Source organism: Vicia villosa, linkage group LG5, assembly GCF_029867415.1.
Source record: "Vicia villosa cultivar HV-30 ecotype Madison, WI linkage group LG5, Vvil1.0, whole genome shotgun sequence".
In the NCBI taxonomy this organism is placed as follows: domain Eukaryota; kingdom Viridiplantae; phylum Streptophyta; class Magnoliopsida; order Fabales; family Fabaceae; genus Vicia; species Vicia villosa.
The window spans coordinates 69,458,994-69,531,082 of record NC_081184.1 but is presented as its reverse complement, the minus strand read 5'-3'; the positions used below and the strand labels follow the sequence as shown (position 1 = coordinate 69,531,082).

Genomic DNA, 72,089 nt, shown 5'->3' with positions numbered 1-72,089 from the left:
CTACATGCCCTTGGATCAAGTCTGAAGAGAGGAAACTACAATCTTGTGGTTCCAAAGTGAAGTTCCATGGAAGTATGATGTGGGAGATGTACATGGGATCAGGCTTCAAGACCCTTAGAAACACGTGAGGGAACGCCATTTCATTAATGCGTTGGCACATCCAGAGCCCTTGGATCAAGGTTGACTAGGCTTTTATGGTGATTATGTGGGACAGCATGAGTATGTATATGGCTAATGGTGAGGGTGCACGCACAAAGGTTAGTATTTTCAAATTAAAATCAAAACGCAGATGAAGCAACAGCCGTTGGATGGAAGGATCGGACGGACACAAACTAAACTGGGCAGATTCTTAGGGTTTGAACGCCAAACAGACTCAGGCGGCCGGAGAAGATTTCAGTCATCTTCTCCGGTGGATCTAACGGTGGTGGCACTTTAAGTTTCCCAGAAATGCAAAAAGATTATACCTTTCTACTCAGAATCGTACGCTGATCGCTAATATGGCATTGGTTTCCACTAATTCCTCCCCCATCTCTGAAACCGGAGCAAAAACTAAAGCCCTAGAATTAACAAACTTCACAGAAATCCATTCCACACGTATCAATATCCTTCTAAGCATTCAGAGGACTTAAACACAAGAATCAATCACGTAAATCAACAGCATTTCGAACTAACAGAATCAAAACTTCAAAAAACTCACGAATTCACATGGCGTCACGCATCACTACGAGCAAGAAAGTCATAGATACACTACATGAGCCTAAGCATATTGCTAGAATGTTGTAAGAGAACAAGGCTTACCTCTTTGACAAATCTCGCAACGATTTTTCGGAAAAATTCTACAACCTTTGGGATCTACTACCAATGGCAACCGGATCCTGATGTGGATGATGAGCGAAGGATTATAGCACTTGAGAACACGAAACCAGAGATTCCAGAGTTGATGAAGATGAAGACAAGGGAGGTGCAATGATGTTGATGATGATGAGAGTTGATGGAGGAGGTTGAGAGGATGAAGAAGATCAACTATGGTGGTTGAAGGTGAAGGTTAGAGTTTGTTATGGATGTAACAAACTTTCTGTTTTTTGAAGTGAAGAGAGAGAGAGAATCGTGAGAGAAAGAAAAAGAGTGAGGAGAGATTTTGAGTAAATGGAAAGTGAGAGTGTGTAATGTGAATTTGTGAAGGGAATTCTCTTTTATAGTGTAAAGGTGCATGGGCTTTGTGGTGAGGTGTGTTGCAGCTGATAATCTCCTCTCCAATACTCACTGAACAAGCATCTCCATTTGTGATGAGATTCCCACGTGCCCTTTTTATGATTTAGCAGCTTGTAAGAATTTGTAAGTCACTTATTAGAAGAACACTCATGGCACTCACTTTGTGAACTAATAACTCTAACCATAGGTCCACAAATGATTCCATCTTAGGGCCAATTAAAAGAGTGCATGGCATAGCGTAATTTTGGTGTTGAAAGATTCATTAATCAATGCTTAGAAGTAGGAGAAAAATGGCTTGAAACATGGTGAATTATGACTGCATAGGGCCTGCGCGCGCGTGGCTTGTCTCTGGCTCGGGACTTCCTCAATCGTAACTTTCCCAGGGCATGACTTTAAGGCCTTGTAACTTGCTCCACACACGACCAAATGACATCATTTTTGGGTTATTGGATAAAGGACATGGAATAAAAGGGCTTGGTATGACAATGGGATCTTAGAAATTCTCGTGTCTTCTTAAAAACTTATTTGAAAATGGCACACCAAGTGCTCGACGAAAGGTCTTACGCGTGACTTAGATTCTGGCCCATGTATGTGGTCATGCTTGACTTGGTCAGGGTGTTACTATGAGGCTTCACTATTGATTCAATATTTACCCAAATGGCTTGATTCTTGTTTTATTGTGTAGAGGACATGACAAGAGTAGATACATACCAAGATTGCATTTGGAGGGTTCTTGAATTGCCCTGAAATTGGCTTCAAATATGGCACATCACATGTTTGATGAAATGCTTCACGTATGGCCTAAAATCTGCCCAGCTTTGTGACTTGATCCAAGTGAAAAATCTCAACTTCAAATCTTAATAACTCTTCAACCAAGCTTCAAATGGAAAAGTGTCCAACTACGAAGTTGTTATCCTCCATTAGAGGAACAACTTTTGTGTTGGAAAGTTCTCCAAAAAATGTCATTTGCCATGTGTAAACTGATGGTGAAGTGGACTGATCATCAAACTTTTAAGAGCAAAATTTTTTTCTAAGTATGAAAACCTTCCATTTTTTGATTTTTTTTTCTATTTTTGGCAATTTTTGTCAAACTCCCGATTTTATCCGTTCTTTGACTTTTCTTGACCGATTTTCCACCAAAAGTCAATTTTTGAGTGATTGACCTGATTTTGACCCAAAAGTCAACTGTTCTGATTTTTCTCTGGTCTTAATGAAATTCCTGATTAATTAGCTTCTAACCAATGGAAATCAACTGAACGCCTCCACACGGCCATCATACCATCTCCTTTCATAAAATCAGCTCTTGATCAATGTGTTGACCAAAAAGTCAACTGCGTTGACTTTGGTCAAGAAACCCTAATTCAGGATAATCAGATGAATAGTAAGCTTGTACTCTCCTAATCAATGCTCTGACTTGAAGGTAAGAAACCCTGATTCAAGAATGCCTTTAGAAGGATAATGCCACAAGACCAGACCTCAGATCTTTGTATTTAATCAGAAGTTCTTTGTGCCAGGAGCTCCTTTCTTGTCACCTTTTGGGACAGTAACCATGATATGAATGCATGAATCGGGCCATGACATAAATGGAATATGCACATGAATTTAAGCCAGATAAATAAGGTAGGACAAATTTGGGGTATGATAGGGGGTGTATATCGTAGAGGGCCTGCAATTTGGGGTGTTTGAATAGTGAAAGATTTAAGCCCAATTGGTTTCTAGTCCGTGTGATTAGGTGTGGCGAAGATGTAGGGCTTATGGTGCGCAACAGTATTGAGAACGCATTGATTTGAACCAAAGACGATCACACGGCCTGCATGTGCTGATGGTGAGGCGCATGGTATAGATAGCACACTGGATCATGTCCAGTGATGCTGCCAAGTGTCCATGGGAGGACAAATGGCGAAGATCTGACGGCCCAAAGAAGATTAAGCAGGAAAACTCCATTTTTCCTCATTTCCCCATTCTCGTTCTCTCTCTTCGTCTCTCTCTCTCTGAATTCCCTCACACTCTCCTATGAACACACACCCAGAAACCAAAAAAAACCACCGTCGGCCACCACAAATCCCTAGAAAACCACCGTCAAACCCAGGTTTCCGGTTGATATTCAACCGGAACCTTCAAACATCCATCGTCTTAAACCCAGAAACCCTTAGAACCAAGAACCCTAACCCAGAAATCTATGAATCCTACCCTAATCGCAACCCAGATTCGTCAAATCTCACATACAGTCAACGATTCGGACAAAAAAAATAACATACAAACATGCCAACGCAAAGATCCTAAGCTAAGTATTTGCGATCGTTACCTTAAATCTTCAATTTCTGGAACGTGTAAGCTCCAGATTCCGATCTCCCTCTTCTAATCTCCTTCTTTCGTGTTTGTAGGTAATCAAAGATTGAAGATCAAGCAGCGGCGTTTAGGGTTTTCTTTTCAGCAAAATTCATCCCCTTCTTCTGATTTAGGTCCTAGCTTAAATAGTTTTAGGTTTTTTATTTATTAGGATAGATTAGATTCATTTAGGTTATTTGATTTCGATTTTTTGTGTTGTAATCTTTGGATCTGATTCAATAAAATCTTTTATTAAGTTATGTTTTGATTCACTTTCTGAAGATTTGATTTACGTTTGTTAAGATTGATTCTGTTTACGCGTTTTTTGCTTTGGATCCTTGGGCTTGGGTTGACGAATTGCCGCTATGGTTTCATGGTGTAGCGGCGGCGCATGCTGAAGCTCGTTGGAGATGGAGATGAACAGGACTCGGGTCCGCTTGACCCGGTCCAGCACTTTGGTTCACCCATTGATCCATTCACCGATCCATGGCCCATTTACTCTTGTTTGTTTTTTCTTGGCCCAAACGAACAACATCAACAATCCAGAAACAAAAAAAACCTAATAATTTTATTTTACTTATTTAATTATTTAATTAATTAATCAGTAGAATAAACTTAATTAGCTAATAATATACCCCTAATAAAACCCAATGATAATACTAATTAATAATATCCTAATAATTAACAATGATATATTAATAATTCTAACAATAACTTTATAGTTAGTAAGTAATAAATAAATAATAAAAAAAATAAAATGATTAAATGAAACAAATGGGCCCAAAATGAATTGGACCTTAAGTATTTTCTACTCAAACCTCTACTTATTTTGAACCAATTTATACGGGAATTTTATAAGAGAGCGAGTTTAAAAATAGATATATTAAACCCTATGGCTCTTAATTTTTAACACCCTTAATAAATTAGAAGATGTGAATTATGACGGGTAAATTTTGGGGTATGACACATATATCATGCATCCCCCAAAGCTACATCAACATCCATTACCCACTCCTCATTATCTTCCCTTAACCCACCCATCTCAAAGCAAGATGCCATACTTCAAGCCAAAGCATCCCTTTCAATTGCCTTAGAGAAACCACTCAACAACCCCAAACTATTACAGGGTGGCAGACATGACTATGTAGCCTTTATTGGGACTGATTTTTTTCATTGATTTTGTAATGCAAATAAAGTACACATCTTGCTGGAAATTTCAAGGAACATGGTTTTTTTATAATTAAGAAGTACACACCCTGCTCTAATTTTTCATTTTTAACTGTCCACTCCTGCACTGTCCCTCAATAACATAAATCATTTTAACAGCAAGCAATAGCATAACCCAAAAGCTACAAATACACTCAAACCAATCAGACCGTACATGCTTTGCAACTACCAAAGCATCTAGTAAACTAATCTAGTTGTATACAAAAGTTCCAACCAAGTCAATATTGTATGGAAAACTAATTAGTATGTGTTCTCAATATTGTTTGGATAAGTGCTGTAAAAAAGTCTCACAATTCAAAGAGTCTCACAAATGCTTTTTTACTTAAATAAGATCAAACTATTAAATTTATACATTTCTCTAAGCCAAATATTTAAGAAATTTAACATTATACAAACTAACTTTCTAAGAACTTGAAGTTTCATAGGTTTTCAAAGACTAATTACTAATATGTGAAAACATCATTCTTGTTCATGACATGTTCTGACAAGTTATTGCAGGATGATTTATTTTCAAAATATTGTCATACAGCAAAATCAAAGTCAACTTTTATCCATTTAACCAATATAGATTACAGGTAAATCACTCTATGTATTGCATGTAGAAATTAAAATCCAACTTTGTGATCATATAAAAGCTTATACTTACCACATAATTATCTTTATCATCCATCAACTTAGTTACAATCTCTTTTGTCTTGTTTTGAAAAGATATCTCGACTATGAAAAATCGCACTGCATACTGGGAACCATTTTTTAGTGTTCCACCTGTATATTAGCCATGGAGTGAAGTGAGCAACCCGAATAGCATTTGATACGTAATTTACATTGGCAATAGGCTTCAGCAGTTAAGTTTGCAAGAAGATCATGCCACCAGAAATTGATGATTGGCGCTAAGAGTGTTGCACCTGCTAGCATGTTATTATTGAAAGCATTTTACGTCAACGTAACAAAACTATGAATAAGCTAAATAAGGTCATTGTGTAAGAAATAAGTACCTTTTTTTTAATACAACAGTCAATATTATTTCAATGGAACTCATACTTACAAGATAGCCAAACTACTCATAGTGTAAGAAATAGTTACCATTTATCTTTAGCTCAGTCTCTAAACTTGTGTGGATCATAAACTGTCTAGAGCCTTGGTATCAGTAAGTTAATGTTGGAGATTTTCCTGTGGGTGAAATGAAGAGCATAGTCAATCATATTGATAAAAGGCTACTAAAGCTCATGGAAAAGATGATAAGTTATAAATCATGACCAATTATAAGCACATGTTGTTGCATATGCATATGAAACTTACACTATAATAACCACATTGTTTTCATTTCATATCCGCCTTTTGTCCCAAATTCCTCTGCACTGCTACCAACTTTTAGCGCAAAGCAAACTTGCTAAAACCGCACCATTTTGATCCACACAGTGCCAAAACCAACTTAGAAACCCCGACAAAAATTCCAGAAATATGAATCTGAAATTAACTAAACTCCAACCAATCAAACTAACTTAATTATGACCAGGAAAATGCGGGAAAAAGGACCAGAATAGCGCCTACGCCGCATACGCTAACCTAACTGAGACAGAGGAAATTATACTGAAACTAGTCCAACGTGTTTCATTTCCCAAGTTTCATAAAATTCCATGAAGGGATTTAGCACGTGTTTATACCACCATACGCCGCATACGTTAACCTAAGAGAAGAAAAGAAAAGCTAAGATTTGTAGATACTCAAAGCTTAAAGAATAAAAGCTTCTCCTTTGAGATCAAATTTGAAGATAGAAACTTACAGTCAAAGTTATGGTTTGAGAAGAAAGGCAAAGAGATCCACAAACTATATAGAATGTCTCGCTGTTAGAATGCACGGGGACACTCAACAATCATTTGCAACCATAATAGATGAACTACATCGTACTCAACAGGATATAACAAAAATAAACTTGATGGTTCTGTTAAACATATTCAATTGAGCAGGCTCGACTTCCATTTGCAACTTCAGAATACCCATCTTCAGTACCACTTTATTTAGTAAAATCATTACTTCATAAAAATCATATCTTTAAAATCAATCTAAAAATCAAAACTTCATAAATGTATAAAAATTTCAACTTTAAGATACTTTATCAAAATAACTAAAAAGGTCACTATAAAAATCACAATTTTAACAACGTTCATCAGAATCAGTAACATCAACCAAAATCAAAAACTAAAACTTTATAGATTTGGGAAAATAAACTCACAATAACCAGAATAGAAACATAAAAATTATATCTTTATAAACATCACTATATCAGTAAATATTAAAATCAGTCTAAAAACCAAAACATCAGAAATATATAAAAATCTCAACTTTAAGATACTTTATCAAAATAACTAAAAAGATCACTACAAAAATCACAACTTTAACAACCATCAACCAAAATCAAAACACCAAAGCTTTATAGATTTGGTAAAATAAACTCAATAACCAGAATCGAAATGACAACCAGCATGAACAACACAAATGTCACAGAGAGAATCAAAACATCAACCAGCAAAACTTGACAAAAATCGAATGCGCAGAACAAAACATGATGTAGAAGAGAGAAGGGAGAAACGTTGTTGACTTACCTGTGGTGAGTGGAGGAGCTTCAAAGAAAACTATATAGAAAAGAACATCAGTCGTTTAAAAAAAAAATCTTTGACATTATGCATTAATATCCTTAAAAATATAACAACAAAATCTGAAAAGCATAGCACAGAGGACATAAAAATGAACTCCATAAAAGCGAAATCCCACAACACCGATACTCCATAAACGAACTCCATAAGAACACCGGTACTTACAAAATCTTAACTTTTTCATCAAAAGATTACCAAAATGAACTGAAAATCCCAGATTTATGAGTTTGGAGTAAAAGTACAGTTGATATGGGAAAATCATCTCACAACACGAAAATCGGAACGCGTATTTCGTGAAGAACCCGAAAAAAATATGATGAAGAACATGAACACACGTTCAGCAGTGGAAAATGAAGAAAAAGAAGAAGAAGAAGAGAAAAGGGAGAAATGGGGTTGTATTACCGGTGGAATCCAAGGGAGATGTGATGGAGAAGAACCGGTACGTCTTCGACACTTGGAATGGAGAGAGAATGCTTGTTGAAGAAAGAATGTAAAAAGGAAAAAAGAGAGGGAAATATTGAATGTAATATGATCCATATTTGTCTACCGTGTAAAAGAGGATGTTTGATTATTAGTATTACACAATGGATTAAAATGGTTAATGGATTGAGAAAATGAAATAAACATATACAAAATTGAGAATGGGGTGCCACTTGGAATAATGGATAGATATGATTGGTCCATAAGAAGATTGATTTAGTAAATTATCAAAATGGGCATTTTGTAGTGTAATTAAAAAAAAGCAAAAAAGGATGTTAATAGGTATATTATAATCTTAGTTAGGTAGTTGATATATATATATATATATATATATATATATATATATATATATATATATATATATATATAAAAGATATTCTTACTCCAACAATAAGTTATTAACCTTTAATCCACGTCTTGACCATTATTTTTTTTCAATTTAGTGGTTAAAAACATATATAATGAAAAAAAAAAGGAAAAAGGAAAAGAAAAAAAGAATGCGGGAGTATGAATTTCTATTTCTTAACATCATATATATTAATAATATTTAGATTCTAGAATATGAGTTTCAAGAGGAGGACTAAGAAGCTATCACATAAATATTAAATAAACAATTTTTTACAGTGTACTAACCAAACTAAAAGTAGTAGGCAAGTGAAAAATTTATATTCATGATCATTACTAGTTTCCATTTCCTATTTCAATTATTAATAATAATGTAATACTCTTTTTCATCTTCATAGTGTAAGATTTAGCATCCCTTTGTCTTGGCGTGATGTCTTGACCGAGTGTTGTAGATTTGTGATGGATAGAGTTTGGGGGCAAGAGTTTCGTTCTGCAGAATGATAAGCTGTTTTGCAGGCGGAAGATTTAGCATTGCTTTGTTTTTGGCGTGATGTCGTGTTTGAGTGTTGTAGCTCTGTGTTAGGTAGAGTTTGGTTGCAAGAGTATGTTTCTGCAGAACTTTATCTTTGCAGAGTAATGAGAGTATGCAGGTTTTTTCCAAGAGCGTGGGAACCGTTTTGTGGCCGATTATCTTCTTGCCTAGTGTTGGAAGTGGCTGTGATTGTTTATCAATTATTCTAGTTCTTTTGGTGGGTTTAGCTTTGGTGTTCTTGGTAGTTGATGTAGCTAAGGTCTTGTTATTGATATACCTCAGTGTTTATTGTGCTGTTTGTTATGAGTTCTTTGTAACTTGTGTTTTGGTAGCACTTCTTGTACTATTGTTCTTAATAAAGTTGGTTTTTTTCAAAAAAATAAAACAATGTAACTAGGTCATAATCATTGTTTTCATCAACTAAAATAAAAAGTGTTAACATGTGTAGGAGCTAGTAAGGGTACGCAGGTCATTAACCGGTCTAAACAATTTGATCAATTAAAACTCACATATGGTTGTCATTTCTTCATCCTGTTACTGAGCTAATTTGGCAATTATTTATTGTTACTAATAAAACTCGTGTCACCTTTACAAGTCATGTAAATTGGTAGAAACTAAATTAATCAACCAGAGAATTCACTCTTTTAAAAGTGTATTTAAAAACAAAGCATAAAATAACTATTTCCAGCACTACTTGTATGGAAAACTAATTGTCTTTTAGGCCTCTAATCATGTGAAGATAACAGCTTATATTTCCTTGTTATGCTTAATGATATTAAAGGATGTATCAACAAATTAGTTTATGAATAACTTCAAGTGCACTTTTTTTTTTCCATTTTGAAAATAGAAACCTTGCTTAAACAGGTCTAGGATCAAATCTTTCATGAGGATCACTATGGTATACAATGTTATTTACAACTCATGAGTCATATCTCTCAACTGAAAATATGCACATACAACTCATGAGTCATGAACAAGAAGTTGTAAAAATTAAAACATGATTATCCAAACAACACCTGCACATAAGCTGAAAACTGGAGCAAAAGTAACCGGAAGTTGCTTAGTTATAGCATCAGAAATCACAACAAAATGAAGCTATAAGAAAACACTGCTCCTCTTTGATTTTTATGAGTATGGATCATCAAAGTAGTTGCTCTACAGCAAAGCAGTTGTGGAAATCAACTCTGACAGATAATTACTGCTCGTCCTAGTTACTCCAGCAATCGTCTCCTTTACTGAATCCTGAATAAAACCAGAAGAAATATGGGAGTAAATAATGGGAGTAAATAATACACATAGAAATGTGAAGCTAAATGAGTAATGTTAAAAGTTATCAAAGAGGAAATTTATACCTGAGACGCCACTTGTTTCATCTTGATTCTAGTCATCCCATGCCCCTTTGAGCCCCCGGTTGATCTGCAAACAGGATAAATAATAAAAATAACCCAAAAATATTCCACAAAACAAAAAGACCAAGACAACAAATTTGATAGATGTAGTAAACTTTTAGGTGCCAAAACACAAGACTAAAAGTGTTTACCAGTTATGCTAGTGTTGAAGTTTCTTACGCTTCCACACCGCAAAATAGTTCACCAGTCACAATAATGATCCGAAGCTACTAACTTTCTAATCATTACTAACTGCTAAATCTTGTTTAAAAAAATAGATGTTCACCACAAGAATATGCTTGATATAGGTCCAATTACAATCTATTGATGAAACCAGTGTTGTATCTACTTTAGAACTGCACGATAACCAGTTAGAAACTATAACCAAAGATAAGAAACTAATTGAAGATACTCAAGTTGGCCATAAATTTATTTGGAATTCAAGGGACAGAGGAAAAACTCATAAATTAATTTTGATAGTCCACAAAATTAAATTAACAATTTGAGCAACAACTTTAACAAACTCCTTTCCAACACAATTGATGTCAAAAACATTCATTTTCACACAGCAAAAGATACTTGAAGAGAGACTAGAGTTAATAACATATAAATCTACAATAGAGACAAATCATGAACCAAAACTTGTAAAATATAAACTGAGGGAGGGGAGGGAGAAAAATAAAACACTGATGTGAAAGTTAATAAACAATTTTTATTGATGGAAAAATAACAAACATGACAGAAGCTCGTAAAAGAAGCACTACTCTATTGATGAAAAGAAAAATAACTACTAGAACATGCATCTAGTAAATTGAGTAATGTTAAAACCTATCAAAGAGGAAACTTATACCTTAGATTCAACTGCTGCCATCTTGTTGCAAGTCATCAATCCCACATGAATCCCTTGATCGATCTGCAAACAGAAGAGAGATGAATTAAACCGAAAATAAAGAATAAGCAATAAAACCTAGGTGATGAACTCATAAACAGCAAAACATAAGTCTCCAAAATATAAACATCATTTAGAATCAAATAACCTTCTTAAGCATCTTTATCTGCCATACATAAAGAGCAAGCATAGAAGGTTAATCATTTTAAGAAACCTTTCTCATGGAAAAAGTTGTAATCGATTAAGATGTGGGAGAAATATTAAGTCAAGCCAGTTCGATAAACAAAGAAAATGTAGAAATTCATAAATGATATTCATTAGACCAATATATTAGAGATGAATTTAACTACTGTTACAAAAGCATTATAAAATCAATACATTAAAACCAACTCATTCAAATATTTATATATTCACATAGATAAGAAGAGTACCAAACATATTTGTGGTCTGTGGTTGTTTCTCCTTTTCATCTACTGCTGATCAGTAAAACATTGACTAGATTTGGTTGCAGTTCATGCATGTGAATTTTGGCTTCTCACAACAACGAGATTGGGCAGAAGGAGGGATAACACAGATACTATGATTAAAAAAATGAGATAACATTATAATATTGTAATTTGATGTTACTAATGAAATTGATAATATTAATTGATAAATACATAATAAGAAATATTTTTAAGAGACTCACCTAGACATGAAACTTATGTGATCAATTCGTCGTCAATAATTATGGCTGGAATGTGAGCAATCTTACGCCATTCTTGGCCTCTCTTCCTCCGCAATTTCGCTACCAGTAATGGACAGCGAGTCATACTTAGTAATGAAAGAGAGGAAGGCAATCCTTTCTTTGGCAAGAACTTGAGTTTGGGAGCATTAACAATCTCAAGGTTTTGGAGAGAAGTGAGATGTTGAAGCCACTTGTCATCAATGCTTGTATCACCAAGACCACATATGCATAATGTCACAAGCTTTGCAGAAAGCAATGGCCCCATCAACATCTTAACCGTACCATCGCCGTTAATTCGCAACACTGAAAGATAAGGGAGATATTCCCAAGAATGTTTAGAATGCCGCATAATTCCTCCAACAAAGCCAACTGTCAGTTCCCGCAAAGCATAAGGTAAAACATATATGGCAAAAGATTGAAGGTTTGGTAGATTATCAATTTCCATTTCTTGAAGAACAGCTAGAGTGTGCATTGCTTCAGGTAGTGAAGGAAGCTTCTCACACTTCCACACTGCAAAATAATTGAGGTTTGGAGTAGCCAATCCGCCAGGAGGAAATGACTCCAGTTCATTACAATCCCATATTTTTAGGCTTCTAAGAACTGAGAGACTCTCTTGGGACGAGTCTTCTGCAATTAATATTGACTTCAAATTTTTACAACCCTCAATAAATAGACTCTTAAGGACGGGAAGAACGCCTAAGGTAAATGATATCATTGAATTACAACTATAAGATATTTTTAATTCTTCAAGCAACGTATAGTTGTGCAAGTATTCATGAGGAAGGAACTCTAGATTCTCGCAATTATTGATTGTGAGGAATTTCAAGGTCTTGAGTAGACTATCTGTTGGGAAAGATACCAGAGACGGAAATCCGTCTATTGTCAGTCGTTGAAGAGAATTTAGAGGGAACATTAGTTGCCTTAATACATGATTTGATGATGGCATTGATTGCACTGGTAGAGCACATGATGCCTTCAAGATCAGAAGCATGTGATGCCTTCAAGACATTCAAGGCATATGTGGAAAAACAAAGTGGTTGTAGAATCAAAGCATTGAGAACAGATAGAGGCCAAGAATACCTCGCTGGTACAAGTTTCTTTGAGCAGCATGGAATTGAGCATCAATTAACAACAAGGCACACACCTCAACATAATGGAGTTGCTGAAAGAAAGAATAGAACGATCATGGATATAGTGAGATGCATGTTGAAGGCTAAACAAATGCCCAAGGAATTTTGGGTAGAAGCTGTTGCTACTGCAGTTTATATTTTAAACAGGTGTCCAACAAAAAGTGTTCAACAAAAGACTCCCGAAGAAGCTTGGAGTGGAAGAAGACCTTCAATCCGACACCTTAGAGTTTTTGGATGTATTGCATATGCTCATGTACCAGATCAACTAAGAAATAAGTTAGATGACAAAGGAGAAAGATGTATCTTTGTTGGTTATAGTTCAAACTCAAAGGCCTATAAGCTTTACAATCCAGAGACAAAGAAGGTGATTATTAGTCGAGATGTGACTTTTGATCAAGGAGGAATGTGGGATTGGTCCTCAAAGTCACAAAAAGATCCAATAGTAACTTCAAATGATAACGAAGATGAGACTGAATATAATCTAACACCTGATGAGACAGAGACATCCAGCAGACAACAAACATCACTTGATGAGCCAGAAACATCCAACAGACAACAAAGGCCACGTAGATTACCATCCAGATTGCAAGATTGTGTTTTAGGTAATGATAATGACCCATCTGATGAGGAGATTATAACTTTGCTTTATTTGCAGATTGTGAGCCATTTACTTTTGAAGAAGCAGCTGATGATGAAAATTGGAGAAAAACCATGAATGAAGAAATCAATGCAATAGAGAAGAATAAAACATAGGAGCTGACAGAGTTACCAGCAAACAAGAAAGCTATAGGAGTGAAGTGGGTGTACAAGACAAAGTACAAACCCAGTGGTAAGATTGATCGCTATAAAGCAAGGTTGGTGGCAAAAGGATACAAGCAAAAATCAGGTATTGATTACTTTGAGGTATTTGCTCCTGTTGCAAGGTTAGATACAATTAGAATGCTTATTTCAATATCAGCTCAAAATAGTTGGAAAATACATCAAATGGATGTTAAGTCTGCATTTCTTAATGGCAATTTGGAAGAAGAAGTGTATGTTGAGCAGCCTGCAGGATATGTAGTAAAAGGAAAGGAAGATAAAGTCTATAGATTGAAGAAAGCACTATATGGCTTGAAGCAGGCACCAAGATCTTGGTATAACAAGATTGATTCTTATTTTGTGAAGAATGGTTTTCAGAGATGTCCTCACGAGCACACGCTATATATCAAATACATTGATCCTGGTGATGTCCTTATGGTGTGCCTATATGTTGATAACCTGATTTTCACTGGAAATAATTCAGAGATGATTACAAAATTCAGGGAGGCTATGATTCGACATTTTGAAATGACAGATTTGGGCCTAATGTCCTATTTCCTTGGCATTGAGGTCGTCCAACAAGATGATGGAATTTTCATTTCTCAAAAGAAGTGTGCAAGTGATATTTTGAAAAAGTTCAAGATGGAGCATTCAAAGCCAGTTTACACACCCGTTGAAGAAAAGTTGAAGTTGACAAGAGAAAATGATGGAAAGAGGGTAGACTCAACCCAATATAAAAGTTTGATTGGAAGCTTAAGATATCTGACTGCGACAAGACCAAATATAGTACATGGAGTTGGATTGCTCAGCAGATTCATGGAAGAACCATGTGTTAGCCATTTACAAGGAGCAAAGAGGATTCTTCGTTATATCAAAGGTACTCTGACCGAAGGTATTTTTTATGCTAGTAATAATGATGTGGAACTTGTTGGATACACAGATAGTGATTGGGCTGGAGATATAGAAACAAGAAAAAGCACGTCAAGGTATGCATCTCATTTGGGCACAGGTGCAATTTCATGGTCTTCAAAGAAACAACCAGTTGTTGCACTTTCTACTGCTAAAGCTGAATATATTGCAGCAACCAGTTGTGCTACTCAAACAATATGGATGAGAAGAATTTTAGAAGTGATACATCAGAAACAGAATAGTCCTACAAAGATATATTGCGACAATAAGTCTGCAATTGCACTGAGTAAGAATCCAGTTTTTCATGGACGTTCCAAGCATATTGATATTCGGTTTCATAAGATAAGAGAGTTGATAACTGAGAAAGAAGTGGTGATCGAGTACTGTCCCACTGAAGAACAAATTGCAAACATATTTACGAAACCTCTGAAGATTGAGCTATTTTACAAATTGAAGAAGATGCTTGGAATGATAAAATTGAAAGCTTGATTTAAGGGAGGCAATGTTAGAAATTAAATCAAATGGCTAAAGAATTATTGAGAAAAGTAAAATTACTAGAATGTTTTGGAAGATAGCTGATATGTTAAGAAACATCATTACACCACCGCCTGACATTTTATTTTGGAATTAAGTTTCTTAGCTTGTAAGAACTATATTATAATCCAACTAGCCTAAAGTATTTTGTGCCACCGCCAATAATTTCTTTGGTTGTAAGTTTAGTGGTTTCATAGGCCTATATAAAGGCATGTGTGTTAAGCCTTGAAAAATCATCATTTTGTAAAAAATATAGAGTAACACCTTCAATTCCTCTTTCTCTCTTTACTTAGTTTTTTTTAAATTATTGTCCCATTTGATATTAGTTTACATGCACCAATTGACTCTAGATTCCAAGTGTGACCAATAACTTGGTAACAGGTATTGGCAGCAGCTAGATTCTCTACTTCACTCAGTCTCTGCCAAAGAATGGAAACTTCCTTTCCCAGCTTACATCCTTATGGGGGATCAATCTTGTAAGACCCGTAATTTTATAAATAAATATTTTAAAATTATAATATATTCGCACCTCTATAATATATTTTGATCAAATATATAGTTAAATAGTATTTATACTAATAAAATCTTAGAATTTTTATTTCATTAGTGGTTCAAGATATAAGTTTTTTAAAAATCTTAATTTCAGTCTCGTTAATGTTCGCTAAAATTAGTCGCCTTAATTTTTAAAACAACCCCTGTTTGATAAGAAAATTTTAGTGATAGAATAACAAAATTATTTATGAAAGAATGAAAAATAAAAATAGTTTCTCTTTGAAATTAATTTCTGGTCTCTCCAATAAATGGTAGTTTTACCCGCTTAAAATTTTAAAATAATCTCTGTTCATAACAAAATTTGATCAATGAAAACATAAATTATTTTTAGTAGATTAATAAAAAGTTAATAATAAAAATAATAAATTTTTATTTTCCCGACCGATATTTTTTTATATAACATCGCATAGAATAACGGGAAAAAGGATTTTACTATCAGCAAAAATATTTCGGGCATTTTTATCAGTGTCACATAACACCGAAAATTACTCGGATATAACAAAATTTATATATTTAGAAGAGATATCGAGGGATGTGTATAGGATAGGAAGGAATATTCACGATGGTAAGTATTTATGAGAAGTGATCGACTATCATGAACAGCTGGCAAGTGGGATGCTGGGATGAAAAATATTTGAAGGAAGATAACGTGAACTCTTACTATAAATAGGGTAGTATTATGTTAGTACTACACACCAGAAAAAATATATATATAGTTAATCACTCTCTATTTCCTCTTCATACTTTCTTACACAGTAGAGAAAAAACAACACTTCTAGTTTATCTTCAAACTTAGGTGAGTTCTCCTCACACTTTCTTAAAATTTTGCCTATTATATATTAATATATAAATTGTTATAATTGCTAAAACTATTTTTTCTTTAATAAATTTCCAGTAAATTTTATTACTATTTAATTAATTAATTGAAATTAATTACTTGTTTTATATAAATAAATAAAAAAGGGACTCATACCTTAGGCTCTTTACAACCTTATTGTTCAATTAGTTGTGATTAAATAAAATTGAAGTTGTGTAAGTTATAAATAAAATTTCTACAGTAAATACAAAATATTATTTAAATACAATAATTAGACTATTTCATTCAAACACTAATACATGATTTAAACTTTAGTAAAATTGTATCATGTAGGATGTATCATTTATATTTTATTTCATGAATATCAAAAGAGATTATTTTACGTACACATTTGATCGGTACATACATAAGCGTTTTTAGAATTGTCCACGTAAAAGTGTTTCTAGATTTGTGCTGGAAATCTCTTGATACTCACATAGCCTAGTTTTTAAAGAAAAGTAACCCACAGCATGTTTATAACTATGTTTAGTTTTATCCTATAAAAAAATTTAACTTAATCTAGTTTTTATAATTTTTTAATATATTTTTATAAGTATTAGAGTTCTAAATGAATAATAATTAATTTTATCTTAAAGAAGAATAATAGGCAAAATTAATTGGATGGATATTTAGGAGTTTATTTTTTTAAATGAAAACTATAATTTAAGTTTTAATAATAAAATGCTGATTGGTTATTGGTATAAATAGAAAAATACTATGCACTCTTGCTTAAAAAGTATTTATTTAACTAAAAAGTATTAATTTAAATTAGGCATAATTAAATCTAAAGCTCTAAAGTCTTTAACTTAATTTAATGTTAACTAAAAAATATTACATACTAAAAAATATTACATACTAGTTTTTAAGAATTGTTTTGTTACACAAAAAACATTATTGCCGTTAAAAAGAGAAAAAAAAACTTTAACCTGACTATGTGGCGTGACACGTATGCAAGTTGAGTCAGCATATATATATTTTTAAAAAAATATGATATTTGGTTTAAACTTTGAAGGCAAAATGTTAATAATGTGCAAAAGAAAAAAATCAAACATTATCGTGAATGACAAACACATATCAAACAGATATATGCAATAACCCTTCTTAAGTGCAGTGTCTTTTTTAATAACTTCCATAGTCTTGCAAATACTTTTTAACAAACTTGACAATACTTAACTAAAATAATAAGGAAAATCCATAATTTATTTTGTTCCACAGAAATTTCATAACCATTAGTGTTAAATAGCTTCCCTCAATATTTTGAATGCCAAAAGAAGATATATGTTGAACTCCTGAACAAGATATAAATAAAGCAGACATCTTGTACAAAATTGATCAGATCTTTTTCAAAATAAACATAAAATATGGAAAAAATATTGACTACAAGTAAATTTTAACTAAAAAAAGGTTGCAGTTTACATGCACCAATTGACTCTAGAACCTAAGTGTGACCAACGACTTGGTAACAGGTATTGGCAGCAGCTAGATCCTCTGTCTTACTCAGTCTCTGCCAAAGAATGGAAACTTCCTCTCCCAGCTTACATCCTTATGGGGGATCAATATTATAAACAACCAACATTTTTGCATATGTTCTAACTTTCAATTCACTTTTGCTTTTCAAAAGAGCACTTTCTCCCACTTCAATTAAATCTTCAAGATATTTCTTAAAACTCAAATGGTAGTTACTAAATATCTTTGACTCTTACAATCAGTCGGAATATAGAATTTAAGACAAAAATACCACGTAATTTAATAGCTGAATATCAACAGACATATGGAGGCTAAAATAAACTAAATTTTGAAGTCACTAGTGAAGCTAAAGAAAAAAGGCTCTCCTCTTTGAAAGCCAAATTGACAATCTCATCCATTTTTTTAATAAACAGTATTGGATGAGAAATCAACCACCTAATTCTAAGCAACCACCCAAAGCTTGTTATCTTCATCCTTGTCACACTTCTGGATTGAGAGTTGAAAATCAAGTGCCAAATCTTTATACAGGCAACATAACCAACTGCTAAAATATCTAGAAACAAAGTTAGAATGCATAAATTCAATAAAAATTAGTCTCATGTTCCTCAATTTCTACCACGGTATGAAGGTATTTCATTTGAGTTTGTCTGGCTTGATGAAACATAAAAAGCATGATTATTTCACAGCTAATAGAAAACTGTCATTTAACATCGGTTTTATCTTGAGAAAGTGTCACATGCAGTGCATGGTGATAATGTATAGACCAAGTAGGAATGGTAAATTTGATTGTAAAATAAATTTTTAGGTTAAGCATGACTAGAAACAAAACTATGACCACAAAATAAGCAAAAGAATACTTTTAATCTGAAAAGGCATCTTACCCAATAAGCAAGCCATTTAGCAGCCTCATCGTAGTAGGTCCTGCTAAATATATTAAATAATTTCCTAGCTCCTCCAGTAAATAACTAAAATTGCAACAACACAATTTTTGTAATATTTGTAACCACATTAAAACATAAATGCAGTACCATTAGTTCAATTATTAAATGTCCAATCAAAACAAACTTAGACGAAGTGGCAGTGTTCACTAAAAGGGACAGTGTACCAAACCTACAATCAAAATAAACCATAAATTGAGCACCAAACCTGCAATCAAAACAAACCCTAAATTCAAGACTATACCTTTCGGCTCGTAAATTACTTTTCTCTTTCTCAGACAACTAGACGGAAATACCGAATCATTTTGAATGACACATCTTGTAATATTCTTCTAAACCCAATGATTATTTTAATAGTTATAGTAGTTGCACAACAATTATAAAAAATTTCACCCTTCAATCAATACTTCACATACTTACCCACAATATCAATTCATTATTTTATTCACCTCAATAACACATTAATAATCAACAATCGTCACACAAAACATCATTTATTCACACAACACCAAACATCACTTAATCCATTGTCATGCAATGCCACAAAGGATGGAATGCAACATCATTTACTTATGCACATGGTACCAAAACTCCACTGATGACTTAGTCATCTTTACCTCCAAAGATCTCCACCTATTGGACCGATTTCAGCTTGGAACCAGAGCACTTCATAATATCGCACCCAATCCATACGATGGGATTGAGGCCGTAACTAGACTAGCGTCCTAACACTGGACTAATGTCCTAACATATGCTATGAATGTATGATGCACAACAACATAATAATCACTACCACGACTCGTTAAAATGTGTCATACCCCAAAATTTTCCCATCATATTTCATCATATTTTGGCTCACATGACTTTCAACTGCTCAAGACTATACAAGAATTGGGCACTCTTACCTATCTCCTAAGCAACAAACCTCCAATTAACGTTTTGCTTCTCTCAAAGTAAAATCAGGTTCTGACATCTCAAGTAGACTTCATGGCTTCTCATATGCCTCAAATAATCCTCACACCAAATTTCAAGCTCTGATTCACAAGATTGCACAGTCAATGGCTCAAAAAGTCAACAGTCGACTAGTTTGACCTAAAAGTCAACTATGGTCAACATACTGTCAAAACTCCTGATTTTTGGTCAACATCAACATTTTGAAGTAACACTCATAATTTGATCAAGATTTGATCATGATTCATCAAGAAAAGTTCAGAAATCAACAAAACTTAAAGTTTCTAAATTAGGGTTTTTGACTTAAAAAGTCAACTAAAATTTGACCAGCCATAACTTTCACATGGTGCATCATAAATTTCCCAACCAAAGCTCATTTTGAAGGAAACTTAATTCTCTACAACTTTGTCTCTCTAAAGCCAAGGCCAAAAATGCTTCATTAGAGAGATATGAGCCAAAACATTACATGTCCTTCTAGAGGTTCGCAAAAAGCTGTTTTTTGTCAGGAGCCATATCTTCAAGATAAAATACTCAAATGCAAAAAGTGTTCCAAAGTGGATTTTAGAGGACTCTTTGAGATTTCCAAAAATTATTGAATCATCTTCATATGATCAAAATTGAGAAAGTTATGAATTATGCAAGTTGTTGAAATTTCAAGAAAAGCATGAAACCTCAAGTGGGGAATTTTGAATTTTTAAGTGGTGGGCCTATATTTTGGAGTCATGAACGTGATAAGGATCTCATAAAAGGCTCATAAACCCATTTATCTTTATTTTATGATTTCTATTTATTTTATTTTGAATTTAATCTTTTAATTTCAAATAAAATCAAATAGTTTTATAATTAAAGTATAAAAAAAATCATATAATCATTCTCCAAGGATTCAATCAAATCACAATCAATCCCAAGGGCCAAATAAAACGTGAGAATGGGCATGGAAATAGAATGAAGTTCAAAGTAGAAAGATTTGATAAAAAGAAAATCATATCAAATTTCTCATGATCAATGATTGATTATTTCCAATTCTAAAACCCTAATTCAATCCTTATAAGAACAACAACATACTCAACACAAAAGGGGACATGAATCCTGGCCTCAAAACAGCTTCCAAAGTTACAAGTAAATATCCAAAAAAAAGGTGGAACTCGAGTCCCTTCATTGCAGCCTCTTCCAAGAACAAACAATCATCACAATCTCTTCATAAGGTAGTACAGGTTGCTAATAAACCAGTCATGGAGTCCCATGATGCTTGGAACAGTCGTACCTTGTTCATATAACTTCATATGTTCTTAAATTCCGTTCTCCATGTTTTATCATGCTTTCATTAATACTAATGTTTCATATGAGTTTGTGGTGATCTTTAGAACATGTTAGAACCTTGAAACCGAAGCTTGGGCATAGAATCACGAAATCACCATGGCTAGGGCATAAATGAGCATCACGTTCGTTTTCACGTTTTCGGGCGTTTTTAGGACGTAAAAGTTGTACCATTGAATTCGTAGCCCTCTAATTAGGGGATATGTGCGTATAGTTTGCTTGTTTAATGTTGATGGTCCATGTTTCAAAATTAAAGATACGGTGAGGAAGACCTGCGGAAAAATCCGCAGGTAAAGCCGCAGCAGAATCCGTAAAAGAATCCGCAGGGTTGGAGGTAGAAGATGATGACGAGGACGCCTGACCCTTTGACTGCATGTGTGTGCGTTCTCCATTCGTTGGTCAAACGCTCTCTTTCTCCCTCCACACGTGGCGCCTCTTTGTTGGCTGGTAAACGTTTCAAAGGATTCTCTCTCCCTCTCATTGGTGCACGCGTGGGATGCTGGGTCCCAGGGTTTGACTTTCCCATTAATCATTTGTTTTTATATATTATGTTTCTTTGATGATTAATTATTAACAAGCTAAATGCAACACAGATGGTGGAGAAGCCTATGCGCTGACTTCAAGGTCCTGGGTTCGAACCCAGGCTTTGTATTATTTTTGTGAAATATGTTGAAAATAGGTCCAATGCAGTTACCTCCTGAATGCCCACGGTGAAACCTCCAACGTCAGCCATTTGATCATTCTGGACGCACATCTGATGGACCAAGATACAAATTCCACCGTGCACCCTCAAGAGCCTGGTCCATGTGATTCCAGCGCCTCATGTTTGTCTTCCCATCTTATTTTTATTTCTTTTTTTGTTTAATTTTGTTTATTTAACCATAAATCTTTTTTTACCACCAACTTAAAATTAATTTTTTAATTAACTAGAATTAGGTTTTATAAACTATTTTAATTTAGTCATAGAATAAATAATCTAGATTTAGTGTTAATTTAATTTAATGTGGTAACTAAGATTAGGTTATGATTAGAATAGTTTTAATTAGTAATTAAATTTGATTAATTAGGATAACTAATTTAGATTAACATTCTTCACTTTATTTTCTTAATTAATTAGCTAATTTAATTTAGTAATTAATTTAATTCCAATTTAGTAAATAATTTAGTAAACCTAGGTTTATCCTCACTTGATTTTCTTTCTCGACTTTAATTTTCTCTCGATTCTCTTCTCATCTCCAAATTCCGTTGATTGTCGCATGAGTGTTTATTTTAGTTTTTTATTTAATTTTCATTATTTAAATTCTAGAAATTATGTATAGGTTGCTTATTCAATTTTTATGTAATAGTAACTAGGATTTATTTTCCCGCACTTTAATTTCCGCATCCCCCAATTTTTGGTTATGTATCCTAGGGGTGATCGTATCCGAACCAATCCAAAAGCAAAACCTCAAATCGAACCAATCCAAACCGAAACCGCAAAAAACCGAGTTTGGTTTGGATGATTTTGGATGATTTTTGGACTGAACCGCTCGGTTTGGTTTGGTTTGCGGTTTGTATTTCACAAAACCGAACCAAACCGCATTTTTAACTTAAGTTTTGAATTTTAATAATTAATTTATTATCTTTCCAAATCCAATTGCACACACCCACACCTCACATTTTAAATTTTAATAATTAATTTATTAACTTAAGTTTTGGCATCATCCCCTTAGTTTTTGTATTTTATTGAGCTACATATATATGTAATTCTCTACTGTCTAATATATGTATTTCATTTATAATGTATCTTTAGTTCTCTACTGTTCTTGTAATATAATTTCTTTTGTTTGGTATAATATCATATATTATATCGACATTGAATTACTTTCCTTTTTCCTTTTATTTCAGTACATTTTTATTTGATAGTGTAAACCGCAGTCCACCGAACCGATCCTAACCGCATTGGTTTGGTTTGATTTGGATGACTTATTAAAAATCAACCGAACCAAACCGAACCGCATGCATTTTTATCTCGCAGTTAGGATGACTTTTATGCTCAAAACCGAACCAAACCGCACCGCGAACATCCCTAATGTATCCCCCTAATCCCGAAGTCCTGTAATAACGTAAGATTTAATTTGCGCACTTTATTTTTCCATCAATATATTAACTGTGTGGTTAGTAAAGTAGGGAGTGACAAAACAATTAACTGGACATAGATCATTAAACTGCAAGATAAAATATCTGAACTGAATCACATGATTGGTGCACACACTCACCTGTAGGGTAACCCTCTCTTCGTTGTCTTTCGAATAATACTAAATTCCCTTCGAGCATAGCGATACCTTAGCCTGTTGCCTTCGATTCAAATCATCATAGTCCCTTCGATAAAAGTCATAGTCCCTTCGAGTTGTCTACGATTAAAAATGATCTTGTCCCTCGATGTTGCTTCGATTAAATGATGACCATCCCTCCGAATGCTAAGGTATCCTTACTGGTTACCTATAAATGACTATTCCATCCTTTCCTAAAGAATTCCTGCCCTTCTTATGGTATGGATAAACTTATGGAAAACGATGACCCTCGATGACCCGTACATCCAATGAAAGGACTACCTACCCTCCTTATGGTATGGATAGCCCTTTCAAATAAAAGACTTAAAGAACAAGAAAGATCCAATCTTAGGGTAGGTGCTCTTAATTGCTTGCTCAATTCAAAAATCAAAATGCTTTTCACACCTCCTATTTCAAAATGATTTCCAAAAGGCTACACTTATTTACAAGTTAAAGTCCTTATTCAAAAAATATTTTTCTAATCACACACTAAACTTTTTCAAACAATTCAAACAAACAAGTGAACTAAGCAATTAAGAGCCCATGGATAACCATGGATACAAAGGGTGCTTACACCTTCCCTTTGTATAACCTAACCCCCGAACTCAAAATATTTCAAAGGTCTTTCCTGTTCTTTATGCCTTTCCAAATTGGATAAAATAAAAGTCGGTGGCGACTCTTGCTATCCACAACATTTTTAAAAGCCAGTTCTCCCACCGTGTTACAAAATGCATCACCATTCATTTGCTTATCATATCATATAATCATCATCCCATTACATCAACACCACAATCATCTCAATTAATACCACACATACATCATATTTATCATGTTATAAACCATCACAACAACACCTTATTACAACAACCATATACTCAATTATAATCCTCTTCACAAGCATATATCTGTTTACCAGTGATTTCTGATAAACAACCGCTAGTCTTTCAAACTGTTCAATTTGGTAACTAATAGGATCGACTAGATTGATCCTAGGTCATGTGTCTCAAAGTTTTAGTATTCCTAAGTTCATTTCATAAGTGGTCATGTTTGTGATTTATAATCCTTTTCTATAAAAGAAATTAAGTATTGTCTAAGAATTAAGAAAAGTCTTCGACTCTAAAGTGCTGTGAAAGATGTACAGTTGAATCTAAAAAGGAGTGTAAGTATTGTAGATTATAGGAAAATGAAGGTTTTGACAAAAATGTAAAAAGTCTGACTGAAAGTAAAGGAAAGAAAATGGAGAAAGACTGGAAATTTATGAAACTAAATAACTTTAAAGTAAAGAAAACAATGGTGTTTGCATACATACATGATCAACTGACTCTTTTCTCTCTCTCTCTCTCTCTCTCTCTCTCTCTCTCTCTCTCTCTCTCTCTCTCTCTCTCTCCGGTACTTCGAGTATTTGAGTGATTTTTGTATACAATGTGAAAAACACACCAATCTTAAAACCTAAGATTCCTATTTATAATTATTCGACCCTAACGGTCTCTACATATATGAGTGCCACGTTCAATATTTCAAACGAAAGGATCTTCTGATGATACCACGTGTTCTTCTGGCGAACAAACTTAAGTTCAAATTTCAAACTCTTCCCACTCGAAGCCCCTTTGAAATCATCCAACATAGCTGTCGAAGCATACTTCTTCACATTCAAGAATTTTCAATTTTACACACTTGAAGCTGTATTTACCTCGACGTATCAAGTCTTAATAAGAATAAAAATAAATATAAAACAGAAATAGCCTCTATGAAGCCATATTTCAAACTATTTTTGAATATGATGTTCTTAAACCTTGGTCGAAATTCTCAGCTAACAAATTGCCCCTAATAAATGTCTATTTCGAATGAAAGTAGAAATGGACATTTTTTGTAATCCAGATTTCGACCAAAAGACCTTTCAGTAGCCTTTAGCACATGACGTCATAAGAAATTATGACTTGCTTCTTGAAAAACGTCTATTCAAGACGTGCGTGCATCAATTATCATCATGAGCAACAATTTCCAATGTAATTGATTTGACAAACTTCTTACCTTCTCTTCCAGGATCGGAACACGTGTCCCACTACTTCAGTGAGGTGTAACCACTTCTTTCTTCACTTTTCAATATAAAAGCTTTCTTCTTCATTTTTTCCTATTTTCCTTTTCAGCAATCATTCAGAAAAATTCATTCTTCTTCTCTGATGTTCCTTCCTTTTCACCAAAACTCCATTTCAAGCTTTCTGCAACAATGTCTCCCAACAAGCAAAAGAAGTCTAAGAGCAAGAATTTAGGAACCTCCAAAGGCTCAACTTCTCAAAACGTCCCGACCAGCAAGCTTATTACATTTGGGAATCAAGAATTCATCACGCCTCCCAAACTCACTCAAGAACAAAAAGCAATCTATGCTTCTTAGGTACTCATCCCTTCTTCGCTTTCTGAAAAAACCCTAGGGTTTTAAGGCCTTTGATTGTTGATGGACATTTAGAGAAATACATAGAGTTTCTCCCTATTTATCATGTTACTAAACCCATAGAAAACAAAATTGATCCTCCTATATAGAATCTTGAGGATCCTGTTAAGAAACCCAGCAAATCCTCTAAGGATAAACTGGCTGAAAGCATCTTGAAACCCAAAGTAGCTAGAGCATCCTTTCAGGTAGATTATATCACTGATAATTTTAGGCCTTTTCGATCCTACCCTGTCGCACCCTAATTTTTGCCCTATACAAATCATTCATTTTAAGCATGTTGCATTTAAATTTATAAATATATGTTTATGTCCTTTTGTCATTTGTTTTTTTTTCAATTCTATTTTGTAGTGTTATTTCTTTTATGTTAAAATATTAATTTTTATTTGAATTTTAATTCTAATTTAATTTGAAATATTGTTTTAATTTAAATTATTATTAAAATTTGAATTACTTTTTTAAGTTTCTTTTATTTTGTTTCTATCATATTACTAACCAATTTCCTTTCTCTCTTGTTATTATTATTAGTATATATTTATGCATGTCAAAAAGTGAGAATAAAGAATATGCAAGTGGTCCCTAGGTGTTGTTTGTTGTATCAGGTTTCTATTGTTCACAATATTCCAATAACAACGTCCAAAATTGCTGTCACACTGCTATCCCATGCCAAACATTAGAGTCCAAAAAAACTGTCTTTTCTCTTGGCCACTACCCTGCACTTTACAGTCCCAATACGTCCAAAAATTACACAAAAATGGACATCCACAACCTGCATAACAAAAGCACAAAATCAGAGCAACAAATTTGTTCAAATTTCATCCAATTTCCCCCCATTTTTACATAGGTTTTCACTATAAAACAAGGGGAGAACGTTGATACCAGGGAGGAAAAAACAAGTAAGAAAACTCTGCAAAAATTCCATTAGCTTCCTCCCAAACTTCCCAAACCTTCAGCTCACCACCACCGTACCAAAAACCCTTCACGCACAAATCCTTTCATACACTGACCTTCACTCTTCTGCAAACACACAAACACAAATTTCCATCACCAATAACTCAACGTGCCTCATCATGATTTGAAAGTAACAATTAACAAGCGGTAGGAAAGAATTGAAGCCAAATCAGAACGAGACTCACCTTGCCGTTCTTCAACGCAGCAGATCCGTTACTGACTCACACCGCATAACCTTCAGCAACAATACTGACGAAGTAGCAACGCAACACAGCAATACATTAGCAACCACGAAGCATCGTCACCGATTGAAATAGAAGAGGAGCATTATCGAAATCAGAAGAGAATCAAATACAAGTTCACCGTGGATTCGTCCCTCCGAGAACATTCAGAGTCGGTAACTTTTATTTTGAACCTTTGCTTGTGTTAACATATACTATTACCTGAGTCGAATCACCATTGATTTGTTGTTACTAAACTTGAATCATTTGTTCTTGCTACGCATTCAATTTGAACCTTGTTGTCTGATTTATGCTTGCCGTGAACGAATCAAACGTGAGAGAACCGAGAGAGTTTTTGTCGAAGATCTATTTGCAGTGACAGAGGGGGATTTTCGTTGAGAGATTTTGAGAGACGTAGATCGAAAGAGAGATCGCAAGAGTTTTGTATCATTTTTCTTTCAATTTTGTTTGCTAATGATTAAGCAGAGATAGAGACCGAGTGAGGAGAGGAAACGAAGTCGTGAGAGTGAAGAGAGAACCGAGAGCGATACAGCGAGAGAGTGAGCAGAGATGAGAGAACCACGCGAAGAAGCCATGAAAATCGAGTGAGAGAGTTGAATCGCTGAAGAAAGCGCCGTTCTGGGCACTTTGTTTTCTTTTCCAAACCTATCTGTTTAGTTTAGAGAGAGCTGGGTCCTGGGTTGACCCGACCCAGGCCCATTGTTTTTTTTTGTTTTTTGTTAGCTCTCTTTTGGGCCTGTTTTCATTTGCCTTTGGGTAACCATAACTTACTTTCTCTTTTTCCATCATCAGACACCTCTCTAATTCTTCCATTTCTGGCGCTAGTTGATTCAAGTCTACCATGTTAACTCCTAAAGCAGGAATTTTAGAAATCCTCACTTTCTGAAACTTCTTTCTAAGGCCTTAAGTAGCCTCATTCACCTTTCCCACAAGGCCTTAAGTAGCCTTAGGTCTAGAATTTTCTGCAGGGAAACCTTCGACATCAGTGTTGAAGGAAGCATTATCAGTTAGGCTTTCAGTATTCTGCTTTCCAATTGAGACATCTTCCACTTTATTTGCCTCATTGTCTCCAATTTTGACCATATCCACCATGTTGATCTCTAGAGGTTTAGCATAGTTGGTATCTGCAACATGAAGGGGGTCAACATCAACTTTCATATGGCTTATGGCTTTGTCAGCAAACTTCAAATGTCCATCCTTGATAGCATTTTGAATAAGATCCTTGAAAAGAAAACATTGTGAGGTTTTATGGCCAAGGAATCCATGATATTTACAAAAGCCTCTTTTCTTCCATTGTTTTAACGGAGGAATTTTAGTATTCGGAGACACTATCATTTGGCCATCTTTTACCAATAAATCAAAAATCTCATCACACTTTGTAACATTAAATGTGTATGTTTTCTTAGGAAATTTATCATTCTTTTCTACTTCGACAGGGTTCTTGCCATTCGAAGGTGTGAGCATTTTACAAGAGTATGGAGGTGCCTCTTTTAATTCAGTCAAATCCACTCCAACTTCCTCAAAATCATAGGAATCGTTGAAGGTTTTGAATTCTTCGTCTTCGGCTTTGACATAAGCCACTCTTTCTTTTTTATAACTCTTGTTTGCTCTGGACTTTTCATCCTTCAATCGTTCGACTTGTCGAACTCTGTCTGCTAATTGGGTCATATCCCTTAGATATTGGGTATCTAACTTCTTTCTGATGGAGTAATTTAGCCCTCCTGCAGCCATTTTGACTAGTTCATGTTCAGGAACTACAGTGAAGCATCTAGATTTTAATAAACGGAACCTATTCAAATAATCATCTATAGGTTCAGTAAATTTCCTTTTAATGCTAACAAGTTCCTTAAGACTTATCTTAGTCTGCGCCATGTAAAATTGCTCATGGAACCACCTTTCTAGATGAGGCCATGCATCTATAGAATTTGGTGGCAACATAGTGAACCATGTAAATGCATTCTTTGTTAAAGAACCAGGGAAATACTTTATTCTTAGGTTTTCACTATTCTCCAAATCTCCTGCCTCAGTCAAATATCTGGCTATATGTTCGACAGTTGATTCACTAGCGTCCTCTGAAAATTTTGTAAATTTGGGGATTTTACAACCCCTTGGTAACTCAGTTTGTAAAATAAAATCTGCCAAAGGAGATGTATAATTTGGGCGTCGAAGCCCTGTGTTCATGCCATTCTGGGCCATAATTCTTTCGATCATGGTAGTTAAGTTATTTTCAGCCACCATGTTATCTTGTCTAACCCTATGGATTACTTCATCTGCATTTTGATCTCTATTAACCATCACTATTCTCCTAGGTTATTCCTCAGGGGCTTGTTGTCGAATCTCTTGTTGTTCTACCCTTGCTCCGATGTCTCTTTCAACGACATTTTGTCTGGGTGGTTGAACTTGGTCTGCTATGTGCGCCATCCGCAATGATAATTGTTGATAGGACTGGTTATTTTCTTGGTTAGTCCTATTGACATTTTGGATTAAAAGGGAGAAAATTGCATTCACTCCACGATCAAGAACTCCAACCATATCATGGTTGCTAGCGTCCATTTGTTGCCTAAACTCTGCTTGATTATTAGTTGTTAATGCAGGCATTTGGTTCGACAGACCTTGGTCTTGGGCACTTCGACCCACAAAGCCATCATTTTGTATTGGCAAAAAATTGGCCATATTAGGTTGTGTATATGTGGATGTGCTATTATGTAATCCTGACATATAAGAGGATGGCATTCCATATGGTTGTTCTCTCCAAGGCCTGAAACTCTCAAACCCTGGTGGCCTAGGGGTTGAAGGTTGTGTCTGGTTTCCAAGATATGTTGAAAAAGAGCCAACTTGAGTACTTGATGGAATATATGTTGTATTTAAAAAAGGGGGCACTGTGGTCGAACTAATTGTGGGCATAGTCCCTGTGGACATTGGCATAGAATTATTTGTGTCCATAGATCCTGTGGATGTGGGCATGGCCTGAGAACAATTTATGGCCATAGATCTTGTAGATATAGGCATGGCATGAGAACTAGGCATAGTGGTCAATGCATTGGTCGAACTTGCAACGACCATGCCTGACCCTTGTGGAGGATTTTGTCCTCCTTGATGTCGCACGCTCGCGAAAATGGACAACAGAGTCGCCACTAACATATCTATCCTAAAAGGAAAGGAACGTCAGCAAACCTAAGATGAATAAGCACGAGGTCTTTCGACCAGAGGTAGGGTACGGAAGTCGGTTACGCGAGGGGAAGGTGATAGCACCCCTCACGCCCATCGTACTCGATGGTATCCACCTATGTTCGTTGCTATCTAAAAGGTGTGTACTATAAATCTAAGGTTTAATGTTAAGGGAATGCCTGCAAAGGAAAGAAAAAGAAACACGGGGAAAATAAGGTTTATAAATAGTTGTGCTCGCTTAGGCCCCGCGACCCAATGCCTACGTATCCTTTTCAGGAATCAGAGCGCCGTAGTTCGGCTCCTTAGTTTTTGTTTGTTTTTGTGTTTTTTAGTGGACGAAGTCACATTCGCACTCCGCTGCTCGACCTCTGGAGTCTTAAGCTGGGAATGGAGCGGAAGTAACGTGTCCGATTAGGAGAAAGAATGCCCTGAAGGCAAGAGAAAGAATGCCTCGGAGGCAAGAGAGTGAAGAAAGATTTTGAGCGTTTCGAGGAAATCCCTTAAGCAAGGGAAACTCGAGTTACTCTTTGGTTGGTGTTTTTTAGAAGTTGGGAACTTACGCCTGAATGGTACCCTTAAGCAAGGGAGATCCAAGCACTCGAACATTCCCTTAAGCAAGGGATGTTCAAGCTTCCATTCCCTTTTTTAAGAATTTTCACTTTGATTATTAGTGTTTTAAGTGTTTTCTTTGTATTTTTTATGGGGATTTAATTTGGATAGTTGTTAGATGCTTTAAAGTTGAAAAGGAAAAGAAACTAGCCTAAGTATGAAGGGAATTTCTACCTAATGTTATCATGGTTTCTACCTAAGGTTAGGAATAAAAGAATACGAAAATAAAGATCACAATTAGAAGTTAACAAGTAGGATACATGAAAATAGTACAAGAGCATGAAATAGAACAAGTCAAAATATAGCACAAAAGTGAATTAAAAGTACTATTATTTTTATGTTGATTTTTATGAGAGAAGTTGAATCACAAGTCGAGTAGAAAGACTAAAACAAATAGCCTAAAACTAATATTTTTTATGATTATTTTTTTATGACAAAAAATTAGATTAAAGTCTAAAAATATTAAGAAAAAATTAGCATTTTTACTACTAAAAGAAGTGAAAAAAAAACTAATTAAAGTCTAAAAGAATCAATTAAAAAAATAAGGAAATAGGGGGTGCAATCCTGAATTGCAGGGTGTGAAAAGCAGTTAGGGCGCAGGCCCAGCCCAAGGGCGTTTTTGTAGAGTTTTTGTCTTATGCCAAAAGAAGGCAATGGGCCAGGGGTGTTGTGAATAGCAATGATCAGGCCCATGGATATTTTTGTTCAGACTTAGATTTTTGTGATTCAGAGACTAATGCCAAAAAGTGAAGCGTTGGGCCACTGGGGGTGTAAAAATTAACTCGGTGAACATGGCCCAACATTGATTGTTTTGATCCATTTCTTTATTATTCAGATTTTGCATTTAAACCTAACTAATAACAATTAATCAGACTTTATGGTACCATTAATCAGGTTTATTTCACATTCAATCTTAAATTAAAAGATAAAAAAAGATGAATAAAAATAAAATAAAAATAATTATGAAAAGGGGATTTTAGGGTTACCGCAAGTGACGATTGGAATTCCTGAACTCAGTTCCTCTTCTCACGAACGACGGCGCGGTTCACCATCTCCGATCGGCTCTCGACCATGCCTCCCGCCGTGAACAGCTACGACGGAGCCAGCAACATCGCTCATCTCTCTTCTCCGCCTCCGTTTGATCATCTCGCGTCTCACTCTCAGTGTTCTCAAATCTCCGAAAACAAATCCGGTTCTAGCTCGATGAAGATGAAGGACGAACGAATTGACTTCGGTTTCCAGGTATTTCATTCTCTTCCTCTCACGCTGTGATTCTCTGTTGTTGTGCGAATTGAATCGTTGATGATGATGATGATTGTTGTTCTTGTGGTGATTGAAGGTTGCTGAGTTCTTGATGAATTTGCAGGGGATTCAATGGTGATTTGTTGATGAAGTTTCAATGGTGAATCTTTGGTGATGGTGATCGATTCTGTTGCGGAAGCGTGGATGGAGGAGAATTGAGTTGAAGATGATTTCCGGATTTTGGGATGATTAGAGATGAAGAAGGTTGAAGCAGGGATGAAGATAATGAAAGAAAGATGAAGATTGAAGAAGGATGATTGATGAGTGAATTGTGGAGTTCAGAGATGATGATGACGAATGAAGTGGCAGAGTGGTGAAGAAGATGAAATGGTGAAGAAGTGAAGAGAATTATGGAAAATGAAGGGAGAGAATTGAAGATGAAGTTGATTGTGGAGTTTGAAGAGATTGGAGAAGAGTGAAGGATTGGTGAAGTTGATGAAAATGGTGGAGGCTTCTGAATTGGAGGGAAATTCTGTTATATAGAGGAGAGGGAATTTGATTCAGTTAGAGCTTAAATGATTAGAGCCCTTGGATTGGGAGAGTTTGTTATGTGATGAATGGAGGAGATTGAGTCTGATTAAGAGGTTAGTTACAATCTGTTACAAACTGTTTTTATGGTTATCATTCTGTTAGAGCTTGGTCACTTTTTATAGGTTGGTTAGAGAATCGGTTATGTGGTGGTTAGAAAGTTGGTTACTCAATGTTTTTTCTGTTGGTTCTCTTTTCTTTTGTGAATAAGTTCTAATGTTTGGTAAATGTATATTGCTGCTAGTTAGAAAGGTTAGGGTGATGGTTAAGTGGTTAGGACAGTTAGTGTAGCCTTATATAATGCTGATTGGCTTGGTAAATTGAAACCGGAACTGCTTATGTTAGTAAACTGATATGGCTTTTTATTTTTGCTGCAGAATTGATTTTATTACGGTTTTTTTGCAGGATCACATGGGAGCTTGGTGGAAGCATGGAGATGAATGAAAGACTTTGAAGAGATTTACTTATTGGATGCAAGGTGGGATGACTCAAAGGCTTGGAGAAAGATAGGTCTAGGACATAGATACGATCTTGAAATGTAATAACAGGATATTTGTATTTGTGTATATTTTTGTGTCATATGGTTTAGCAATATTTGAACTTGGATGATGTAGACTCTCTTGGGATGTATTTGTGATGCAACTTCGCTTTTGGAATCTTTTTGTAATGGAATATTTTGTAATGACTTGTATATCATATAGCTTGAACTTTATTTGGAATCCCTCTTATAGATTATGATCATGGTCAAGCACCAATACAACCCCGTATGAACTTTAAAAGTTCAAATTGACTTTCTTTGTATCACTGGCATGAACATCGTTTGAAAGTGAATACTAAATATCTTGAATGTGTTTATGGTCAACACTCCACCTTTATAATTAGCTTTTATTAAAAGTCAACCACATACTAATAACTTTTTCCTTGGGTCATGGTCCAAGATAACTTGTTCTTTTTTTTTTTCTAAATGAAACTCACCATGTATTGCACCATAACTCATAATTTGACCAGATAATTGTGTCCAAACTCCATAAGAGGATCCTTTTGATTGCAACATGAATAGGGAAATAAACCCTAATCCAGTCGATGCCTTTGATCCATCACCACTAATTTAATGAAACAACATTGTTCTTAATGAATGTATGATGTGTTAATGACCTAATGGATGAGATTATGAGATGCCTAAGCCGATTGGAAATAAAATTAGGTGGGCAAATTTTGGGGTGCAACAGCTGCCCCTATTTAATCGTCTTAAACCTGAAGGAGAGATTGGCGTCAGCCTTTCTAACATTCAAGGTAGAAGAAGATTAAATATCAAGTGAACCTGAAAATTTGCCTGAAGAAAGATTGAATTCACTGGGGTAGAAATGGTGTCAACTCCGCTGAGGAAGATTGTATCAACTCTGGATTGAACAAATTAACTCTGGGTTACATATCAACTCTGGGTTGAAAAAGAAAAGTGGGTTGACTCTGGGTCGAAGAATAAAGGGGAAGTCAGCTCTGGGTTGGATAAGAGGTAAACATCAATTTGATAACACGATTTTATATCGTATATTTAGCTTAAAATCCATAGATATTTATAGCATTTTCCGTTTATTATGTTAATTTATTATGATATTACGCGAGTATTTGCTTTGTTTCAGGTTTTACACTTCAATTACGACTATTTGCGAAAAGGAAAGAAAATAGAGCTTAAATGACCGATATTTATGCCTAAAAGACGAAAAAGGAGTGCTGAAGCGAAAGAGGGGTGCAATTAGGACCCAAAAGGCCCAAAAGAGATATTCAGCCCACCATGGAACCAAAGGCGCGTGGCCCAAACCTGCCCAGCAAGTGGAGACGCACGTCTCCACGTCCTCTATGCCACGTCAGCAAAGGGAGACGCACGTCTCCATGTTCCTACATCTTCTCCACTTGAGACGCACGTCTCAAGTCAGTCAAGCTGCCTCCTGAAGAAACGGAGATGCACGTCTCCACACCCAGTCTACAAAAAGTTCCTCTTTTCACGCAACGTCACAACAAAACCTCTCCTATAAATAGGACCTGCTATCTCACTTCCAAAGGGTCCGATTTCCTGCCAACGAAGTGTTGCCGAAATTGTACCGCGAACCGCTTTTCTTTATTCTGCTTTCATTCAACCGTTTATTTTCTCACAACGATTTCTACACTGGAGATTGTTGTGAAATTTTCGTAGATCTAGCCTTACGTTAGATTTATCGCTTTTATTTCCTTGTTTTTATTTTCTGCCATTTAAATTCCGAAGAACGATCCAGCCAACCTGTGGTGGAAGTTCAGTACTTGAAGATCCAGTTACCATTTATTTAATTCAGGTTTTTATTTACCGCCTTATTCATATTTGTTTGCATGATATATTATATGCCATTTAATATGCTTATTATTATGAACCGAACCGATTTATGCATGTTTAATCGTATTAATATGTCTGGCTAAATTACTAAAGGTGTCGGTATGTAAAGTAAGTTAACCGTAGGGATCCGAAATAAATTGGCTTAATTATGTTTTATTAATTATCACTTATTTTTGGTTTATATGTCTAATTTAATTAGTAAGTCTTAAAACCAATAGAGCGAAAGTTTGAGGGGTTAGGACGGTCAAAGGTTAAAATCAATAGAGCGAAAGTTTGAGATCTTTAACCAGATAGTAGACATAGGAAATTAGTTTTAAGGATGGCGAAAGCGTATTAAAACTAATTGGAACTTATTTATTTTCAAAAATTGTTTTTACACTCGAGCGGGATGGCGAAAGCGTACGTTAGGGTTATTAGCTTGCTCCGAGTCAACAGAGCGAAAGTTTGAGATTAGGAGATTTAAATAGATAACAACCTCGTAAAATAGGCATTTTATTAATTACATTGTTTCCAAAAAGCTCTTCTAAAATCTAATGGGATGGCGAAAGCGTACATTAGGATTAGGATAGTAGTCTGAATCAACAGAGCGAAAGTTTGAGACGAGGATTTTTAATCAATGGAATTAGTAAAGATTTTTAATTTAATTATGCAAAAGCCAATGGACCTTCGGATTACCTTTAGTTAAACGAAATACATATTGATACCTGTCTTTTATTATTATTCTTTATTTTCTCACAATCACTTTCCCTTAGGAACAATCGAAATTTTAGTACTCCTAGCTTTACATAGTAACCTTAGATAACGGTAGATCGATTCATAGTCCCTGTGGATTCGATATCTTTTAAAACTACACGACACGACTGTGCACTTGCAGTTATCAGATTTATAGACACGTAAAGTCGCGATCAAGTTTTTGGCGCCGTTGCCGGGGACTATTTAAGTCGATATCGTAACTCACTGTTACACCGTAGAGACTAGGACAATTCTTCCCTTTCTTTCTGAACGATTGTATGCCAAATACTCGTTCACAAGGAGGAGATTTAATACAACAAATTAACGAGATCGAACGTTTCATTAACGTCAAACGTCGAGCTCGCAATCTTCCCGAAGTAGCAGAAATTCCGATTAATCAGGAATTGACTCTTACTGATCAAATCAATCAAATTATCCCGAAGTTAGAGATGGCTGCTATTCGTCCTCTTAGAGACTATGCCGCTCCTTCGCGCGCTGAACCGCATTCGAGTATCGCACCACCTACGATTGAGGCGAACAATTTCGAACTGAAACCTTCGTTGGTCCAAGCTGTTCAACAGAATCAATTCTCTGGAAGCCCTGTAGACGACCCCAATCTCCATTTATCCGTGTTCGTGCAATACGCCGACACTATCAAAGCCAACAACGTTAGTTCCGAAGCTATTCGATTACGCCTTTTCCCTTTCTCCTTGAGAGATAGAGCGAGAGCGTGGCTTCAATCCCTGCCTTCCAATTCCATAACTACGTGGGACGAATTGAAGAGAGTATTCTTAGCGAGATACTTTCCGCCTAGCAAAACTGCTATGCTCAGAGGTCAAATCAACGGATTTACCCAGAAAGATAACGAATCGCTCTTCGAAGCTTGGGAACGTTACAAGGACATGCTTAGAATATGCCCTCATCATGGACTCGAACCATGGCTGATCATCCATACTTTCTATGGTGGTCTCTTATATAACACTAAAATGACTATAGATGCCGCTGCTGGCGGAGCATTAATGGACAAACCCCATGATGAAGCATACAAACTCATAGAGAACATGGCACAAAACCATTACCAATGGGGTGGAGAACGAGCCGCTCTAGAGAAAGCCCAAACCAAAGGAGGAATGTACGAAATAAGTGGTATAGACCGCGTTAACGCTAAAGTAGACGCTTTAACTCAAAAGATCGAGAACTTAACCATCACTCCTTCAGCCACCGCTGCCGCTGTAACACCTAACTGCGAGATTTGTGGATTGACTGGACATGTAGTTGCTGAATGCCAACTCTTGACTGGAGTCCCATCTGATCAAGTAAACTATGCTCAAGGAAACCCCTATTCTAACACGTACAACCCTGGATGGAAAAACCATCCGAACTTTTCTTATAAGAACAACAATGCGTTGTACGCGCCTGGACAAGCACCTGCTGTACCACCTGGCTACCAAAAAGCTCCTGTAGCTGCTCAAAACACCCCTAGGAAGTCAAATCTATAAATCATGATGGAGAACTTCATAGCTTCCCAACAACAAACCAATAAGGACTTCCTGAATCAAAACATCCACAATAGCGAGCAACTAAAACAACTATCGAACAAAGTAGATGCTTTAGCTACGCATAACAAAATGTTAGAAACTCAAATCTCACAAGTAGCTCAACAACAAGCACCTACTGCTGCCCCTGCTGGCACGTTTCCTGCTCAACCTCAACCCAATCCTAAAGGACATGCGAACGCAATAACACTACGAAGTGGAACGAATTACGATGGACCCATAGATCCTAGAACCCAAAACGTACCCATGTCACAACAAGAGCCAAAGGAAACCCAAAAGAAAACAACTGACGAACAAACTGCTAAGACTGATGAGAACAATAACGAAGTGGAACCCGAAAAAGAGAAACCTTATGTTCCACCACCACCTTATAAGCCACCAATTCCTTACCCTCAGAGATTAGCTAAATCAAAAACCGAAGCGCAATTTAAAAGATTTGTAGAACTTCTGAAGCAATTAAACATAACCATACCGTTCACAGAAGCCATAACTGAGATGCCTTCGTACGCTAAGTTCTTAAAAGAAATCTTATCAAACAAAAAGAAACTCGAGGATAACGAAACTATAACGCTTACCGCTGAATGTAGCGCTATCATCCAAAATAACATGCCTCCAAAACTGAAAGACCCTGGTAGTTTCTCTATACCCTGCGTAATAGGAAAAACCATCATAGAGAAAGCCTTGTGCGATTTAGGAGCTAGTGTTAGTTTGATGCCTCTTTCGACCTGTAAGAAACTCAATCTAGGTGAGCTTAAAGCAACGAGAATGTCTCTTCAACTAGCTGACCGTTCAGTTAAATACCCTGTAGGAATGTTAGAGAATATCCCTGTTCGTGTAGGTCAATTCTACATCCCAACTGACTTCATCATTATGGATATCCAAGAAGATTCTAACATCCCGATCATATTAGGAAGACCATTTTTAGCAACCGCTGGTGCAATTATAGATGTAAAGCGAGGAAAGCTTACTTTCGAAGTAGGAGAAGAGAAAATAGAATTTATCCTTTCCCAATTCCTAAAAGCACCTTCTATAATTGACACATGCTGTTCTGCTGACATAATCGACGAGTGTGTCAAGGAAATAAAATCCGAACCAAATAAGGAAACCGAAATCCTAAGAATTCCTATGCCGCCAATTCTTGAAGATGACAACTGGCGTGAGGAATATCAAGATAACCGCCTGAGTGAATGCTTAGCTTTAACTCCCGATCCTATACTTGGACCTAAGAAGCCTGCTATAGAGCTGAAAACACTTCCTACCGATCTTAGATACGAATTTCTAGACGAAGAACTAAACCGACCAGTTATAGTGAACGCCAACTTAGGACGAACCGAGACTGAAAAATTACTTAATGTCCTAAGAAAATACCCTACCGCTTTAGGATATAACATATCAGATCTGAAAGGTATAAGCCCTTCTCTGTGTATGCACCGCATTATGCTCGAAGATGATAGTAAAACCTCTAGGGAACATCAAAGGCGAATAAATCCTATTATGAGCGATGTGGTTAAAAAGGAAATCCAAAAACTGCTAGAAGCTGGAATAATATATCCTATATCCGATAGTAAATGGGTTAGCCCTGTTCACGTCGTACCAAAGAAAGGAGGAGTCACTGTAATCACTAATGCAAAAGGAGAATCTGTAGCACAACGTACCCAAACTGGATGGAGAATCTGCATTGACTATAGGAAGCTAAACAAAGCTACCCGAAAAGACCATTTCCCTTTACCTTTCATAGATCAAATGCTCGAACGCCTAGCTAAACACTCGCATTTCTGTTATCTGGATGGATACTCCGGATTTTTCCAAATTCCTATCCACCCTGACGACCAAGAGAAGACCACATTTACCTGTCCTTATGGTACATTTGCTTATAGACGAATGCCTTTTTGGGCTCTGCAATGCACCCGCGACCTTCCAAAGATGCATGATGGCAATATTTGCCGACTTCCTAGATGGAATAATGGAGGTCTTTATGGACGACTTCTCTGTCTGTGGAGGAAGCTTTGAAACATGTTTAGAAAACCTTGAAATGGTGCTTAAACGATGCGTAAGCGTAAACCTGGTCCTTAATTGGGAAAAATGCCATTTCATGGTTCGACAAGGAATTGTACTTGGACACATCATATCCGATAGAGGAATCGAAGTTGATAAAGCAAAAATCGAAATTAACGAAAACCTTCAACCTCCCAAAACCGTTAGAGAAATAAGAAGTTTTCTGGGACACGCTGGTTTTTACCGACGCTTCATTAAGGATTTCTCTAAAATAACCAAACCCTTAACTGAACTACTAATGAAAGACGCCGAATTTATTTTCACCGATAAATGCACTGAAGCATTTCAAACGCTTAAACGAGCATTAATCTCTGCGCCAATTATGCAACCTCCCGACTGGAATGAGCCTTTCGAAATAATGTGTGACGCAAGTGATTATGCTGTAGGAGCCGTTCTAGGACAAAGAAAGGATAAGAAACTACATGTCATATATTATGCGAGTAGAACCCTAGACGAAGCTCAGATGAATTATACCACGACAGAAAAAGAATTATTAGCTGTCGTATTTGCATTAGACAAATTCCGTTCTTACCTGGTAGGAGCCAAAATAATCATATACACTGACCACGCCGCCATTAGGTACCTCCTAACCAAAAAGGACGCTAAACCAAGACTTTTGAGATGGATCTTGTTACTACAAGAGTTCGACCTGGAAATTAAAGATAAGAAGGGCACTGAAAATGTCGTAGCAGATCACCTCTCTCGATTGGAAAATCTGAAACCCGAACAAGTACCAATTGACGATGATTTCCCTTATGAAAGACTCATCGCCCAATTAGAAGCAAATGAATTCGAACCGTACCGTCCAAACTCTGAAACCAACAAATTAGCAGAAATAGCTTTAGCCCGATCTGACGCACCTTGGTATGCAGATTTCGTAAACTACCTAGCTGCTGGTGTGCTTCCTCCTGATCTAAGTTACCAACAGAAGAAGAAATTCTTCCATGACCTAAAACATTACTATTGGGACGACCCACTCCTGTTCAAAAGAGGCCCCGATGGAATCTTTAGACGTTGTGTACCCGAGGAAGAGATAAGAAGCATAATAACACACTGCCATTCTGCACCGTGTGGAGGACACCATAGCACATCTAGAACCTGCGCCAAAATTCTTCAATCTGAACTCTTCTGGCCCAACCTGTGGAAAGACGTTTATTTTGCTGTACTAAGCTGTGATAGGTGCCAACGAACTGGAAACATTTCAAGACGCGATGAAATGCCTCAAAAAGGCATTCTAGAAGTAGAAATATTTGACGTCTGGGGAATAGACTTCATGGGACCGTTTCCGTCATCGTTTGGAAATCAATATATACTCGTAGCTGTCGATTACGTTTCAAAATGGATAGAAGCTATTGCTTCTCCTACAAACGATACACGAGTAGTTATCAAACTTTTCAAAAACGTCATCTTTCCTAGGTTCGGTGTGCCAAGATTGGTAATTAGCGATGGTGGTTCCCATTTCATTTCAAGAATACTTGAGAAACTCCTTCGAAAATATGGAGTGAATCATCGAATAGCCACACCATACCATCCACAAACAAGCGGTCAAGTAGAAGTATCTAACCGCGAAATAAAACAAATATTGGAGAAAACTGTTGCTATATCTAGGAAAGATTGGTCAACCAAGCTAAATGAAGCTTTATGGGCTTATAGAACAGCTTTCAAAACTCCAATAGGAACTACCCCATTCAAACTCGTTTATGGAAAATCATGCCACCTACCGGTAGAGTTAGAACATAAAGCCTACTGGGCTATTAAGAACTTAAACCTAAACTACACTGCCGCTGGTGAGAAGCGACTTCTGGACATAAACGAATTAGAAGAACTTAGACAAGACGCTTACGAAAACGCCAAAATCTATAAAGAGCGAACGAAAAACTGGCACGACAAGCGTATATCTAGGAAAAATTTTAGCATAGGCGATAAAGTACTCTTATTTAATTCTAGACTAAAATTATTTCCTGGTAAGTTACGATCTAGATGGTCTGGCCCTTTCGAAATAACTAACATATTTCCAAGTGGAGCGATAGAAATCAAAGGAGAAACCGTCAAACCTTTTGTCGTAAATGGGCAACGTCTTAAGTACTACCATCATCTCGAATACGATGAAAACATCAAAGTTTTTAAACTTGACGAACTGCCCGCTCTTTCGAAAAAATAGTTTTCTATTTTAAAATCGTCGAGCTTACGACATTAAACAAAGCGCTTGGTGGGAGACAACCCACATTTATTCTTTTTATTTTTATTTTATTTTATTTTTAATTTTTAACCTTTAATTTTCATTCAATTATTCTATTTTTAATTATTCTAAATTTTAATTTTCTTATTTTTTTCATACATCTTATAATAATTATTATAATTATAGCTGCTATCTTAATTCGAGAAAATACTTCCTTTTTATAATTATAATTATTATTATAACTTGTTATTTTATTTCATTTATTTTATTTAATTTTATTTTTAAAAATGAACACTAGCCTAGTTCTAACTTAATCTTAATATTTTCAACTTCTAGGTTTTTCATTTAACTACTAACTACGATGCAAGAAGTTGATAATATGGAAGTTGTGTTCCGTGGTAGAGGACAAGAAGCAAGATTTAATAAGCTGGCTGAAAGACACATGGATTTGACTTTCTATCCTCACCAACCAAATATGGTGAAACTTGGTATCGAAGAAAGCATCCTACACCTGCTTAACCAAATTGGTTGGACTGGTTCTCACTTGTTCCGCAAGTTTAGCACTTACCGGAAGCTCACTCTGGAATTCTTGAGCTCCCTGACCTATCTTCCAAACTGTGGACAAGGGCTGAGAAAAGGAGTTATTCTCTTTAGAATCTTTGGTATGGAGTTTAATTTCTGCATCCGAGATTTTGCTGAAATGTTAGAACTACCTCATGGATCAGATGCATACACCAAAGTAGCTGAAGACAATCTTGCTTACTGGGAGTTGGAAAAATACTGGGGCAAGATCACTGGGAACGACAACCCTGAAGAGAATGAATTTCGATCTGAGAACATCCATAACCCAGCCTTCAGATACTTCCATAAGATCCTTGCTCACTACATTTTTGGTAAACCCGATAATGTCACTGAAGTCTCTAGAGAAGAGTTGTTCATCATGTTTTGTACCTCTCAGAATCGCCCGGTCAATGCCATCGCATTCATGCTAACAAACTTCGAGCGCATCACGCATGACGAAGTTTCACCTATTAGGATCGGCGGATTTGTCACTATGATTGCTAATGCTATAGGAATGAGAGTACCTTTGCTTAGATTGACACCTCTTGGCTCCCACAATTCTATGGACATTCACTTCTGCTTTAACCGAGGTATCATCGGTAACCTTGGACCTGATCAGTTTGATTTACTCATTGATAACAAAGTTCTGGATCAGTTCACTTTACCGAGTCCTAGGACAAGTGTGCACAACCCTGCTAACTGGCTTTTCTATGATCAGATTCCTGAAAGAGAACCCTCACCTGAAACCCCTCAAGCCTATGAACATTTTGATGAGGAAATGCATGTATCAGAATCTGAACCTGACACTCCTCCTGGTTACTATGAACCTAATCCTGAAGATGAACCCATTCCTGATTACGAACCTCTTCCTGTTGATGAACCTATATCTGAGTATGAGCCTGAAACTCGTTCTGAAGATTCTGTTGATGACTACACTGTTGATATGACTGATGTCGAGCTCGAGCAACAACAACCCGCTACATCTACCGCATCGGTGAATCAAAGAATTCCTAATCTGAATACGCACGATCAAGCCATCACTGCACTACAACAAGATGTCCAACACGTGCGCAACGAGCTACACACTTTGCAAATGCAGTTCTTCGATTTTATCAACACCGTAAATGCTCAGTTCGACGAAGTTTTCAAACACATTCAGTCTAATGAGCACAACAATAGACGTGGCTAGATATTACCGTATTAGACTATTAGATTTTATTTCTAGTTTTAGTAATTTCTATTCCTAGTTTAGATTTTCATTTTTCTGCATTTTACTTTCTGCTTCTGTTAACACTCAGTACTCGTTTAATATTAAATGCAAAATTCTTTTGATTACTGCTACTGTGTTATATTACACTGCTATTGACTGCTATATATACTTGCCTGGTTATCACTTTTTGCTGTTAATAGTATTAAAATTCGACACTGTTCTGAACTGATGGACAATTTATGGTATCTGTCAGCACTGTCTGGTCACTTGCATGCGTGACCCACATGCCTGCAACAGGAGACGCCCGTCTCCATCTGTGTGGGACCAGCTGACAAGAATCAGGGGACAGGAGACGCACGTCTCCATGCTCTGCCCCAGCAGACTGACTGCCTGAGACGCACGTCTCCCAAGGCCAGCAGTCTGCATTTGACCACGCAGACCATTTTTCTTTCCCTCTTGAATTTTGAATTTGAATTTCAAAATTCACTCTTCCTCATTCTCCCCCTATTTATTCCATTTAAACTCCATAAACCTCATTCATCCTCCATCATTCACCTCTTAAACTCCATTCATTTCCCACTTCTCTATTCTATTCAAACTTCAAACACCACCATTAATCCATTTTAATTTTCCATTAACCACACCATTTTCAAACCTCACTATAAAACCACACCACCACCACTCTTACTCTTCACAACCTTCATACCATTTCTTTTCTACCATTCTACTATCATCTCTATTTTTCATTTTCAAATCTCATCATGCCTCCACGTTCAATCATCCGTAGTGAGCGTCCTGAGAGAACACCTCCCGACCTTTCAAATATTATCTTCCGAGATGATGACAATGATGCTCAACGAACAAAATATGTCGCCTTCTACGAACGTTCGGTTGTTCCCACAAAATTTGTGAACACCGAGTGTCTAGAAACTTTGGGTCTCATTGGTGGTGTTACCCGTCTGCTCACTAAATCTAGCCTCCACCATCTTTGTACCGAACCCGTACCTACTTATGAGCCGCTCGTCTTAGAATTTTTGAGTTCTTTCAACTACGACACTCCCTCTAATCAACCACTCTCAACCGGTAGCATCCAATTTCGGATGTTCAACCGTGAATATGCTCTAGATCAAGATGTCGTAGCTTCATATTTGCATTTTAATCATGCACCAATTGCTCACCGCTCAATCTTTCAAGAACTCAATGGTCGATCTTGGGAGGATCTCGCTTTTGAATTTTGGTTCAATCTCACTGGAGAAAATCCTACCGGTTGGAGAGCTCTCCACGCTTCTCACATTCAAAACCCCGCTATACGTTATTTTCAACGTGTTTTGGGGCATACTATTTTTGCGAGATCTAACAACCATAAGGTAAACCAAAATGAATTATTTTTCCTCTACTGTGCGCTTAATAATATCCGTTTCAATGCCGCACCGTTTATGTTCCAACACATCCAAGGTTTAGTCAACGCCCCCGCTACAAATCCATTCTTGCTTGGCGAAATTATTACTTCCTTGGCCTGTGCTTTAGGTCTTGGTGACGAGCTCCTCTCACTCTCACATCTCATGAAGCCTGCTCAGTCACTCGATCTCACCTACTGCCGTGACTCCCACTTGGTTTCACCCCGCCATGATGGCCGATACACTTTGGTCGTCAACAAAGTTCTTATTCCTTATGTCATCCTTCCATGCCCTGAAAGAATCAACATCCGTTATGTTCAACGTTGGAGGCTTATTGAAGACAACCCTCAAGATAACCAACAAGAACATCCTAATGAACCTATGGATGCAAATGAAGAAGAACTCAACCAAGGGCAAGCTGATGTCAACCAACCTCCTCCAAACAACCCTCCGCCTATCACTCTTGAAGCCATGTATGCTGCTATTCAACGCCAAGATCAACTCGTTCAAGCTATGCAGACAAACCAAACTGAAACAATTAGGCTCATCCGAGAGATGCAACAGGAGCACCGTGACTATGCTATTAGGAACGAAAGTCAATACACTGAAATTGCTACATATTTGCATGATCTTGACATTCGTGTGAATGACTCTCCTCCTGATAGACGTCGCCGTGTTCGTACAAGAGGCGCGAGCAGTTCTCGCAACCGCAACAATGAGGAGTAGTTCTTATGCACTGAGGACATTGCATCAACTAAGTCTGGGGGAGTCATATCATTTCTATTTCCTTTAGTTTTATTTTTCCCTTCAGTTATTTTCCCTTCCTTGTAATGTTTTTCAAATTCAATAAAGAATATTTATGGAATTTAAGTCTTATATGTATAATTCCGTAGTTATTTCAATTTCTTCCATTTTCTTGAGCCATAACAAAAATTTTGCTCCTAAACGATAAACGCAAACCCCACACGTTCGAGAAATACAAAGCTTCTCAAACACTCAACGCATTGAAACTGAATATAGTCAATATCCTTATTGTCCCAACACTCTAAAACCCCCAAGTATGCGTAACCGATTTGAATACCCGTTATACCAAAACCATCAACTTTAAGTTTTGAAATAACCCTTAGTAGTTTATTCTAGCAGTCGGCACCGTCTTAGATACAAACTACGCAGAGAGTCGATGAATATAAGTGTATGATCCTCATAATAATAATTATGTGCTTAACCATAAGAAGAAATGTGCCTACTAAGTAAGGTGATCCTCACAAGATCATTTAACCTAACGGTCGCAAATCTCAAATACAAAGAATTTAAAAACTCATTGTCGATTGGTTCAGAAGTCATCTGGTACTGAACTTGGTAGGAAGGACTATTGTCCGATTCCCCACAATCTACAAGTGAATGCTAAGGAGTATACCACATATTGTGCCAGAACTCCATGAGAAGGATCATAGTCACTAACCGACTACTCTGCTATGTGCGTGTCAAGATAATGGGCTTAATGTGACTGCGCGCGAATGAAAAGGGTGAAACATGATGACGAGTCAAAAAGGTCGAGCTATAATGGCATGATTCGGATTGGTATGCATACTGGGAGTTGTTTAGTGTTGTTACTATAAGTTTATTGCCAGGATCATTATCATTATTTTCAAATAAGAACACTATGTAGCTGAGTATGACCGAACGACGTGGTGGAAGTGTGTTTCATTTATCTTTATCTTATTATTTTTCTTGAGGACAAGCAAAGGTTCAAGTCTGGGGGAATTTGATAACACGATTTTATATCGTATATTTAGCTTAAAATCCATAGATATTTATAGCATTTTCCGTTTATTATGTTAATTTATTATGATATTACGCGAGTATTTGCTTTGTTTCAGGTTTTACACTTCAATTACGACTATTTGCGAAAAGGAAAGAAAATAGAGCTTAAATGACCGATATTTATGCCTAAAAGACGAAAAAGGAGTGCTGAAGCGAAAGAGGGGTGCAATTAGGACCCAAAAGGCCCAAAAGAGATATTCAGCCCACCATGGAACCAAAGGCGCGTGGCCCAAACCTGCCCAGCAAGTGGAGACGCACGTCTCCACGTCCTCTATGCCACGTCAGCAAAGGGAGACGCACGTCTCCATGTTCCTACATCTTCTCCACTTGAGACGCACGTCTCAAGTCAGTCAAGCTGCCTCCTGAAGAAACGGAGACGCACGTCTCCACACCCAGTCTGCAAAAAGTTCCTCTTTTCACGCAACGTCACAGCAAAACCTCTCCTATAAATAGGACCTGCTATCTCACTTCCAAAGGGTCCGATTTCCTGCCAACGAAGTGCTGCCGAAATTGTACCGCGAACCGCTTTTCTTTATTCTGCTTTCATTCAACCGTTTATTTTCTCACAACGATTTCTACACTGGAAATTGTTGTGAACTTTTCGTAGATCTAGCCTTACGTTAGATTTATCGCTTTTATTTCCTTGTTTTTATTTTCTGCCATTTAAATTCCGAAGAACGATCCAGCCAACCTGTGGTGGAAGTTCAGTACTTGAAGATCCAGTTACCATTTATTTAATTCAGGTTTTTATTTACCGCCTTATTCATATTTGTTTGCATGATATATTATATGCCATTTAATATGCTTATTATTATGAACCGAACCGATTTATGCATGTTTAATCGTATTAATATGTCTGGCTAAATTACTAAAGGTGTCGGTATGTAAAGTAAGTTAACCGTAGGGATCCGAAATAAATTGGCTTAATTATGTTTTATTAATTATCACTTATTTTTGGTTTATATGTCTAATTTAATTAGTAAGTCTTAAAACCAATAGAGCGAAAGTTTGAGGGGTTAGGACGGTCAAAGGTTAAAATCAATAGAGCGAAAGTTTGAGATCTTTAACCAGATAGTAGACATAGGACATTAATTTTAAGGATGGCGAAAGCGTATTAAAACTAATTGGAACTTATTTATTTTCAAAAATTGTTTTTACACTCGAGCGGGATGGCGAAAGCGTACGTTAGGGTTATTAGCTTGCTCCGAGTCAACAGAGCGAAAGTTTGAGATTAGGAGATTTAAATAGATAACAACCTCGTAAAATAGGCATTTTATTAATTACATTGTTTCCAAAAAGCTCTTCTAAAATCTAATGGGATGGCAAAAGCGTACATTAGGATTAAGATAGTAGTCTGAATCAACAGAGCGAAAGTTTGAGACGAGGATTTTTAATCAATGGAATTAGTAAAGATTTTTAATTTAATTATGCAAAAGCCAATGGACCTTCGGATTACCTTTAGTTAAACGAAATACATACTGATACCTGTCTTTTATTATTATTTTTTATTTTCTCACAATCACTTTCCCTTAGGAACAATCGAAATTTTAGTACTCCTAGCTTTACATAGTAACCTTAGATAACGGTAGATCGATTCATAGTCCCTGTGGATTCGATATCTTTTAAAACTACACGACACGACTGTGCACTTGCAGTTATCAGATTTATAGACACGTAAAGTCGCGATCACAATTCTGGATTGAGAACGGAAAGTGACATCAGTATTAATGGGACAAGATAGGCATCAACTCTGGGTTGAGAAATAAAGCAAGGAAATCAACTCTGAGTTGAACAAAGATTTGGATAATGACCATGGGTTGAAGACGAACAGATGAACAATTAGAAATAACCGTCAACTCTGGGTTGAGTGGGAAAAGACAAAAGACGACCGTCAACTCTGGGTTGAGTGGGAAAGGGAAATCAATAAGAAATGACCGTCAACTCTGGGTTGAGCGGGAAGAAGAAATGAACTGAACATCAACTCTGGGTTGAGTAAAAAGATAACCATCAACTCTGGGTTGAGTGGGAGAAGGATCAAATCTGGGTTGAATAAAAGATAACCGTCAACTCTAGGTTGAGAGGGGGAAGAGAAATCAACAAGGAATAGCCGTCAACTCTGGGTTGAGTGGGAAAAAACAAAAGATAACCGTCAACTCTGGGTTGAGTGAGGAGGTGTCTAGATTTTTGAGAGGGTATTCCTTAGTTGGTTTGGCGGTGGTAGTGACCGATCGATTGGAAAGACAAACATCAAGGGAGGTGATAAGAGAAGATAATGTAGAAGAAGTAGTCAAGTGTGACCTAGGGTTCTGTCATACCCCAAAATTTGCCTATACTATTTCTCCTATTCAAATTCAAAGTCAAGGCACATGGCTCTAAGACACCCCTCCTAAACAAGGTTCAAGGAACTAGGGTTTTGTTGTTCTGAGGAAAAATCAATGGATCAAAAACTCCAAGGCATCTCATATGGTCTATGATACGCCAAACTACCTCCATGACAAAATTCAGGGCCCAATTCAAAAGATTGATCACTCAATTGCTCAGAAAGTCAACAGTCGACTGATTTGACCTAAAAATCAACTGTGGTCAAAGTACAGTCAAAACTCCTGATTTTTTGTCAACATCCTTATTTTGAAGTATCATTCGCCATTTGATCATGGTTCATCAAGGAAAGATCAGAAATCAACAAATTCAAAAGTTTCTAAATTAGGGTTTTCATAGGAGAAAGTCAACTGAACTTTGACCAGCCATAACTCCCACATGGAACATCATAAATTTTCCATCCAAAGCTAATTTTGAAGGAAATTGAGTTCTCTACAATTTGGTCCCTCACATGCCAAGTCTAAAAATGCTTCATTTGAGAGATATGGGTCAAAACATTATAGGTCCTTTTCAAAAGTCAACCAAAAGTCATCTTTTTCAAAAGAGCACACAAGGAGCATGGAAAATAATTTTGACATGGGACCAAAAACATTGGTTAGAGGACTCTTCATGGTTTCTAAAAAGTCCAAGAACTTGAAAAAATGTTGAAGAATGAGGAAATGGCAAGGTGCACAAGTTCACCTATTTTTAAGGGCATATATAAAAAGAAAAGGGTCCAAAACTTCAAAAAAATTTCAAATGGGCCTATATTCCTTTTATCATACCTTCATATTGAGCCCATGCACGCCCCAAGACAAGTCCTCTCTTATTTTATTGTTTTAGTATTTATTTTTATGGTTTTTATCATTAAATTAATTATATAAAACAATAAAATTAATAGGAGATTTTATTAACTTTGATTCCAATCAAATATGATCTCATAAATGTCAAATATTCACTGCAAAATCAGTGACAAAAGAATTGGATTGAGAAAGATTGAGATTGGCCTAAAATAGAAACATATGAATCAAATTTTCTCAAAATTTGCAAATCAATGATTGAGTTGAATTTTGTCCAAGATATTTGACCTAATCCTTCTCCTATAAAGTCCAAGACAATTCAGAAACAAAGGTTCACGAATTCGGCAGCTCCAAGAACCCTAGTGTGGTGGTCGTTTTCTTTACCTCCCCGTTTCACTTGGGAGGACGGCACGCTAGACCCTTCACGCGAAATTTGGAAGGAGAATGCGCCCGTGGTGGGATGAATTTTGTTTCAGTTCTTCCTACGATATCACACGAACTTTCTTATTGGTCCTACGAGTAGGAAAGGGAAAAAAAGATCTCAACTAAACCCTAGGAGTTTGCTAAGTGTGGGGATTTCACCTAGACTAGAAATTCTGGAGTCCGGGGGGTCGGTTATACATAGGGAAGTGTTTAAACACCCTACATATCTGTAGTACTCTACAGGAACCTTCTCTGTGTCATTGTGATTGTGTTTGCTGCTAATGATTGGGAAAGTTTCTCCTTTGTGTTAGGAGAGAGAATTGAATTGATTAAAGAAAGACAGACAGATAGACAGACGGACTATTTTTGGTATTTTATTAGCTCGCTAAGGTTCCTTGTGAACCTCATGCCTACATATCCCTAGTGGAAGTCAGAGCTTAATGTAGTTCGGGGAACTAACTAGGGAAATTAATTATTTTTGGTGCCTTGCTTGAAGCTCAAGGTTGAAGCTTGGAATTAAATCTCTGTTTACAGTAAAGAGACATGAAGTCATCTTTACAGAGAGGTATTTGTACTATTCTACCACAAACATTTAAAGGAGTGACAGAATAACTGAATTCATTTCATTCAAGAGGGGGACCTTACTTGTGTATGTGCAAGTATACCAGTCAAATGCCTCTTAAATGAAAGAAAGATGCTCATCCAAATTAGGGAAAGTTACCACATGTCTGGGTTTTACTGCCAGCTCATGCCTTTCAAAATCTTAAATGGGAGACTTGATTAAAATTGAAATTGAAATGGAAATGTTTGTTTGAATGTGGTAGAGTAGTAAAAATATCTCTCTATAGAGATAAGCTATGTCTATCTACTGTATAAAAGATTTGACTTTAGCTGGCTTGTATGAGGCCCAAGCTTGAGGCTTTTTGATTGATTTATTAATTATTATTGACTCTGGGAGATGACTCCATTGGGGATTAATTACAGGGTATTTTTGTGTTCTGTACAAAGCCTAGAATTGAGGCTGACTCTATTTGGAGAGTGTTTATTTTGATGGATTTTTATTTGGTGTTCTGTACAAAGCCCAGAATTGAGGCTGACTCTAGCTAGGAAAAAAAACATTATTTTCTGCCTTGTACAAAGCCCAAGGTTGTGGCTACCTCTTAAATAAACTGAGTATGGATGACTCTATGGGGAAAAGATCCTAGGTGTTAGGAATCTTTGACACATAAAAATATGGTTTAATCTGCCTTGTACAAAGCCCAAGGTTGTGGCTATTAGATGATGAAGAACTCACTGGGGAGACTCTATTATCTGCCTTGTACAATGCCCAAGGTTGAGGCTGACTCTTGACAGGGGAGTTTTATTGTTTGGTGCCTTGTATGAAGCCCAAGGTTGAGGCTAACTGTTTTTGTTGGTTTTGACTCTACTGAGGAGATTTTATTTATTAAAAGACTGTTTTTCTTTTTTTTTTGGAAGCTAACCCTTTCCAGGGATTTTGACTCAGCTGGTGAATTTGTCTGTTAAAAGACTGACTTTATCATGTTTTTGGAGGCTAACCCTTTCCAGGGGTTTTGACTCTTTTGGGGAAATTATCTCCTAAGAGAATGAATATTTGGTTTTGAAAGACTGATATTGGAGGCTAACCCTTTCCAGGGATTTTGACTCTTTAAACAGATTTTTATTAATTGACTTTGGAGGCTAACCCTTTCCAGGGATTTTTTGACTGAAATGATAGATTGATTTTAATTGACTTTGGAGGCTAACCCTTTCCAGGGGTTTTTGTTAAAATGATGGCAGAAAGGTTATCTAGTGGAGACTTCTTGTTTAAAGCCCAAGATGAAGGCTGACACATGCTGAGGATGATCAAACATGGATCCTAGACTCTGCTAAGGAAAATTGATGAAGATAAGGGTGACAGAGACTGTCCATGTCTCTCATTCCAAAAGGTGTACTCAATGTGAAATTGAGACAAACTTGGCTTGTTAAAAGTCTGGTTTAAATTGGAAGAAAACTCACCAGGGTAGGCTAAAAGGTGACTAAAGACCTGTTCCTATGTTTATAAGAAACCTAATGGGTCCTTGTATACAAGCTCAAGAGGAAGCTGGAAATGCTTTTAAGAAGCCTGTGGGTCCTTGTACAAAGCCCAAGAGGAGGCTAATCGAGGGTCCTTGTTATAGCACAAGAGAAAGCTATGTAGTTTTGAACTTATTTTGGCTCTAAGCAAATGGGTAAGAGGTTTCACCGGGAATAATTCCTCTTTGGGTGGATGTGTCCTATATTTTTGGATTCTAAGGTTTTTACCAAGATGTTTCACCAGGAATAATTCATCTCGGGGGTTTGAACTACAGATCTCTAATTAGGAAAGAGCCTTCACCGGGAAGACATTCTCAATCCTAGGTCATATTCCTATAATATATATATATATATAGTTTAACTGTCTTAAGGTTTATACTCAAACGTAGTTCTAAACTAATATATATGCACAATTTATATTTGACAGTAATTTAAATAAAGACTGTAAATTGAAAGCTTGTAAAGCCTAACCTGGATGGAGTGGAGGCCTTTGGAGAAGTATGTACAGAGCCTCAACAGTAATTTTTGTTGTTTTGTTGATAACAGTTGAATATATATATGATAAACAGTTAATGGTTTTTGAAAACAGAAGAAGTGAAGATGGACAAAGGTCACATAGGTATCTGAAGAGTTTCACCGGGAATAATGCCCTTCAAATACCAGAAGAATGTTTTGAAAACAGAAAGAAGATTTTTGAAAATACAGTTTTGAAAACAAGCTAAGAAGAGAAGGTTTTTGGGACTTACACTCTATTAGAGGCCCAGTACTTTACAGTACTGGTATAAAATTAGTTTTGAAAATGATTTGAAATAATATAAGGTTTTGTTGTTTGAAAACCTTAATTATTCGATTTATTCGGAGATTGAAAACAGTTTTGAAAATTGACAGAAAGTCAACTTAATTAAGGTAAAAAAGATCTATGCCTAATTAAGACCTAAATAATTAGGGTTTTATCCTAAACTTTATTCACAAAAATAATTAGGTTAAAACAAAATGAATATATGCATTTAAAGTATTTAAGAAAACACTTAAAACACACTATTTTAAACCTAGTAAAAATATATGAAATAAATAATATTTTTTATGATTTTTTTGATTATTCATAAAATAGATATATTAAATGACAAGTGTGTGAAAAATGAAGTGAAAATAAATTAATTTGATAGGTTAAATAATTGGTTAAAGTTGTGAAGAAATTAAATGGGAAAAAGTGGTAAAAAATAGGGTTTTGTCACCAACCAGGTTTGAACCCACGCCCTTTGTATTACCAGCCCAAAACAACACCACTGAGCCAACGCGCGCTTGGTGTCATATGCATGGTTCCATTGCAATTCATATATTACTCAAATGCATAGAAGTGAAAAAAGAAATAAAATCAAAAGGTCTGGGGCGAGGGGGATTCGAACCCCAGACCTTGGGCACGCGCAACACACAAACACTCTTTACCACTAGGCTATCACGTTTTAGTCGTTAATGAAACAGGTATCAATCAAAATAAAATAAACTTAGACCTGAGTTTGAAAATTGCGCGCCACCACCATCTTCATCTTCAACCTCAAGCTCTCAAATTTCAAATTTATGAACTTGCTCATTTCTCAACCATTTGCAACGATGTAAAGACCAAACTTGCTCTAAATTCACTCACGATTCTAAATATGTAACTAACATAGATTTATATTAACTACATCTAACTAATTTACCAGAAATCGTGAAGAACCCTAAAATTTAAAAATCAAATTAAATGGCTATACTGAAAGATAAATGAATGATGGTAGAGGGTTTTCAATCCTCTGATGATGCTGAACAAGATAGAATCGAGCTATATCATAAAGAGTGCTTAAATTAAAGAGGTGGAGTTCAGAAACTTACCTCTGAAAATGGAGGTCGTGAGGATGATAGAGAGCAACTGGGCTTGTATGAATGATCCCAAAAGCTTCCTTGTGACTCAGTGATGCTAACTGAATGCTTTTAGTAACCTCAATCTTCCTGAATTACTCTATGGACCTCCCTCGATTTCAGCTTCAAGTGAACATGGAGGGTGATGATTCTTGAGTTACAGATGAGCTGCAGCCATCTGAACAGCTTCACTACCTCCTATGGAACGTGCCTGGATGCTTGGCTCGATTGGAAACCTTCTGAATTGCACTATGGACCTTCAACTGCAACAGCTTCAAAGTGAGAGCAACAATGGTGTTCCTCCACTTACAGAAATGATCCAGGTGCTTGGATCTCCTCAAATGACCTCCCTTGAGATGTTAGAATGCTTACTTTCCAAAGATAAGCTCTGGTTTGAAGAAAACGATTCTTCTTGCCAAAGAACTTTGAAAAACAATAAGCATGAGAAGAGAAAGAGAAAGCAAGGAATATGGTTGCTTTGGTGTGTTTTTCTACTGAAGCATGCCCTCCTATTTATAGGCAAATGAATGCAGATCAATTGGCTGTGGTGAGCTTGCTTAATGAAAGAAGTTTGGTTTCTTAGCCAAGAAGAAATTTTGAAAAGATCCTAAATGCAATGATGCATTTTCGGGCTAGCTTCCCCTATCCATTGATTCTATCTGATCTTGGGGAACATTTCAGATGCAAAGTGAGCTCTAATTGGTTGGTGAGAAGATTCCTTGGGTGATTCATCAATTTGCCATAAATTCACAAATGTAATCATTACATAATCACATGTTCTTGTTTTAGGAATCTTCTTCAATTATCATGGCATGGTAAAAATGAATGCATGGTATGTTTTCAGATGTGTTATGGGTCGTGTAGCATCCATATTTGAGGTCATGTGCACAAAATTTCAAAGTTCCAAAATGATGCATGACCTATAATTTCACTTCATGAGGCCAACTTTGAACAAGCATAACTCTTAGCTCAAAATGAATTTGGAGAAGGTTGAACATAATTTGGAAAGCCCTAAACATCTACTTCAAATCATTAGTTTGGAGTTTCTTCAGAATCCTTTGGCAAATTTGTGAAAAATGAGGCCAAAGTTGGAAGAAAACTAGGTTAAAACACTTAGAAAAATTTCTAAGTGTTTAGGACCTAAAACTCCAAAATTTCCAAAACTCTTAAATGATTGATCTTTTGAAAAAAGTTCCTTTGTAAGATGTTGTTTTATTTTGCAAGATCTACAACTTTCATGTTGGAAGTTTTTTGAGTTGTGTAGGTGAAATTTTGAGTTCTCACAGTGCCCTCAAAAACCCTAATTCCCGACTTTTTGCTCCTTGGTGAATTTCTTTGGTCAAATGACTTTAATATCCATATATTGATGATATTGATCCTTGAAAGTCATGGTTTGACCAAAAATCTTAAAAGTCAATGGTGATCCCATACAGTTGACTTTTTCCATATATGGTGAGATTTGGACTTTTGTGTAGAATCAAGATCTTCTCCTCAAATGAATGATGTAAATGGATTATATTGAGGTAGTAGAGGTTCTTGAATCATGTCTTGATTTTTAGATCCATGCCCTGATTAAAAGTCAACCATCCTGGTGAATTAGGTCAAAAACCCTAATTGTCGACCATATGAAATAATGACTGTAGACTTTGAATTGAGGTGTGATGTCCAGTGGATCTTGTCATATGAGCTATTTGAAGATGATTGATGTCTTTGAATGATCCCCTGGGGCTTTTTAGGGTTTCCCAAAGGTGATCCCTGATTTTAGTCCTTGATAGGCTAAAAAACCCTAGTCTGGTGACCTGAGTAAACCTGTACTCAGATGACTGGGTGTCTAATCAATCATAGATGAAATAATGAAGCTCATGAGTCTTATGATTGTATTAGAGACTAATCCTTCTATTGATTGATCCTTTTCCTGAGCTTTCTGGTCTTTGAACACCCTTGATTGAATGTCAGACTGCTCTGGGTACTTACTTTGACTTAATGAAAATCCTGAAGATATGTCATCTCAGGGGGGGGGGGGGTCAAAAATTAGGGTATGACAGATGCCCCTATTTAAGTTTCTTTTATCTGGAGGGAGAGAGATTGATATCTCGATCTCTCCTGCGTAAAAGAGACTTAAATATCGAGGAATGCCCGAATTTTGGGCGCTCCTGAGATGTTGTAATTGATAAAATCTTTGCATGACTTTGATCCCGTTGTCGCACTCGGCGGTGATGAGGAGACAAACTCCTGTAGAAACACTTGATGTGGATTCTGGCGAATGGATGGCAGTGTAGGATGCGCAATCCATCTTCTTTAACTAAGTGTTGATACTTAGAAAAAGGTAAACAACCTCCCCTTTGTTTCGGATGTCCATATCTCGAAACTGGTCTCAGTTGTGTTTTGGACAATATCTCAAATAAAGAGCAAATTTCCAAAAGGTCTGTTTCCTCATCAAACTTCTCATCAGCACTTGGAGATGAGATACCATTTGACGGTAAATAAAGAAACTTCAAAGGTTTGTTTCCTCATCAAACTTCTTACCAGCACTTGGAGGTAAGATACCATTTGACAGTAAATAAAGAAACTTCAAAGGTTTGTTTCCTCATCAAACTTCTTACCAGCACTTGGAGGTAAGATACCATTTGACGGTAAATAAAGAAACTTCAAAGGGTTGTTTCCTCATCAAACTTCTTACCAGTACTTGGAGGTAAGATACCATTTGACGGTAAATAAAGAAACTTCAAAGGGTTGTTTCCTCATCAAACTTCTTACCAGTACTTGGAGGTAAGATACCATTTGACGGTAAATAAAGAAACTTCAAAGGGTTGTTTCCTCATCAAACTTCTTACCAGTACTTGGAGGTAAGATACCATTTGACGGTAAATAAAGAAACTTCAAAGGGTTGTTTCCTCATCAAACTTCTTACCAGCACTTGGAGGTAAGATACCATTTGATGGTAAATAAAGAAACTTCAAGGGTTTGTTTCCTCATCAAACTTCTCATCAGCACTTGGAGATGAGATACCATTTGACGGTAATAAAGAAACTTCAAGGTTTGTTTCCTCATCAAACTTCTCACCAGCACTTGGAGGTAAGATACCATTTGATGGTAATAAAGAAACTTCAAGGTTTGTTTCCTCATCAAACTTCTCACCAGCACTTGGAGGTAAGATACCATTTGATGGTAATAAAGAAACTTCACCATCTTCCCTTTTGACTTGGCATCTTTGAAAGATTGTCATATGGGCCCGCGCTCTTTTGAGGGGCTAATGACTTTGTTTGAAGGCGGACGAACTGTTTTCGGGGTGAAAACCAACATTTATTGTCCTCCTGACTGTTTAACAGACAAACTGTCTTTCCTTGGGGAAAGACTACCATTTGTTGACTCCGCTGGGGATCATGAACTATCTTCTGGACGAAGACTACCATTCACTGATTCCGCTGGGGAATCATTTGTCAATCTGCTGGGAGATTCTGAATTATTTTCTTTGACGAAAAAGTGGCATCTCTTGACCCTGCTGGGGAAATACCAAACTGTTTTTCAGGAGGAAAAACTACCACTTGTCAATTATGTAGAGGAATCCATATTTCTTAGAGAAGAGAAACGCTTATCGACCCTGTAGGGAATTCCAAAATGCGAAACGGACTATCTTATCTGAAGAAAACTGTCGAGTGTCGCTCTGCAGGAGAATCTCGGCTGAGGAATTCCAAAAGTGAACAAACTATCTCTTGGAGGGAGATTACCATTTGTTGACCTGCTTGGGGAGATCCTCGTGTATGAACTGTTGTCTCGAAGGAAAAAGCTTCTCCGGAACTTGCAGGGGAAACTTGAGTTCATGCCTCACTGACTTAGGCATTCACAGGATCAAAGCCTGATTCGACTATGCAATTATGATGTAATGTATGCATGAATATTATGACAATTATAAATGTAAAGTGAATGTGAATAGAATTTTCGCGGATGGAAAATCCTAAGATACGACTTGAATTCTTGTTGATCAAAAGATGTCCTCTTCTTATAGTTCGAACTCTGTTGGGAATATCTGGTTATCAGTTGTCCGCTGTCCGAAATGAGTAATATGAATTGAAGTAAAGATCCGTCATCGGGAGACGTTCGCAAAGCGACCTCATGGGGAAATATTGGTTCCCGGAGTCTCAACCGTTCTTGGAGCAACTGTTTGCATTCTTCCTATTGTTTGTAAACCTCAGAAAGAAATTTCACCTTTATTTTTGCAAGTAAATTCATTTTATTTTATGAAAACATTTGTCTCAAGAAAATGACTGTTTAAACTTAAAACGCATTCCAAGAAACTGAATAAGACTAGATTGCAAAGGAAAAGCACAAGGCTCAAATTATTATATATGGAATGGTAATCAGCCAAATGCTTGATTCCATGGAGTATTTACAAAGTTGGAAATTGGTAATTTTTGGGAAAAGGGCTACGATGAAACGTGACGACCGTTATCTTTCCCTTCCACTCCGAGTTGCGCTGTATTCGTGCTTCGTAGAAGATGACCTACTGCTGATGAATACTCTGCTATGGATTTTGAATGATCAAGTTTGTCCTGAACACAGTTACTTGCCATATATCCCTAACTTTTGCGTAAACTACCCCTTTCGGGTTTTAAGTCTACCGGGATTGATTATTTATTTTTTTTATGTCTCTAACTTTTGCCTGAATCGCCTTTTCGGGTTTTCGATTCACCGAGACGCTCTTTTTTGCCTAAGCCGCTCTTTGCGAGTTTTCAACTTAGCGAGCTGTTCTTTTAATTATTTAGGCGAAGTATTTCTTGACTGCGTCGACGTTCACAGGACGGGTGAATTCTTCTCCATCCATAGTCGTGAGTATTAAGGCTCCTCCTGAGAAAGCTCTCTTGACCACGTAGGGGCCGTCATAATTGGGAGTCCATTTCCCTCTCGAATCTGTGAGAAAAGATTGAATCTTTTTGAGTACAAGGTCACCTTCTTTGATTGTGCGAGGTCGAACCTTTTTGTCGAAAGCTTTCTTCATTCTTTGTTGATATAGCTGACCGTGGCATAAAGCTGTCATGCGCTTTTCTTCGATTAAGTTCAATTCATCGAATCTGCTTTGACACCACTCGGCTTCTGTTAATTTTGCCTCCATCAAGACTCTCATTGATGGGATTTCAACCTCTAGAGGTAGGACTGCCTCCATGCCATATACAAGGGAGAAAGGAGATGCTCCGGTCGAAGTACGTACTGATGTACGGTAACCATGAAGAGCATACGGGAGCATTTCATGCCAATCCTTGTAAGTAATGACCATCTTCTGAATGATTTTCTTGATGTTTTTGTTAGCTGCTTCTACAGCTCCATTCATCTTTGGTCTGTAAGGAGATGAGTTGTGATGTTCGATCTTGAATTCTTCACAAAGCTCCTTCATCATTTTGTTATTTAAATTTGACCCATTGTCAATGATTATCTTGCTAGGAATGCCGTAGCGACAGATGATGTGATTCTTGATAAACCTGACGACAACTTGTCTTGTAACGTTTGCATATGAAGCTGCTTCAACCCATTTGGTGAAATAGTCTATGGCTACCAAGATGAAGCGATGTCCGTTGGACGCTTTTGGTTCAATCATTCCAATCATGTCGATTCCCCACATGGAGAAAGGCCAAGGGGAAGAGAGTATGTTGAGAAGAGATGGTGGCACATGAATTTTATCGGCGTAGATCTGGCATTTGTGACACCTCTTTGCGTACTGGTAGCAATCTGACTCCATCGTCAGCCAATAATATCCTGCTCTCAGTATTTTCCTTGTCATGGTATGTCCATTGGTGTGAGTACCAAAGGAACCTTCATGTATTTCTCTCATGAGTATTTCTGCTTCTTTTCTGTCAATGCATCTGAGCAGAACCATGTCGAAGTTTCTCTTGTACAGAACATCTTCATTCAGGAAGAATCTACAAGCTAACTTTCTCAAAGTCTTTCTATCTTTCTTTGACGCCCCAAGAGGGTACTCTTGCTTTTGAAGAAAGTTCTTGATGTCGTGATACCACGGTTTGTCGTCGATGATTGCTTCTACTGTGAAAACATGAGCGGGCCTATCCAGGCGCATAACATCGATCCGAGGAACGTCATTCCAATGATTTATCCTAATCATGGAAGAGAGTGTGGCTAATGCATCAGCCAAATTGTTTTCTTCACGAGGAATGTGATGAAAATCTACCCTGTCGAAGAATGGTAACAATCTTCTCGCGTAGTCTTTGTAAGGAATTAGCCCTGGTTGGCGTGTTTCCCATTCTCCTTTGATTTGATTGATGACCAAAGCAGAATCTCCGTATACATCCAAGTGTTTAATTCTCAGATCCATGGCTTCTTCGAGACCCATGATGCAAGCTTCATATTCGGCCTCATTGTTTGTGCATTTGAAAGTTAATCTGGCAGTAAATGGAATATGGGTACCCTGAGGTGTAACAATGATTGCCCCAATTCCTCGTCCATAAGCATTGATAGCTCCGTCAAAGATTAAGCTCCACTGGGATCCTATCTCAGGTCCTTCGTCTGGTAGTGGCTCGTCGTAATCTTTCATCTTGAGGTACATGACGTCCTCGTCCGGAAAGTCGAAACTGGTTGATTCATGATCATTGAGTGGGTGGTGAGCCAGGTGCTCAGCTAGAATGCTTCCTTTCACGGCTTTCTGTGCGTGATACTCAATGTCATATTCTGATAACAACATCTGCCAACGGGCAATTCTCCCGGTTAAGGCAGGCTTCTCAAAGATGTACTTGATTGGATCCATATGAGAGATCAAACAAGTAGTATGTCGAATCATGTACTGGCGGAGACGTTTGGCAGCCCAGGCCAAAGCACAACACGTCTTCTCGAGCATGGAGTAGCGGGATTCACAGTCAGTGAATTTCTTGCTCAGGTAGTAGATGGCATGCTCTTTTCTCTTTGTCTCGTCTTGCTGTCCAAGGACACAACCCATGGAGTCTTCTAAGACGGTTAAGTACATTATCAAAGGTCTTCCTTCCACTGGAGGAGATAAGATGGGTGGTTCGAGCAGATATTCTTTAATGCTGTCGAACGCTTTCTGACAATCGTCTGTCCAGACGCAACTTTGATTTTTCCGTAGAAGTTTGAAAATAGGAGCACAAGTTGCTGTCATGAGATGTATGAATCTCGAGATGTAATTCAGACGTCCAAGAAATCCTCTAACTTGTTTCTCGGTTCTTGGTGAAGGCATTTCTTGAATTGCCTTGACTTTGTCTGGATCTACTTCAATTCCTCGTTTGCTGACAATGAAACCAAGGAGTTTTCTTGAATAGACACCAAAGGTGCACTTGTTGGGGTTCAGGCGAAGCTGAAACTTCCGTAAGCGTTGAAATAACTTTGTCAGATTCTGTATGTGATCTTCTTCATTTTCTGATTTGGCAATCATGTCGTCCACATAGACTTCCACTTCTTTATGCATCATGTCGTGGAAAAGCGTAGTCATGGCCCTTTGATAAGTTGCCCCTGCGTTCTTTAGTCTAAAAGGCATAACACGATAGCAGAACGTGCCCCAGGGGGTGATGAAAGCTGTTTTTTCCATGTCTTCAGGTGCCATTTTGATTTGGTTGTATCCTGAAAATCCGTCCATGAATGAGAAAACTTTGGATTTTGCTGTACTGTCTACCAACATATCAATATGTGGTAAAGGAAAATCATCCTTAGGGCTAGCTTTGTTCAAATCTCTGTAGTCGACGCACATGCGGACTTTTCCGTCTTTCTTAGGAACGGGAACAATGTTAGCTAACCACTGAGGGTATTCTGAAGTGACGAGGAAACCTGCGTTGATCTGCTTTTGAACTTCCTCTTTGATTTTCATGGCCATCTCCGGATGAGTTCTTCTTAATTTTTGCTTGACCGGAGGGCATTCTGCTTTTAATGGCAAGTGATGCTCCACTATACTGGTATCCAACCCTGGCATATCTTGATAAGACCAAGCGAAGACATCTGAGAATTCTTTGAGCAGCTGTATCAAACTCTCTCTGATCTCTGAACTGAGCGAAGCTCCAATCTTAACCTCTTTTCTGTTTCCATCGGAACCAAGGTTAATGATCTCTAGAGGCTCATTGTATGGCTGAATGGCCTCTTACTTCTGTTGAAGTAACCGTGAAATTTCCTTTGATATTTCTTCGTCTTCTTCTTCCTCTGCCTCGAATACAGGAAACTCAAAGCTTGGGGAAGTCATACGGTCGCACGTTTCAACGGGGTATTTTATGATTAATCTGCATATGTGTGATAAGTTTTATTTAGACAACGAGGGAAGACTCGGTGTATGCAGTTAATGGAATATTTTGATGTTTTTTAGGGTGTTTTTTAGGATTACCAATTTCCGAAAAAAAGAAAAGGAAAAACTAACGACGGAACAAAATGACATTTTTATTTATTGACAGTCACTTCTTGAAACAAAGACCCTATAAAACAAAACTCTATTGCTTTGGGCGAAGCAAAGAGGGACATTTTCCTAAGAAATAGTAAAATACAAAGCCCTATGAAACATCTCTTCACCCTGGGCTATGGTGAGAGGACAAAATAACGGTGAAAGTTCCTACTTAGGAGTGCGAACAACAGTTGAAACTTCAACAGCTGTCCAGTAGTGGCGAACCCCATTGTGCACTAAGTAATCTGGAACCTTAGGCTTAAGCTGGCCTGTGGTAGGTCTTGATTTACCAACCACTGTCTTTGCAACACTCAGACGATCTTCTTCTACTTCAGCAGACTGAGCGGTGTGAGCATACCCATTTCCAAGTGGAGTATGTCGAACTTTCTTTTGAGGAAACTTCCAATCTTCTGAATGGAGAGACTCGTTGTCGGAGACACTTTCGAGATCATCCTCTTCTGTATTTTGGTCTTGCTCTTCTCCCAAGATGGCATTAACTAGATATGTGAACTCTAGATCCGTAGCCTCGGAAGGTGACTTGGGGATATAATCCTCAATGATGATTTCACCAGATGCTGATGATGAATAGCAAGGGTTATACATCTCTTTTGGCTGAGAGAGGTACTCATAATCAATGTTCCATCCAGTTGGAACAATGTCTTCAAGAGAGATTCTTGAACTTTCAGGAGCGGAGTATTTCACCATGTAGTCGAATTTTCCGCTTGGTTCTCCTAATGTATCCCAAGTCTCTTCAGGGATAGGAGGAACTTCTTCTGATGAACCATGACTTCTGGTGGTGAAGCTGTCAGTAACTTCATCACTGCTTGGTTGAGTCTTACTTTCAGATCCTTTAGTCGGATAACAGCAAGGTGGATCAGACTCTGGTAGGGAGATATATCCTGCTCTGTTAAGATAGGATAGCCATTCCTCTTCATCGGTGTTTTCCGTACCGATGGTATTGACGGTTTGTTGAACAGGTTGAAGAAAACCTCCGCTGCGGAAAGTTTCTTGAATTGGAAGAACTACCTCAATTCCTGGAATAGTCTTTGATGATGTTGGAAAGAATCCAACTCCTGTTCTGTTCTTGTTGTTGGTAGGAATATTAATGTGCCCCCAACCACTAGTAGTGCCATCCTTTACAACTTGGATTGCATCTCTGTAGGAAGAAATAGACGCTGCTTTCTCCTTTCCTTTTTCCTTATCCAAGGAAAGTGCTTGGAATTTAGTTCCAATGACTACTTTTGGTTCTATGTCGGAGAATGATGACAGGTTGCTGACGATTAGAACTTGTTCTCCACATACGGTTACCAATTTGTCATTTCTTATGAACTTCAGTTTCTAATGAAGTGTTGAAGTAATTGCCCCAGCCTCATGAATCCATGGGCGACCTAGCAAACAACTGTATTGTGCTGGAATATCCATGACTTGGAAAGTGATTTTGAACGTCTGAGGTCCAATAGTTATGGGAAGGTCTACTTCTCCGAAAACTGACTTTCTTGATCCATCAAATGCTTTGACGATGACATGACTTTTTCTTAGAGGGTAATCTTCGAAAGATAATCTTGATAATGTTGATTTAGGCATGACGTTGAGAGAGGATCCATTGTCTATTAGGACTCTTGTGAGTGTATTACCCATGCAGCCAACTGAGATGTGAAGTGGAAGATTGTGGTCCACTCCTTCTTCAGGAAGATCTTCGTCACAGAAACTTAGGTTAGTTCCGGCGGAGATGTTGGCAACGATGTTGTTGAATTGGCTTATAGTAACACTTGGTTCTATGAAAGCTTGTTCCAAAACTTTCTGTAGAGCTTCCCTATGAGCTTCAGAACTCAATAGCAGGGAAAGAACAGAAATCCTAGACGGAGTATGTAGTAATTGATCTACAATGTTGTATTCACTCCTCTGGATTAACTTCAAGATCTCATCATTTTCTTTCGTTTGAACAGCATTGGTCGGATGATTGTCTTGCCTATGTGGTACTCCCTCCGAAGGTTTCTCCACATTTTCTGTTGTTCTGTTGAAGACTCGTCCACTTCTAGTGACTTGACTAACATCAACAATGTTGACAACAGACAGTAATGGTGTTTCCTTACCATTTTCAATGTATGTAGCGTTGTACTTGTATGGTATAGCCTTGCTGGACTCATACGGTACAGGACCTGGTAAGTAGATGACTAGTGGTGCAACTGCTGTCTTCCTGCTATCATACTTAACTTGCATAGGTTCATCTTGATTAATTTGAGGAGATACGGTAAAGACTTCATCATCTTCTCTGTTGGCAAGAACAGTAATGGTATTGTCATCCATCAGCTTTTGAATGTCGTTGCGAACACGCAAACATCCTCGTGAATTTCTTCGACAGATTTCGCATCTACTGTAAGCGTGGAAATCTGTTCCAAAGTAGGCAAGTCCATTTAAAGTTTTGTGGAACCTGACTACCGATCCTTCAAGGTCTTCAACTTTGTAGATTTTGTATTCTCCTGGACATCCTTGAACCATGTTGATGTCATGTTCAGTTCTGACTCGGATATGTTGAATCCATCCCAAGTCCATTTGTTCTTGTAATGCAGCTTGAACTATGGCACATCCTTGATTATTCTTTGGACAAATTTCACATGTGAAGTAGTTGTGAGGTGGTACATGACCGTACCCAGCTTGTTTAGCGTGCATCCTGACAAGATTTTCCCCTATCTGACGAATGTCGTAGATTTGAATGACATTGGGGTGTTGATCTATCAGATTTACTGAAGCTTCTTTATGCTGCGGCAAAGGATTTGCTTGGACGTTTGGATTAGTATCTTTGAAGGATAGCATTCCGCTTTTCACTAATCGTTGGACGTCAATCTTGAAAGATAAACAGTTCTCAATATTGTGACCTGGTGCCCCCTGATGATAGGGACAAGATTGGTCAGCCTTATACCATGGTGAGGAACTGTTTGTAGGATTTGGAGGACTCCTCGTCTGAATGAGTCCTTTTGCCAGTAATGTTGGAAACAATTCTGCATACGGCATTGGTACGGGGTCAAAGGCAGGATACCTTGGAGCCCGATTGTTGTAATTTGGAGGTCGAACCTGCTGCTGAGGTTGCTGCGACCTTTGTTGAATTTGTTGCGAGACCTGAGGTTGATAAGCTGGCGCTGAGTTAACAACCGGAGTTATTGTTGCAACTTGAGGTTGGAATTTCTTCTTGATTTTGTGCAAGACATTGCTGACATCTTGATCCTTTTTCTTCTGGAAAGAACTTCCATACTTCCTTGGACCAACAGAAGATTCTGGTTCTTTGTTCAAGCGTCCTTCTCGAACTGCTTCTTCTAAACGCACACCCATGTTTACCATCTCGGTAAAGTCACTTGGTGCGCTTGCAACCATTCGTCCGTAGTAAAATGGACTTAAAGTTTTGAGATAGATTTTTGTCATTTCTTTCTCTTCAAGTGGTGGACAAATTTGAGCAGCAACTTCACGCCATCTCTGAGCGTATTCCTTGAAGCTTTCTCTATCTTTTTGAGTCATGGCCCGGAGTTGATCTCTGTCGGGAGCCATATCCAGATTGTACTTATACTGTTTGACGAAGGCCTCTCCGAGGTCTCGAAAAGTACGAATCTCTGAACTGTCCAAGTTCATGTACCATTTGAGTGCAGCACCAGTCAGGCTGTCTTGAAAATAATGAATGAGAAATTGTTGATTATCAGTCTGAGTTGACATTCTTCGAGCGTACATTACAAGATGACTTTGTGGGCATGAATTCCCTTTGTACTTCTCGAATTCTGGTACTTTGAATTTGTGAGGAATCTTAACATTTGGAACCAGACAGAGGTCTGCAGCATTCTTTCCAAATAGATCTTGTCCTCGGAGAGTCTTGAGTTCCTTCTGCATTTGCAGAAACTGTTCTTGGAACTCGTCCAATCTTTCATACACGCCAGCATCCTCACTTGGAGCGTGATGATATACTTGTCCGCCTTGCGGGGGAAAAGTATGCATAATGGGCTGTGGAGAAGCCATGACAGCAGATCTCGGTATCTCAGCATTCTGTTGTGCGAAACCCATTGCCGTTGCTCTTGGAACTTCAATTTCCAGAGGTTTGTAACCCTCCGGTGGACGCATATCCATGGTGACTTTTGGAGCTTCAGAAGCTGGAGGTATGTACCCTTCTGGAGTAAAGTTATATGGCATGCCCCAAGGTCGATCAGGCGGCATGGTATACTGAGGAATAGGAGTAGAAACAATCTCGGAAACCACAGTCCTTTGTGGTTCTTCTGGCGTTGGTCGATTCTGCGCAACTACCAGGGCTTCTACCATACTATTGAGTCTTTCAACAGTACCTTTGAGAGTATTAATCTCTTCTCTGAGCTCTTCATTCTCTTGCTCAAAGTCTTCCATTCTTTTCTTGCGACTTGAACGAGTGTTGTATGGATGAGACAGCTTGAAAGTCTTTGTTCACCTCCTTCTCCTCCTCTCTTTCTGGAGAAAGGAAAGTGACTATTAGATCCGCGACAATTCTCGTGTCAGTGCGTACGACTACAGCGATGCATGATATGCAATTAAGTTAATATTTTTTAAGGAAACACCATAATTACGTTATGAAACATCAAACTTTTATTAATTAAGCGAAAACGTCGTTTTTACACACTTTGAAAATGGAAATACAGAGAAACTGAGAGAAAGGACTCTAAAACTTTGACGAAGAGCCGACTTCGCGTTCTAACATCTTCTTCTGTTTCTTGAGCTGAGCGTTCTCTGACGTGAGCTGATCGATGATCCAGGAAGCAGGAGGGATATGATGAGAAAGTGACGTTTGTGTCACTTGTCGATCGAGTACTTCAAGTAATTCATCCTTCCTTCTTAGGATGTTTTGAATCTCAACGTTTTCCGTGTTGACGATTCGATACTTGTTTCTCCAAGCATTCCTTTCTTGGCATACCTTGTTTAATGCCGCTTGCAGTTTTTCAACATCGGTGGAGAAAAGGTAAATTGGTTCCCTTAGGGGAATAGGTTCTTGATGTTGATATGACATCCTGAGCTTGAATGCTCTGACGCGCACCCATTGAAGGTAAGGATCCAGGGAGATGCAAAGATGTTTTCCTAACAATCTTCTCCCTTTGCTGTGTACAAGACGCCAGGCTTGGACAATTTCCTTCTTCAGCATGTTGCCATGATCGTCGATGTTCTTGAAGAACAGACCCTCCAATTGAATGTTACTTGGTATATTTTTCATGGGATAGCCGTATTGACGACGGGCTAAAGCTGGATTGTAACTGATTCCTCCCTTAGTTCCAATAAGGGGTACGTTGGGAAAACTTCCGCAACTGAAGATGATCTTGGTTTCGTCGTTGTCGGGACTACACCAATCAATGTCTGTATGAGTGAGAGACATGATTTTCTGTGACCAGTAAAGGCCATCCCTCATGTTCCAGAAAGTGCTAGACTTTGGCAGGTGTGAAACGAACCATTCGTATAACAACGGTACACAGCATGTGATTAATCCTCCTCGCTGCAGGTTTCTTGAATGCACAGAGTGATAAGCATTCGCAAGCAAGGTTGGAACTAGATTTCCAATTAAGAAGATCTTAATTGCGTTGATGTCGACGAAATCGTTAATGTTAGGGAACAAAAACAATCCGTAGATAAGCAAAGCCAAGATTTCCTCAAATGCGCTCATATCTTGGATGCTGACGAAGTATCGAGCTTGATCAAACAGGAATTTGGAGGGCAATCCTTGAATTCCTCCTCTACTCACCATATGAGTTCTAATGTCGACTACGTTCAAAGGAGTAGTTGCAGCAATGATAATGTCGTCAGGATTCTTTTCCAAACCGGAGTACGGATCTTGCGCGTACACGAGTATTCCAATCAGACGAGAGTACTCCTCTAACGTAGGCATGAGCTGATAATCTGGAAAGGTGAAGCAGTGATACGTTGGATCGTAAAACTGTACCAAGGTGGGAAGGATCCCAACCACCATGTTGGTATTGAGCAAAGGCAGAAGTTTTCCATACTTCTCCTTGAAAGCCTGGGGGTTGACCACCAGTTTTCCGAGCTTTCCCAGTTCCTCGACCTGGGGAATCTTGAAGGTGTATTTCCTAGCTTTCTTTCTTCCGTAATCCATAATATAGATCCTTAAGTCCTTTCTCCGTTTCTCTCTTTCTATGAAGTTCAAAACGTTCGTTATTTAGTTTCCTTGAAAAACGACTCGAAAAAGACTCTTTTTGTTTTTAGTTGTTTATTAATGAATGATGCATGAATGCATGAATGCACACACAAGAGTTTTAAACAAACATGGCGTTGAAGGGTATAGTGGTCATGAAGTCCAAACGCAATCCCCGCCCCAATGGTAAACTAAGGTTAAGGATTTTTGTACCTGTAGAACGGGTTCTAGGGGTCTCAGAGTTTTTGCTCAACCTTAAAGATACGTTGATTGGTATCTATAAGAGAGTTTTCTCTGAGTGTAGTATCTGCGTGACAATTACTTCCGTAATCACCGCTCTACGTCCTAAAAAAAAGGCTTTAAGTGGGGTTAATGTGTTTCAAGGTCCTCCTGGTACAAATCAGTCTCGGAATGCAGTGGCGCAGTTAATCACAACCATCCAGGCAAATCCCAAGAGTAGACTTGGAAACCAAGATTAGAGGGCCTTCACCGGGAATACATCCTCCATCCTATCTTATGTTGCACTCAAATCCGGGTATAGGATTTCTCACCACAAGGGGGAATCAAGCCCTTTCCCGATACAGAATAAACAAAATAAACAAATATATATGCAACAATCACATGAAATGACACAGAGGTTAGGCAGGACCTCTCTTGTTTGAGGGGGAATTTGGCATCCCTAATTCCTCATTGGGGCTGGACCAGCAACAGGTCAACCATTGGTTTGGATGAAAAACCAAGGTTTTTAACACTTATATCCCCAGCAGAGTCGCCATTTTTCTGTGGTGGTCGTTTTCTTTACCTCCCCGTTTCACTTGGGAGGACGGCACGCTAGACCCTTTACGCGAAATTTGGAAGGAGAATGCGCCCGTGGTGGGATGAATTTTGTTTCAGTTCTTCCTACGATATCACACGAACTTTCTTATTGGTCCTACGAGTAGGAAAGGGAAAAAAAAGATCTCAACTAAACCCTAGGAGTTTGCTAAGTGTGGGGATTTCACCTAGACTAGAAATTCTGGAGTCCGGGGGGTCGGTTATACATAGGGAAGTGTTTAAACACCCTACATATCTGTAGTACTCTACAGGAACCTTCTCTGTGTCATTGTGATTGTGTTTGCTGCTAATGATTGGGAAAGTTTCTCCTTTGTGTTAGGAGAGAGAATTGAATTGATTAGAGAAAGACAGACAGATAGACAGACTGACTATTTTTGGTATTTTATTAGCTCGCTGAGGTTCCTTGTGAACCTCATGCCTACATATCCCTAGTGGAAGTCAGAGCTTAATGTAGTTCGGGGAACTAACTAGGGAAATTAATTATTTTTGGTGCCTTGCTTGAAGCTCAAGGTTGAAGCTTGGAATTAAATCTCTGTTTACAGTAAAGAGACATGAAGTCATCTTTACAGAGAGGTATTTGTACTATTCTACCACAAAAATTTAAAGGAGTGACAGAATAACTGAATTCATTTCATTCAAGAGGGGGACCTTACTTGTGTATGTGCAAGTATACCAGTCAAATGCCTCTTAAATGAAAGAAAGATGCTCATCCAAATTAGGGAAAGTTACCACATGTCTGGGTTTTACTGCCAGCTCATGCCTTTCAAAATCCTAAATGGGAGACTTGATTAAAATTGAAATTGAAATGGAAATGTTTGTTTGAATGTGGTAGAGTAGTAAAAATATCTCTCTATAGAGATAAGCTATGTCTATCTACTGTATAAAAGATTTGACTTTAGCTGGCTTGTATGAGGCCCAAGCTTGAGGCTTTTTGATTGATTTATTAATTATTATTGACTCTGGGAGATGACTCCATTGGGGATTAATTACAGGGTATTTTTGTGTTCTGTACAAAGCCCAGAATTGAGGCTGACTCTATTTGGAGAGTGTTTATTTTGATGGATTTTTATTTGGTGTTCTGTGCAAAGCCCAGAATTGAGGCTGACTCTAGCTAGGAAAAAAAACATTATTTTCTGCCTTGTACAAAGCCCAAGGTTGTGGCTGACTCTTAAATAAACTGAGTATGGATGACTCTATGGGGAAAAGATCCTAGGTGTTAGGAATCTTTGACACATAAAAATATGGTTTAATATGCCTTGTACAAAGCCCAAGGTTGTGGCTATTAGATGATGAAGAACTCACTGGGGAGACTCTATTATCTGCCTTGTACAATGCCCAAGGTTGAGGCTGACTCTTGACAGGGGAGTTTTATTGTTTGGTGCCTTGTATGAAGCCCAAGGTTGAGGCTAACTGTTTTTGTTGGTTTTGACTCTACTGAGGAGATTTTATTTATTAAAAGACTGTTTTTCTTTTTTTTTGGAAGCTAACCCTTTCCAGGGATTTTGACTCAGCTGGTGAATTTGTCTGTTAAAAGACTGACTTTATCATGTTTTTGGAGGCTGACCCTTTCCAGGGGTTTTGACTCTTTTGGGGAAATTATCTCCTAAGAGAATGAATATTTGGTTTTGAAAGACTGATATTGGAGGCTAACCCTTTCCAGGGATTTTGACTCTTTAAACAGATTTTTATTAATTGACTTTGGAGGCTAACCCTTTCCAGAGATTTTTTGACTGAAATGATAGATTGATTTTAATTGACTTTGGAGGCTAACCCTTTCCAGGGGTTTTTGTTAAAATGATGGCAGAAAGATTATCTAGTGGATACTTCTTGTTTAAAGCCCAAGATGAAGGCTGACACATGCTGAGGATGATCAAACATGGATCCTAGACTCTGCTAAGGAAAATTGATGAAGATAAGGGTGACAGAGACTGTCCATGTCTCTCATTCCAAAAGGTGTACTCAATGTGAAATTGAGACAAACTTGGCTTGTTAAAAGTCTGGTTTAAATTGGAAGAAAACTCACCAGGGTAGGCTAAAAGGTGACTAAAGACCTGTTCCTATGTTTATAAGAAACCTGATGGGTCCTTGTATACAAGCTCAAGAGGAAGCTGGAAATGCTTTTAAGAAGCCTGTGGGTCCTTGTACAAAGCCCAAGAGGAGGCTAATCGAGGGTCCTTGTTATAGCACAAGAGAAAGCTATGTAGTTTTGAACTTATTTTGGCTCTAAGCAAATGGGTAAGAGGTTTCACCGGGAATAATTCCTCTTTGGGTGGATGTGTCCTATATTTTTGGATTCTAAGGTTTTTACCAAGATGTTTCACCGGGAATAATTCATCTCGGGGGTTTGAACTACAGATCTCTAATTAGGAAAGAGCCTTCACCGGGAAGACATTCTCAATCCTAGGTCATATTCCTATAATATATATATATATATATATATATATATATATAGTTTAACTGTCTTAAGGTTTATACTCAAACGTAGTTCTAAACTAATATATATGCACAATTT

The 72,089-nt window shown here is 37.4% G+C and overlaps 2 protein-coding genes and 1 non-coding gene across 4 annotated transcripts; 1 reads left to right on the top strand and 2 right to left on the bottom strand.

The window, feature by feature from the left end:
- Positions 1-9,657: 9,657 nt before the first annotated feature.
- LOC131606723 (putative disease resistance protein At3g14460) lies at positions 9,658-12,742 on the bottom strand. Of its 2 annotated transcripts, XM_058878876.1 has the most exons (5): positions 11,744-12,742; positions 11,487-11,632; positions 11,017-11,079; positions 10,131-10,194; positions 9,658-10,020 (listed from the first exon to the last, which is right to left on the bottom strand). In XM_058878876.1, exon 1 carries the CDS (start codon positions 12,726-12,728, stop codon positions 11,757-11,759), a length of 972 nt encoding a protein of 323 aa, XP_058734859.1. In that variant the 5' UTR covers positions 12,729-12,742; the 3' UTR covers positions 9,658-10,020; positions 10,131-10,194; positions 11,017-11,079; positions 11,487-11,632; positions 11,744-11,756. The 2 variants fall into 2 exon arrangements, with proteins under 2 accessions (XP_058734859.1, XP_058734860.1); XM_058878877.1 differs by lacking the exon at positions 11,487-11,632.
- Positions 12,743-36,713: 23,971 nt separating this feature from the next.
- On the bottom strand, positions 36,714-36,820 carry LOC131608319 (small nucleolar RNA R71). The gene has a single exon (XR_009285586.1). It is a non-coding gene; the product is annotated as a small nucleolar RNA R71 (small nucleolar RNA).
- A 1,005-nt stretch (positions 36,821-37,825) lies between these two features.
- Positions 37,826-38,519, top strand: LOC131606721 (uncharacterized; the record flags this gene model as incomplete). The annotated part of the gene is made up of 1 exon (XM_058878875.1): positions 37,826-38,519. A coding segment is annotated over exon 1 (579 nt), but the record flags the coding sequence as incomplete, so codon positions are not given.
- Positions 38,520-72,089: the final 33,570 nt, after the last annotated feature.

Excerpts from the sequence above, each read along its gene's own strand:
- LOC131606723 (XM_058878876.1), bottom strand. The coding sequence starts at position 12,728 with ATGCCATCATCAAATCATGTATTAAGGCAACTAATGTTCCCTCTAAAT.